General features: G+C 46.0%; 2 protein-coding genes across 2 annotated transcripts; one reads left to right on the top strand and one right to left on the bottom strand.

The window, feature by feature from the left end:
• The first annotated feature begins 29049 nt into the window (after positions 1-29049).
• Positions 29050-39156, top strand: RNASEH2A (ribonuclease H2 subunit A). The gene is made up of 8 exons (XM_088474009.1): positions 29050-29260; positions 31233-31304; positions 32696-32822; positions 32912-32999; positions 33272-33409; positions 35132-35219; positions 36694-36817; positions 38697-39156. Exons 1-8 carry the CDS (start codon positions 29134-29136, stop codon positions 38830-38832), a joined length of 900 nt encoding a protein of 299 aa, XP_088330135.1. The 5' UTR covers positions 29050-29133; the 3' UTR covers positions 38833-39156.
• A 646-nt stretch (positions 39157-39802) lies between these two features.
• Positions 39803-63423, bottom strand: RTBDN (retbindin). The gene is made up of 6 exons (XM_088474010.1): positions 63336-63423; positions 59064-59217; positions 45951-46020; positions 45737-45865; positions 43607-43694; positions 39803-40397 (listed from the first exon to the last, which is right to left on the bottom strand). Exons 2-6 carry the CDS (start codon positions 59209-59211, stop codon positions 40116-40118), a joined length of 717 nt encoding a protein of 238 aa, XP_088330136.1. The 5' UTR covers positions 59212-59217; positions 63336-63423; the 3' UTR covers positions 39803-40115.
• Between the last annotated feature and the right edge of the window lie 8666 nt (positions 63424-72089).

Genomic DNA, 72089 nt, shown 5'->3' with positions numbered 1-72089 from the left:
AACTCAATTAGTGTTGGATTGAAAACCGGCTTGGTATGTGTTTGGAAAGCATTTTTTTTGGATAGCACAAAACCGAACGCAGGTGGAAATCATAGCTGCTAATGTCTGGATTACACAATCAATTAGCGTACATTTGTGGGGGTGTATTTTGGCCACAGTGTGTTCTTTTTGGACTATTGTAACAATAATGTCATCATGTTTAGGTTTGGTCCCTCATTTTGTGTTTGCAAGGTGATTTTTCCTCCTTAGGTAATGTTTTAAACGTTCCTCAACGAGCCCTTTTTTTTCAATGTGTAATTTTTTACTTTGAACGTTGTTGGCTTGTGTGCCCGGATTAAATGTAACCCATTTTTACAATAATGTCAGAATACAAAGTCGTACATTTGTGGTAAATTTATTGGTATCCCACAAAAAATAAATACACATATTTAACTCAAACATTTTTGGCAGTGTTCATTCCACAGTATTTATTAATTGTGCAAACAATAATTTTTGGGTAAATGAAAATTCAAAAATTAAAAACAATTCACAAGAAAGGAGAGGGAAGTTTTGGCCAGAAAGGAATATGAGGCAAGCACAGAAGGAGTGTGGGAAAAGTAGCCAATGGTGTCACCGTTTTTTCGGCCGTTTGGCTGGGGGAGGGAGGGCGCCAGACCGGGTCCGGGATGTCATCGGGCTGGCCTGTCCAGAGGCAGATGTTGTGGCCTCTGGACTAGGCACAGGGCTAGGCACATTTGGAGTATTGGCTGATGTTGTGCCAGAGGTGGAGGATCCTGATGTTCCGGCAGGAAGGGAGGTCGGCTCCACCATGTGCTGGCGAACGAGCTGCTCCAGGGCAGTGGCGATGCGGATGTTGGCCCTGGTATTTTCCGCCAGGGCCTGACCAATGGTCACGTTGGCCGCAGCATTTTGCTCCAGGGCCTCAGCCACCCGTACCAGACTGGCGTCCATCCTCTGCAGAATCTCCGTATGGAAATCCAATTTAAAATTGAGTTCTGTGAGGAGGGACACTGCCTGCGAGGGGGATTGCCCTGGACTGGCTTCTGCAGGGTCCTCAGCCGGATGTACTGGTTCCTCCCCTGCAGAGCCAGCAGAAATTCTGCGGCCAAGGCTCCCCTCTGGAGCAGACTCATCCGCCTGTGTCTCTGTTGGAAAAATGAGAAAAGACTCACATTAGAATCTACATATTGGCACAATAACATTTCAGAGTTGGTGACATCACAACATTTACCTGGGACAACATGAGGAGCCGCAAAGTCTGGCATGTCCGTATCCATGTTGGACACGCCAAACACCTCCACAGGCTGCACACACCCCTGTGCCAGCTCTTCTAAATCAGTCAACTCCAATGACACAGGGGTGGGACCCCCACCTGTCCCCCTTGCATGCCTAGCCCTGTCCGCCAGTTTTTGCTTCAGGCGATATTTGAAGTCGGCCCATCTGTGGGATGAATTTGGAACCATTACTTTTTATTTGATTTTGTTTTTGGTTTTAGGGTGGTCAAGTGTTTACTTACCGCCGTTTGACATCCCGGGCTAGACGGACATAATCACCCACCCTATTGACATCCACGGCTACCTCTTCCCACATTCTCCACTTCTGGCTAGCACTCATATTCCTGTCTGCCTGTGGCAAGATGTCCACACATTTCTGAATCAAAACCTCCATCTCCTTTCTTGTGAATTGTGGCTGCCTTTTCTTTTTGGCAGCTTTGCCCGGAATACTGGGCCCAGCAGCCTCTTCCATGTCATCCTCCTCACCTATTTGTGTAAGTTTGGAGAATTGTCAACTTCACAACTTGCACAATATTATGTTTCTAATTAATCATTGAGTGAAAATGCATGAAATACTTACCGCCTGACTGTTGTCCATTGTTTCCCTGGTATGTAGCCATGTGTGAGCTTCAAACAAGAAATACACCAGAATTGTGTTTTTGTCTCGTGACGTATTTATACCTGCGTCCTTATTTTGCGACCGCATCATTGATTGTGCGTTCCTATGATCCCTCCTTAATTTGTGCGGGAAACGAAACACTATTTATGGCTTGGGGCGTCTCGAATCGAGGTGGCGTTTATTGAATGTTGGAGGTTACGTTGGTTGGAGTTGATTGTCGGCTGGTGTAGGAGTTAGCGTTTTTTGAAGTTTTTTTATTGGATTTATTCTTTTTTTGATTTCCGTTCATTTTTTTTCCCTTTTATTTTTTGGGTCGTTTCCAGTTTTGGTAAGTTTGGGGAAGTCTAACTTTGGGTCAATTTGTCTCTCATTCTGGTGTCGATTTTTCTAATAAGTTTTTCCCGTCATTTCATCTCTCTTAGGTTTTATTTTGGCTCTGCCCCAAAGACATTTTGTTCCGGATTCTTATATATTATCTCTTGGTAAGTTCATTTGTTAAACTGTTTTGGAAATGTTCTTGTTTGTCTTTACGCAACTTTGGTTGGCCTTACACATGTAACGTTTGTTTCTGCAAATTCGAACTCTGTGGTTTTTTATTTTTTATTTACGCGGCGTTGTTGTAACTTGTATTTGCGAACTAATTAGCGCATTTTTACTACCTACTATTGTGACTTGTATTTGCGAACTAATTAGCGCATTTTTACTACTTACTATTGTGACTTGTATTTGCGAACTAATTAGCGCTTTGTGAAATGTTTATTCATCCCTTAAAATTTTTTGTGTTTTTTCGGGAGCATTGGTTGCTTACATTTGGCCTCAATTTGACGTAGTGTGCGCAACGTCGTTTTGCTCTTTGCCCAAATGTGTGTGTGTCCCCTTTTATGTTTTTTCTTGCTTAAATTTTTGAAAATGACATGGCCAGCATAAAATTATGTATATTTATGTTCCAGTTTCAACATATCATGACAATACCCCGGCATGTAAGCATCAATGGATGGTATTTTCAAGCTAAGTAAAATTTATTTTTAATGGGTGGGGTAAAAAGCCTGACATTCCAATGTTGCCATTTCAGGTTGATATGGGTCGGATTGTTCTGGCCCTGCTCCCGGAAGCCAACCTCAATCTCGTCCCAGGCGTAGGCATCGTAGGCGTGCAAGGCCCCAGATATTTCGAACATGTGTCACCCTTTTTGGAGTGCCAGATAATGAGGTTTTAAGACGATACCGTCTTCCTCCAAAAATCATCATAGACACTCTCTCATTAATAGAGAGTGATCTTGAGCGGCAAATTGACAGTCCTACAGCAATAACACCACTTACACAATTTATGGCAGTGTTACATTTCTGTGCCTCAGGATCGTTCCAAACAACGGTGGGAATAGTGGCGGGCATCTCACAATCCTCCTTTTCCCGGATCCTGAGGGCAGTGATGGAGGCACTTTTCAAGCACCTCCATCATTTTATTCAAATGTCTTTGGATATGGGTGCCCTTAGTGTGGCCAAGGCCAATTTTTACCAAATAGCTGGCTTCCCACACATCATAGGGGTTGTGGATGGTACTCACATACCACTTCAGCCTCCAGCACGGCTGGAGGCAATATTTAGAAACTGGAAACACTATCACTCCCTCAATGTAATGGTGGTATGTGATGCCTCCCTCCAGATCCTGTCCCTGAATGCAAAATTACCAGGAAGTGCACATGACTCCTTCGTCATCAGGCAATCAGGGATATGGCACAAATTAACCAACCTACAAGCTGGTGATGCATGGTTTCTGGGTATATGGAGACCTTTAGTACATAACAATGTTAAGCTTCATACAGAGTGAGCCTGATGTTGACTATTCTTTTTCACAGGAGACAGTGGCTACCCTTGCACGCCCTGGCTGCTCACTCCTTATTTGGCTCCCACACCAGGGCCACAAAGTGAGTATAATTCCGCACTTACAGCCACCAGGCAAGTGGTGGAGCGCTGTATCGGCCTTTTAAAAGGCCGATTCAGATGCCTCCACCGCTCTGGTGGCGAGCTCATGTATTTGCCGGATATGGTTTCGAAAATTGTGGTCCTGTGTGGGATATTTCACAACATCGCCTTAAGGAGTGGTGTCCCAATGAAGCCAGAGGATGCCTTACCTGAGGATGGCCCCCCCCGAGGTTGGTCGGAGGTCAGTATGTGGGGGGGCCATACGCGATGATGTGGTGGTCAGATTTTTTAGGTAATTATTGGAAAAAAAATAGTGTTGATACCTAATGTGGTTGGGTTTGTTTGAGAACATCTAATTTTGTGTTAATTTTTTTCTCCATCTTCTGTTTTCTAACATAATCTTTGGCACTCCAACGATGACTACTTCCTGCTACCCTTACAAAACCTGTATGTGGACATTTTGGGGATATATTCTGGAACCCTTATTGCAACACCATATTTGTGGAATCATGTTGGCATGGTCCTTCGTCAACCAGTTCTTGATTTTTTGTTTTGTGATGTGGTTTTTTTGGTATGTGTTGTATTTGAGATTATCACTGTGTGTTTTGTTTGTGAGTGACCACTTTGATTTTTCAGTTATGTTGATAATAAATGTTTTGAGAGTGAAATGTTGTACCTTTTTTGGAACGTTACCAGCAAGTGTAACCAGGTTCACACACGTTACATTTGACTAAGGGGTAATCCAGTACTGACGCCAGTTGAGCTAAAATGTAATTTTTTCTCTGGGTCCAAACCAACACCAAAAGGAAGCCTGTACAATAATTTTGCTTCGTAAGATTGGCCTAAGCAGCTTGCACACCAACTAGGAACCTGTAAAATGTAGAAATATCTAATTGTGACTACACCAAAAAAGGGAAATCAGATTGTTACTGTTAGGTGTTTCTTGTGGCTGTTTGACATAAAAATACAACACACACTCTTAGTGTAAAAAAATGGAAATCCTTGCAGGAACAGTCTACTTATGTCAGGGTAAACAATCTGCTTTAGAAAAATCGAATGAGCCAGAACGTTACTTCAAAAAAAACAATTTATTTACATAATGGGAAAAAAAAAAAAAAACTAATCCCTAAGGAGGACCGACATACGGTCAAGGACCACTAGCACCCCGATTATATTGTTGTGCATCTGGGCCACACAGGCGGATAATTTGGCCCGACGCCTCTGTTCCTCTGTGGGTGAGAAAAGTGTGGGGATTAATACAACAATAGTGAAACCACATAAAAAAAAAAGCCAAAGCCAAGCTCGACCAAAAAAAAAAAAACAACAACATTAAAACACATCAAACTAAAATGGTGTAGGCCACAAATACAAGGCCTATGTACAAATTCCGACAGGTGTGATATGTGTATGTGGAAAACAGCAGTAACAGGTAAAGGCAATCGCCAAAATCCCCAAAAGTGTAGCCAAAAACCCCAAAAAAAGGAACCACATGATTAAATACAAACAGTTTGTGTCGATAAAAAACCGCAAAGAAAAACATACCGGAAGATCCAACGCCAGCTACGGAAGGTCCTCCATCATCCTCCTCGGTGGTGGCTCCATTCCCCAAAGATCGGGGCGGGGTAATGACCGACTCCGGGGAGGGGGTCCTTCTAAGAGGGGTGGTTGGAGGAGAGGGGGAATTGGGACAGAGGGGAAGGAGGCCCAAAATTTCAGGCTGAGGGTCTACGAAGGCTGGGGAGGAGTGGGGAATAAGGGAATGACTGGAGTTGGAGTGTTGGCTGGGGGTTGGGGAGAGTGGCCGTGAGCGACGTCTGGCCGGACGCTGACGGCGTAGTCTTTGCAGGGGCCCTAAAAGATGTGAAACAAATTGTTGTTAGTTTCAACACAAATCCACGCCACAAAACAATTTCAAATCCACCCCAAAAAAAACCAAAAATGCAGATATGAGGAGAATGAATAAATATGAAATACAGGGAAAACATGGCCATGCAGATATGAGGAGAATGAATAAATATGAAATACAGGGAAAACATGGCCATGCAGATATGAGGAGAATGAATAAATATGAAATACAGGGAAAACATGGCCATGCAGATATGAGGAGAATGAATAAATATGAAATATAGGGAAAACATGCACACGCAGTTAGGGCCACAAAGACAAACATGAAAACCAAAATCCATAAAACTTACTTTCTGCGATCTGCATGCGAAAGCATGCCAGAAAGCGGGGCGTCCGCCGTTGCAGGTCCGACCACCTGCGCTCCAGCTGCCCGATATGGCGGTGTGAGCCGAAGGAGCGCAGGCGAGCCCGTACCTCCGCATATGCGGAACGCTTCTCGCGGTTGGTGATGGGTGGAGGCTGGCTGGTGATCCGCCTATCCATCACCTCCGTAAGCACCAGCAGCTCGCGCTTGGTGAATGCGGAGGCTCTCATGATGGCAATGGTGTTTTTCTTAAAAATCATTTTTGATAAAGTGCACCCAAATTTTATGATTGGCTAATGTATTTGGGTAATTAACAGGAGCAATTCTATTGGTTAGTGTATGAGTCATGTGTTCGACAGGGCCAGAAATCTGTTGAGACTTATGATAGGCTTGATGCAGTGACATGCGTAAGCAAATTTACATAAAGAAATGAACTCTGGGAAATATGCGGCCTGAAAAACAAATAGAACAATTATTTAATTGAGGCTAACATGTATTTTGACAATTAAAAGCGAATGTTTAAGCCGTACGTATTCTGCGGGTAAACACAAACACGGACATGAATAAAGTGTATTGCATTGTGTAAAAAAAAACAAAAAAAAAAACAATTAAGCTAATTGATATATTGATTGGCATGTTACGATTGAGGGAGGTAGGCAGAATAAACGAGCAGTTAATCAAAATCTGACAGTCCAACTTCCGGGTAGTACTAGTGCGTGCGTTCCCTTCAAGCCACTTCGGGGATGTACGCTCGCTATTTGGCAGGCTCGATAGTTAGAGGAGGGGTCGCTTGAGTTTGGGGAGGATGTTTGGCTGCGAGCGAAAATACGAGCGTGTGCTGGAATTTAAATATTTTTTTACGTACGCCGAACGTACGAACGGTCACTTGCGTCCGGGTCTGAATGAGGGCCAATCTCCGAGATAGCATCTGTATGGCGCGCTCTCGAATGAAAAAGGTAAAATATAATGAGTGTTTAAAATTATGGTAGTGTGAGGGGGATGCATGGCTTTAAGGTGTGCACACGACGCAAACTAGCGTCACGAGCACGTTACCGTAGAGTACACACGCAGCGCTAAACTACGGTGCCTGCGCGCTGTGAGATGGCACGCACGTGCACCAAGGTAGCATTGCTGACGGTATTGCCAGTGGTTCCCGCGCACCACCACCGCCCTATGCGGATGGGGGTGCAGGTACAGTTGTTGAAAAAACCCATAAAAATGTAACAAGTAACTTTTACCCTCTCTTGAGTAATCACAAAGAAAATGTTTATGATGCGGATGATGAGCCTGTCGTTATGTCTGCCATTTCCCATGCTGTACACATGTTAGATGCTCCACCACAACAAGCACAAGTGGTGCCGCCATCTTCATCAGTGATAGTACAGGAAGTGTTAACATCCACCGCACCCGTAGAGGAAGTTGTTAACCCTATACGTAGCAGTAATAGACTAAACCCCCAGCCGGGTAACAATGTCAAAAGTAGCAGTGCGGCCGGTCTGCATCCCATCCGGATAATAACTGTTCTAAATGGGAATGCGGATGCGAACAGTGTAGTGCCCACAAGGGAAGTAGATTGCTGTAACATCACAGCCACCAGACACACCTGAACCTGCACAGCTACACGTCCTCACCAATCTTGCATCACCTCAAACACAACCCTACCCCACTCATCACACGCAGCCACAAAACCCATACTATCCACAACCACCATATTACCCTCAATATCCTTATCCACACCCATCATCTTTCCCTTCCGCTCAACCCACACAGCAATCCTTTCACCCACCCCACTCACAAAGGTGCTTTAACTGCACTCAAGTGGGACATGTAAGTAGAAACTGTAAGGTGAAGAAGGTAGGACCCCCTAACCAGGGAGTACCTGGATATCCACATAAGGGATATACACAGAGTACAGGAAACCCACAACAGTCACCAGCTTTAATTGTGGACGTAAATGCTGTATTGAAGAGTGAGAGTCAACGCTAGGGGTCAGGTCATACCTGTAGTCTACAGATAGTCAGGTTAACGGGAAGTACTAGGGAAGAACCGGTAATGATGGTTGATGTAGCTGGTACTAAATATCCTTTTCATGTAGACACAGGGGCGACCAGATCAGTGATAAAATCTCCCGCTAATTTACAGGTGACCAACGAGACAGTACCAGCAATGGGTACAACAGGTAAAGTGCAACATTATCCTTTAACTAAATCCACAGAGGTCACTATCGGGCTATTGCATACCAGGAATTCTTTCCTCCTGTCAGCAGCGGCTCCTACTAACCTACTGGGAAGGGATTTGTTATGTAAGATGGGATGTGTCATATATTGTACCCCTGATGGTATATTTCTAGATATCCCAGAGAAAGTTGCGCACAAAGTGAGGGAGATGTTGGACACTACCCAAAGGATAATGTATCACTCTACCGGGTCAGGTAAAATTCCATCTCAGGTAGATCAAATATGTTATCCCAAATTCCAGATTCACTTTGGACCAAGGATGGACAGGACACTGGATTAATGGCAAACCTAAAATGCGGTAGGCAAGCTTCAAAAATTCCCCAATACCCATTAAAACGGGAGGTAGAGTTAGGGGTGAGTGATTATTACAGCAGGGAATTTTGATACGTACAGCAAGTGTAGCCAACAGTCCTATCTTTCCCGTGAAGAAAAGTGGTGGGAGGGGTTATAGGCTGGTACAAGACTTTAGAGGGGTTAATAAGGTGGTAGAGAGCCAATTTCCCGTAGTGCCAAATCCAGCTGTCATTCTCATGCAGATCCCACCAAATGCAACCCATTTCACTGTCATTGACCTCTGTTCTGCTTTCTTCTCTGTACCTCTTCATCCTGACTGTCAGTACCTATTCACGTTTACATACGGGGGGGAACAAAACACATGGACAGGATTGCCCCAGGGTTTCATAAACAGCCCCAGTATCTTCTCCCAGGCCTTACACGACTGTTTACAATCTTTTCAACCTGTCAATGGATCTGTTTTAATACAATATGTGGATGATTTATTGTTATGTTCTGATTCATTTATGTCATGATTAAATGATACTAAACTTTTACTGCTTCATCTCTCGCAAAGAGGACACAAGGTTGCTAAGGACAAACTACAGCCATACCAGTCCAGGGTTAAATACTTGGGACATTGCCTAACCCAGGGATCACGACATCTGACAAATTACAGAATCCAGCCTATACAGAACATGACACTGCTGCAGAATCAACAGCAAATTCATACCTTCTTGGGATTGTGTGGATATTGCAGAATGTGGATCCCAGGTTTTTCTATTTTGGCCTTGCCATTACAGGATGATCACCATTGCGACCATCGGGGCTTACGACGAGACACTAAGGTTGGGTCTCGGCACTCGTAAGCCCCAGGGAGCTTCTTGCTCTGTTTGAGCAGGAAACTCCCCACTGACATCACTGATGATGTCAGTGCAGCCGCCCACAAAATGGTAGGCGTTCGTTAAGGAACGCCTCCATTTTGCAAACCACCCCCCCGGCCCGCCTACCAAACGGGGCGAGCTGTCGATCAACATCGAACAGCCGCCCCTTTGGTAACGAGCTCCGGAGCGACAGAGTTTCTCTGTCACTCCGGGGCTTGTGCATGCACAGTGCGGCCGCTGCGCGTGAGCAGGACCAAACATCGAGTCAGTTACGAGCGCATCGGCACTTGCGACCGACTCTGAATGAGGTCCTTAGTCTCTTCCTTAAAGCCCGATCGTGTCATACACACAGAGGAATCAGAGCAGGCTTTCCTTAATCTTAAGGATAGTCTAACAAGAGCACCTGCATTGGAAATACCTGATTATGAAAAACCTTTTGATTTGTATTGAATGGAAGCTGATGGTTGTGCTGCAGGTGTCCTCACACAAAAACATGGTAATGCCAGTAGGCCCGTAGCATACTACAGTGCACAATTGGACACTATGGCAAGATCACTCCCAACGTATTTAAGAAGTGTAGCAGCAACTGCTCTATTGGTCAGTAAGAATGAGGATGTGGTACTAGGCCATGATATGATTGTCTATACTCCCCATTCTGTATCTGCTTTGCTAAACTCTGCCCAAACCAGATATGTCTCCTCAGCTAGATTCACAAATGGGAACTAGCCTTAATAGCACCTGCAAACATCACCATCAAAAGGTGCAGTATGTTAAATCCAGCTACGTATTTACCATATGTGTAACACAGAGATGGACAAGGTAAGCCAGTGGCTCCCAAGGTGTACTACCCAAGCCTGGCTGAGGCAGCGCACGGTCTGACTCATTTGGGAAAGCAAGGTATGTGCAAATTGGTGAGAGCATATTGGTGCGCACCAGGTTTTTCTTCTCAAGCGGAGAAGAGAGCAATGTCCTGTCTGACCTGCTTGAGGAAAAACATTGGGAAAACGATCCCTACCGAACCATCCCACATTCCTCCGACTGACGGACCTTTCCAGGTAATACAAATTAATTTCATCCAATTACCACCGTGCAGGAATCTCAAGTATGTATTAGTGTGCACTGATGTGTTTTCTAATTAGGTTGAGGCATATCCAGCTGCCACTAATACTGCTGCATTTACTGCCAAGAAAATTGTTCAGGAGTTTGTGTGCAGATACGGTATCCCTAGAATTATTGAGAGTGATAGGGGTACTTATTTCACAGGTGATGTTTTCCAAAATATGTGTAAGCTGATGGGCATTAATAGTCGACTTCATACCCCCTACTGACTGCAAGCCAGTGCCAAGGTGGAGAGGATGAATGGAACTATTAATAACAAATTAAGTAAAATCATGTCGGAAACTGGACTAGGTTGGCCAGAAGCACTACCACTTGTCCTTCATAGTATCAGGACAACTTCTAGACCTCCTCTTAATCTGTCCCCCTTTGAAATACTGTTTGGTAGACAACCTCATTTGATTATAAGTCCGCAGGAAGATTTTAAAGGTAACAACGAGGTAACTGTAAGGTATCTTATAACAATGAGTAAACAGTTGAAACAGCAACAGCAGAAACTGAAATTGTTGTCACATGATATGCCTGAAACAAACTGTCATGATGTTGAACCTGGAGAATATGTTATGGTCAGAAATGTCTTGCGTTCAGGTTGTTTAACAGACCGGTGGGAAGGTCCGTATCAGGTGTTATTGACGAGTACCACATCTTTGAAGGTGGCAGAGAGAGATACCTGGGTCCATTCCACTTACTGTAAGAAGGTCAACCAACTGGTAGAGAAACAAGGCGGAGACGAGGCAGATAACGTGGTCCTGTCGATCGCGAGCTTGTTCCGGGAGAGTTAAAAGGTTGCAGTGAGATATCTGAGCTACAGAAATTTGCAGGTCCTTGCTACGGCAATGGACTGGTCTGCTGTGTTCATTTTTATATTCTCTTCCAGAGTTTCCATCATCCTGGTTTGGTTGGGGATTTCTGGTTTCTGTGATGGGGGACCGATAGAGGAGATGGGAGCTAATGGCAGTATGGATTGAGTGGAATCGAGAGGAGGAATGCTATGCCAATCAGGGGAGTGTTTGACCAATCTTAGTACTGTAATTGTTAAGAGATCTGTGTCACAGTTGGTGTCTGCGAGTTACCTGTATCAGGTGATGAACTGGAATCACTGGAGGCCGGCTGGACTGGAACCATGGGTAACATGAATAGCTCTTTTATTAGAAGTGGGTAGCAGTGAGAACTGCCTTTGGTGATGAGTGACTGGAACTGGAAACTTGAGACGTAGGAATGAGACCAGAAGGAACTTGGAGAGACCGGACTGGGACCAGCGGGTAGGCTGACTGAGCTGGTCGGGTTACTAGTAGATGGGCTTGCAGACGGATGGTAGCATAGAAGCTACTTGTTGTGGCTTGGGAGGCCGTGGGTAGACGTTGGTAGCTGGGTGGCTACGTGGAGCGGCTGGAAAGCCGTGGATAGACGCTGGTAGCTGGGTGGCTACGTGGAGTGGCTGGATAGCCATGGGTAGACGCTGGTAGCTGGGTGGCTACTTGGAGTGGCTTGGGAGCCGTTGGTGAGAGATGGTAGCGTGGAAGCTATTTGGTGCGGCCTGGGAGCCGTGTGCAGAAGCTGGTAACATGGAACCTACTTGGAGCGGCCTGGGAGCCGTGTGGAGAAGCTGGTAGCATGGAAGCTACTTGGAGCGGCCTGGGAGCCGTTGGTGAGAGATGGTAGCGTGGAAGCTACTAGGTGCGGCCTGGGAGCCGTGTGGAGAAGCTGGTAGCGAGGATAGCTGAGCGCAGCAGGCTTATGGATAGCACTGGTCTAGGAACCAGCAGGAGCCTGGGACAGGGTCAGACTGGCCCACAGGGGTACAGGGGAAACCCCTGGTGGGCCCCACTGCCTGAGGGCCCACCCCCTTCTCTAGGCATCAGGTTCCAGACTGTGCACTTGAATTATACTGCAAAGTAATATTGTGTATTTTCTTCAATGCACTGCTGCAATTAATCTGGTACATTATCATGCATTTGCTAGCAGTATTTACTATTTATATATGTATATATTTAAAGGGGCCCAGACCCCCTCTGGAGGCTGGCGACACCCCTAAGTATGGGCCCCTATCACTGCATTCCCTCAGTGGGCCCTTCATGCCCCAGTCCAACACTGGCCTGGGACATACTGGTACACAGAGTTACAGCTATAGCACAAGTAGTACACCACGGAATGTAACTAGATGTTCAAGCACTGAGTGCTATTAGAGGAGGATCTATATACCTAGAGTCTGACAGCGATTGGTGGATACAGACAGGTGGTCAGGCAGTGGCATTCAGAGTGGAGCAAGGCACAACATGCAGAGGGAGTAATCATCTCTGCAGCCCTTGAGAATCAGGACCACACCTGTGATTCCAATTAAGACTAGCAATGCTCACAGACAGAGCAGGGTCCAGGTGATTAATCAGTGTGGGGGGAGAGCAGTCTGCACACACAGATGTTACAGCCAGCATGATTCAGCCAGAGCAGATGTCCTAGGAGAATTACAAACACAGATCCATGGAGCAGCTGGCAGAGGTTAGTCACAAAAGGTAAAAACTAGCCAGGATCATGACAGTACCCCCCTCTTCATGGGTGGACTCCGGACACCAAGGTAAAACTTCCTTCAGAAATACAAGAAAGCTTCCAAAAGACTCGAAACTGGAAACACCAGGACAACTTGAAAAACTTCTAAAAACTTGGCTGAGCCTGTCCGATATCTTCAAGAACTTGAAACTTTGAGAACTCTAGAAGGTGTTTGGAAAATTGTTTCCTGAGGTAATTTGCTCAAAAAATCTTTCCTTGGAGAGCATAATGTCAATCAACTTAAACAAGCCATCTTCCTTAATAACCTTGACCCCAAGACTCTTTGCTTTCTCTCGCTTGGTTTTTCCACCGAAACGACCCATAACAAGATAATCGATTTTACTGCATATCTTCTCTGAAACTTTACCTCCATAACTCTCAATTAACAACTTGGCTTCCTCCTTTTCTATGGACTCCAAATATCCCACGATCACAAAGGTTAATCTCTTCAAGCATCTCTCTGTCCCTAGAGGAATTTGCATAGTGTTAAGAAGAGTAGCTGAAGAATTTTCCTTTTTCAGCAAAGTAGTTTTTACTGGTAATTCTTGGGAGAACGTATGACTAGGAAGAGCATGGTCTGATACCAAATGGTTGTCGAGGAAAGGAGTATTGTCATGCACAGGATCGAATTCAGAATCCATGTCCAAAGGAAGATCAGAGGAGTTAACATGAGTTGAAAACCTAGAGGACTCCGGAGATGGACAGAGGGAAACACAACCAACTCTCATGGTATCATGTTGTTGGTCTCTAAAAGTTCTTTGAGTCTTCTTCTCTCGGACTGATTGATCCTGTACCATATGATTTTGAGAAGGGAGTACAGCGGTGTATGCGAGTTTAATATCTGAAGGTGCTGAAATAACTCTAGAATATTTATCAGAACGGGTATCTGAAGACGGACACATAGGAGCAAATTCTTTAAGCAGAGCTGTACTGAAGGCTATTATGTCTTGTAGAATTGGATCCTTGGACTCAATGAGTGGGTTGGCCCACTCCAAGGCTTTACCTCTAAAGTGCATAAAAAGAAACAGGACGATGTTGGTGGGAGTAATACCACAGGTTGGATTGGTTCTCATTAGGGCATCATAATGCTTAAGCAATATGGTATACTGGGACACATCATCATCGAAGGTCATGGACTCTATATCATCCTGAGTTACAGCATTCTTTTCAGGAACTGAGAAGGAACCACTTAGAAATTCTTTAACATGATGATTACATGATTCAGCCGAACTTAATAGATGTTCTTTCTTAGACAGGATAGTGGAAATTTCCACCAAGTGTGGAACTTGAAATCTGCTCCTGGAGGACGAGACTTGAAACCCCCTCTTGGGGCATGAGAATTGGGACCTCCTCTTGTGGTGTGAGACTTGGGACCCCCTCTTGGGGTGTGAGATTTGGGACCCCCTCTTGTGGTGTGAGACTTGGGACCCCCTCTTGGGGTGTGAGATTTGGGACCCCCTCTTGGGGTGTGAGACTTGAGACCCCCTCCTGGGGTGCGAGACTTGAGACCCCCTCCTGGGGTGCGAGACTTGAAACCCCCTCCTGGGGCATAATTCTTGTAACCCTCTCCTGGGGTGAGAGACTTAAGGTCCCCTCCTGGAGTACAGAACTTGACACTCCCTGTTGGAGTATGGGACCCAAAATCCCCTTCTGGGGAAGCTGACTCGACCTTTCCTTTTGGGGTATGGAACATGAACCCCCCCTTTCGGGATGCGAGGACAGAGACTTCCTCCTGGGGTAAGTAACTCAAAACCCCTTCTTGGGTTACGGGACTTGAGGACCCTCCTGGGGTTGAGACTCTGGATGCCCCTCCTGGGGTTGCCAACTGGAGTCTCCTAATGGAACAGGCAGAATCCGGGCTGGGACCGGAACAGGCAGAATCCGGGACGGGACCGGAACAGGCAGAATCCAGGCTGGGACCGGAACAGGCAGAATCCGGGACGGGACCGGAACAGACAGAATCCGGGCTGGGACCGGAAAAGGCAGAATCCGGGACGGGACCGGAACAGGCATTGAGACGTTGACACATAGTTATACTGCTGGAATTGCAAAGGGGACAGCTTTTGATAAAGTGGTCAGAAGCTCCACAATAGCGACAGAGATGTAAATCTTTACGCCGCTGGCGTTCAGCCACAGAGAGCTTGGAGCGTGGGTAACTTTGATGTCTCACTTTACTTGGCATGGAAGAATCTTTGGTTCTTAGAGTTTCCCAGACAGAGTTTTTAGTTGAGACAGAGGTAGCTCTAAGAAATTCAGGAATGATCTGAAAGATTTTGCTGAGTAGAGCCTGTAGCTGTTCCAGCAGTTGATGGAAAGTAGTTAGGGGTTCAGGTAAGATTTGGGTATCATCTAGCCGGTTAGTCAGAATTTGCAGAAGCTGTAGTACTTGATGCTGTACCGCCTCCTGTGAATCCAAACGAGTGATTAGGTTACGGAAAGCACTTGATCCAGGATTAGGTACTTGATCCGCCACCATCGTTAGGCTTGAACATACTGTCACAGTTGGTGTCTGCGAGTTACCTGTATCAGTTGATGAACTGGAATCACTGGAGGCCGGCTGGACTGGAACCATGGGTAACATGAATAGCTCTTTTATTAGAAGTGGGTAGCAGTGAGAACTGCCTTTGGTGATGAGTGACTGGAACTGGAAACTTGAGATGTAGGAATGAGACCAGAAGGAACTTGGAGGGACCAGACTGGGACCAGCGGGTAGGCTGACTGAGCTGGTTGGGTTACTAGTAGATGGACTTGCAGATGGATGGTAGCGTAGAAGCTACTTGTTGTGGCTTGGGAGGCCGTGGTTAGACGGTGGTAGCTGGGTGGCTACGTGGAGCGGCTGGAAAGCCGTGGGTAGATGCTGGTAGCTGGGTGGCTACATGGAGCGGCTGGATAGCCGTGGGTAGACACTGGTAGCTGGGTGGCTACTGGGAGCGGCTTGGGAGCCGTTGGTGAGAGATGGTAGCGTGGAAGCTACTTGGTGCGAACTGGGAGCCGTGTGGAGAAGCTGGTAACATGGAAGCTACTTGGAGTGGCCTGGGAGCCGTGTGGAGAAGCTGGTAGCATGGAAGCTACTTGGAGTGGCCTGGGAGCCGTTGGTGAGAGATGGTAGCATGGAAGCTACTTGGTGCGACCTAGGAGCCGTGTGGAGAAGCTGGTAGCGAGGATAGCTGAGCGCAGCAGGCTTATGGATAGCACTGGTCTAGGAACCAGCAGGAGTCTGGGACATATTGGTACACAGAGGTACAGCTATAGCACAAGTAGTACACCACGGAACGTAACTAGATGTTCAAGCACTGAGTGCTATTAGCGGAGGATCTATATACCTAGAGTCTGGCAGCGATTGGTGGATACAGACAATCATCTCTGCAGCCCTTGAGAATCAGTACCACACCTGTGATTCCAATTAAGACTAGCAATGCTCACAGACAGAGCAGGGTCCAGGTGTTTAATCAGTGTGGGGGGAGAGCAGTCTGCACACACAGAGATGTTACAGCCAGCATGATTCAGCCAGAGCAGATGTCCCAGGAGAATTACAAACACAGATCCATGGAGCAGCTGGCAGAGGTTAGTCACAAAAGGTAAAAACTAGGGATGTGCAGGCTCGGTTCTACTCGGTTCCGTTCGGTTTTTTTACCGAATCTTATTGGCTATCCAAAACTCGTGACAGCTGAAACCCAATAAGATTCGGGAAAAAAAACCGAACAGAACCGAGTAGAACCGAGCCTGCACATCCCTAGAAAAAACTAGTCAGGATTGTGACAATCTGCTATTTTGGATACTCGGAGACAGTGTGAAGGTCTATCGTCTGAGGATTATTGTATGTGTGAGTTCTGTGGGTCCGTAGTCAACGAGAGATACATCCAACAGTGTCAACCTAAGTATAACCAGTATTTGGGTGGGTATCCTTTAGAGGATTATCACACCATGGTGAGCATAATTTTGGATCAAACCGACTGTTGGGTGTGCTCTCACGTGCCACAAGGACAACATAATATAGGATTAGTGCCATTCCCATTAAATATCTCTGAAATTTTAGAATTGCAAAAAGGGAAGACACTGGATGGAAAATTTCTTAATACCAAACCACCCCATTTTAAACTCCACCAGTACCAGGCAGATAAAACACTTTTATGTTTAAACATCACCAACTCCAATGAACCAGGAAGTTGGGAGGTGACTGGGAATAACCAGACGATGACCTTCTCACTAAGAGCTGACCGTGAGCCTATGAATTATGAACTGTTACGCAAAATTAGGTCAGGTGGAAGACACTTATAAATATACACTGAGTAACACCAAAGAAATGATTGGTAGAATATAAGAAGGGTACTGTGCTAAGGTTATATAACCAGAAACATGTATTTGCCAGATGTCAGATGGGAGAACCTGAGATAGGATCATTTGTGAGGGAAATGTGTTTGATGATCATGATGCATACTATTCCTTATGTTCTCCCCGATGATATATATTTTATATGTGGAAGGAAAGCGTATAAGTAGCTCTCTCCGAGTTCCGAAGGTTTGTGTTACCTGGGAAGAGTAGTCCCAGAGGTTATGACCCTTACACATGGTGAAATGCTTGGTATTCATAAAAACACACCATCACCATATCTTCACACACAGTATGAACACAGAGACAAAAGAAATATGATACCTGGTGATGTGCATAAAGCCACTCAGTTAATTAGTGAGACAACTGGCTTTCAAGTTTTAGTAGCACTGGATCCCACCAGGATCGCTCGGGGTACACTAAATTTTAGATATATCCAAGACCTTGCTAAATTAATAGATAATATCACCGAGATGTATGATGACACATTCAGGTACACAGGTAGGGAATTGCAAGCGTACAAGAAAGAACTGGTGCAACACAGACTAGTGTTAAATTATTTAACAGCTGTCACTGGAAGGTATTGCGTAACTTTGGCCACCCAATTTGGAGTAAAGTGTTCCACTTATATTACAAATGATACCAGCGACCCCAAGGAGGTGATAGACCGGAAGATGGATGAAATTCTGCAGCTGAAATGGGAATTTCGGAAGAACCATAATGCTTCAATGGCTGAAGTAGAGGAGAAGGTAGAGGAATGGGTTTCATGGTTGAACCCAGTGAAATGGTTCTCCGGTCTAGGAGAGTGGGTCCAGGAAATGATCGCAAGCATAGGTAAACTCCTGATCCTCATACTGGTTGTCATCATAGTAATTGGCTTATGTGTCAGGTGTGTTCCTACTGTGTTGAAATGTGGAAAATGTAAAGATAAGGTGAATCAAAAAGGTGAAATTATTATGGTAGTCTGTAGTAACAATATGAATACTGAGGTAAATGTAGGACTGCATTACAACCCTGAACTAGAAGGTACCATTGTATAATGTATAAGATTTAGACATGCATAAAATGTGTTATTAAAATGTTATTTTAAAACATCTTAAATAATGTAAGTCCTTATTCCCCCTCAAGACTTCCTTTATAGGATTGGTGCATCCCCACATCTTTCCCATGATCTCCCAAGATCCGTGGTGTGCGTATAATGGTAGTTTTTTGTCCCCTTCTAGAGACACATTATTGATGGATTAAGAACCACCTTGTGCCATCCCATAATATAACATTAAATAATATGTCATAATGTAAGCCTAAATTAATTTTAAAATCAGAGTATGATAGCATGTTGTTTGCTATCAAAGGGTGGACTGTCAATGCCGGATAACTGGCTGAGACAGGATCGGTTTAAAATTAAATCTGCAAGACGCCATTTTGCGACTGGCCATCCAGCACCATTTTAGTGAAACTCGCCCATTATAAGTACATACAGCGATGCTATTATATAGCGTCGTGCGATTCCCATGCAATAGAAAGAAGTTAAAAGTCCTCACCACATAAATACAGATAGTCACTAAAACATATAAAATGATTATCCCTGCAAAACACGTACCATGGCGCACTCCACAAACATGTAGTCACACAGCGCTAACTATACTTACACACTGCACACTTACATAAAAGGTTCCCTAGCATTAACGTGTAATATTCAAGGTTTATTCAGTAATTATTAATGTTGTGAAATAAAGGTTATTTGATATCTAAGGTTTAGTACATGGTAAGCAGACCGTGTTTGGTGTTGTACTGATCCACGGTGAGAAGATCGCAACATGCGTCTGCAAACTATGGACTGTAGAGAGTTAAAACATTAAAATGTACTCTGTAATGTTATCATCTTAGATTAGCATGAAGCAGGAGAAAGGACACAAAGGGTTGTTGGAGGCTGTTTGTGTCCATTCGAATTGACCTATGAACTATCCTGTAACAGAAGCACCTTTAAGAAGAACCAATGGAATTATGCCAAACTTGTCTATTGTATTGCCTATCCCTGTAAAGAGTATATATGTGGGCTCTCTGAACTCGGGCCTCAGTCTTCTTGCTGTGCTGTTGACGGAGGTTTCTATGCTGATGCCGGTATCTGGGTCCAGAACGCGTGCGTATGTAACCTTGGGTCTGTATGATTTATTTGCGCTAATTGTCTTTAGATCACAGTGTGTAACCATCTGTTTTTATATTGAATAATAACTTTTTGTGCTTTGGAACCACACTCAAAGTCTGAAAGCATTTATTTACTGTGCGACTCATTATGCTAAATAGCGACAATTACTAGAAGGTATAGGCAGGATTTTTGAAGGTATAGACAGGATTTCATAGAGGTTTTAATTGGGTATCCATAGGGGGAGCACTCTGACTGTACTGGTTGAGGGTAAGTGAGATGGGCACAGTGGGTTGGTGGGGTGCACACAGGGACTTACCCTTCCCCACTAATATACCACACCTGCACCCCTACACTGGAGGAGTTGCTGTACTGAGGGGCACACAAGGAAGTTTCACTACCCGCTGATACTGTATACACAGGCGAGCGGAGGGTATCAGGTGTAGGAGGGGGACCAAACACTTTACATGCGACTATGGAGATCCAGGTGCGGACGGGGAGCAGCAGGATGCCAGCGGCCAGCCATAATCACTGGCACTGACAAGCCGATCAGGGGGAGGACAAGAGAGTAGAGATGCATAATCTCATCACACCTGACCACCCTACGGAAATCAACAGGAAGCATCTGAGCCAGCTCTGGGGGCGGGGCTTAATTGCGGGCCACGGCAGGTCCACACAAAAAAAGGGTTAAGCAGGGGGATGTGTTAAGCCAGGGGCCGGGGACAGTGTGTGGGGGCCCCGGGACGACCGCCCCTGTCACCCTGGCTATAATCTGGCCCTGGTCAAATGCATGAACAGCCTCTCTGTATATAACATGGACAAGGTGCCAAATTCAGCACAAATGACATTTTTATTACCTTGCAAAGTAACACACACATATGTTTCAACTATATGAGCGTGAAACAATGGCTGGGAAGCCTCACAGTCACCTTCAACATGTTAATCACATGCACATTTTATTGCTGAATATTAACATGTTGCAACACCAAAAGGACAGTGTAACATGCAATATATTTGTGATTGTCACAAAGTATAAATAGGGCCTGTACTTACATAGTAATCTACTGGTCAGTTGCAGCAATTATGTCAGAGAAGGGAGACAGCCAATGCACTGGCTTGAGGTGACAATCTGTTCCTGATTGAATAGGAGATGACTAGTGTCAGAGGCGTAAGTTCGTAAGAGGCAAAATAGTGGCTATCAATACCCAGACACCCCTCCTACACTACCAACACCCAGACACCTCATCCCACGCTACCAATACCCAGACACCTCCCTCCTCCATTATCAATACCCAGACACCCCCCTCCTACACTACCAACACCCAGACACCCCCTCCTACGCTACCAATACCCAGACACCCCCCTCCTACATTATGTTATCAATACCCAAACACCTCCCTCCTACACTACCAACACTCCGACACCCCCCTCCTGCACTACCAGCACCCAGGCACCCTCTCCTACATTACCAATACCAAGACACCCCCCTCCTACACTACCAACACCAAGACACCCCCTCCTACACTACCAATACCCAGATACCCCCGTCCTACACTATCAAAACCAAGACACCCCCCTCCTACACTATCAACACCCAGACACCCCCTCCTCCACTACCAATACCCAGACACCCCCTCCTACACTATCAACACCCAGACACCCCCCTCCTACATTATCAACACCCAGACACCCCCTCCTCCACTACCAACACTCCGACACCCCCCTCCTACACTACCAATACCCAGATACCCCCTCCTACACTATCAACACCCAGACACCCCCTCCTCCACTACCAATACCCAGACACCCCCTCCTACACTATCGACACCCCCTTCCTACACTACCAGCACCCAGATACCCCCTCCTACACTACCAGCACCCAGATACCCCCTCCTACACTACAAATACCCAGACACCACCCCCTCCTACACTACCAATACCCAGACACCCCCTCCTACATTATATATTCAATACCCAGACACCCCCTCCTACACTACCAACACCCAGAGACCCCCTCCTATGCTACCAATACCCAGACACCCCCCTCCTACACTACCAGCACCTACACCCCCCCTCCTACACTAGCAATACCAAGACACCCCCGTCCTACACTATCAACACCCAGACACCCCCCTCCTTCACTACCAATACCCAGACACCCCCCTCCTACATTATCAACACCCAGTCACCCCCCTGCTACACTACAAACACTCCAACACCCGCCTCATACACCAGCAGCACCCAGACACCCCCTCCTACATTATCAATGCCCAGACACCCCCCTCCTACACTACCAACACTCCGACACCCCCTCCTACACTACCAGCACCCAGACATCCCCTCCTACATTATCAATACCCAGACACCCCAACCTACATTACCAATACCCAGACACCCCCCTCCTATATTATCAATACCCAGACACCCCTTCCTACACTATGAACACTCCGACACCCCCCTCCTACACTACCAGCACCCAGACACCCCCTCCTACATTATCAATGCCCAGGCACCTCCCCTCCAACACTATCAACACTCCGACACCCCCTTCCTACACTACCAACACCCAGACACCCCCTCCTACACTACCAGCACCCAGACACTCTCTCCTACATTATCAATACCCAGACACCCCCTCCTACACTATGAACACTCCGACACCCCCCTCCTACACTACCAGCACCCAGACACCCCCTCCTACATTATCAATACCCAGGCACCTCCCCTCCAACACTATCAACACTCCGACACCCCCTTCCTACACTACCAACACCCAGACACCCCCTCCTACACTACCAGCACCCAGACACCCTCTCCTACATTATCAATACCCAGACACCCCCTCCTACACTACCAGCACCCAGACACCCCCTCCTACATTATCAATACCCAGACACCATCTCCTACACTACCAGAACCCAGACACCATCTCCTACATTATCAATACCCAGGCACCTCCCCTCCAACACTATCAACACTCTGACACCCCCTTCCTACATTACCAATACCCAGACACTCCCTCCTACACTACCAGCACCCAGACACCCCCCTCCTACACTTCCAGCACCCAGACATCCCCCTCCTACACTTCCAGCACACAGACACCCCCCTCCTAAACTACCAACACCTAGACACCCCCCTCCTAAACTCCCAGCACTCAGACACCCTCTCCTAAACTACCAACACCCAGACTACCCCGTCCTACAGGGAAGCAATCGGGAAGCCGACTGCCTATATACCGGCAGCCGGCTTCCCGACTGTCTTATCCCGGCAAGGGTGAAATGCCGGGCGTCTAGATGTAGACGCCCGCATTTCCCCGACGCCGGGAGACCGGCGCCCGGCATCACGATCGTAGTGATGCCGGGCGCCGCGAGCGCACAGCCGCGGGGGGGAGGGTTAGGTTTAGGGCTCCCGGGGGGGACTTAGGGTTAGGCACCCCTCCGGGAGGGTTAGGGTTAGGCTAGGGGGAGGGTTAGGGTTAGGCACCCCTGGGGGGGACTTAGGGTTAGGCACCCCCCCGGGGGACTTAGGTTTAGGCAGCGGGGAAGGGGGTGGTTAGGGTTAGGCACTTAGAGGGGGGATTAGGGTTAGGCACTTGGGGGGGAAGTTAGGGTTAGGCACCCCTAAGGAGGGTTAGGGTTAGGGGGGTTAGGTTAGTGGATACTTACCTATCCACGATCGGGATTTCCAGCGCTGTCTGGCTTCCGCTGTGTCACACTCTGCTCCTGTCGGGCTGCCGCTGACGGGAATCGAACCTCCGGCTATGCGGCCATTCCGTCCTACACTACCAGCACCCAGACACCCCCCTCCTAAACTACCAACACCCACACTCCCCCCTCCTACACTACCAGCACCCATACACCCCCCTCCTACACTACTAGCACCCATACACCCCCCTCCTACACTACTAGCACCCATACACCTCCTCCTACACTACCAGCACCCAGACACTCCCTCCTACACTACCAGCACCCAGGCACTCCCTCCTACACTACAAATACCCAGACACACTATCAACACTCAGACACCCCCCTCCTACAATACCAGCACCCAGACACCCCCTCCTACACTATCAAAACACCCAGACAACCCCCTCCTACAATTCCAGCACTCAGGCATCCCCCACCCACACTACCAGCACCCAGGCTCCCCCCTCCCACACTACCAGCACCCAAACACCCCCTATACACTACCAGCACCCAGACATCCCCAGGCACCCCCTCCTACACTATTAACACCCAGACACCCCAACACCCCCCTCCTGCACTATGCACATCCAAACACCCCTCTCATACACTAACACCCAAACAACCAGCCCCTTTCGCCCCCACTAACTGCCTGTTGCTGAACTGAGGTCTCCTGGCTACAGTGTGCTGCTAGCCTGCTTCATGGTGCTCACAGGTCACTGCTCCCAGCCTCCCACCTCTCCGTCCAGGGAAGAGTAAGTAGGCCCTGACTCCTGCCTTGTGTGTGTAAGAGACGGACTGAGGAGGAGCCGATAGGGTAGGTAGGGACATCCACTTCAGCTTGTCCACAGAGTGTTCCAGCTGCTGCTCCTCATATGCCCGCGGCCCGCCCCATATTCCCCTGCAGCCTGCGTGGCCAGAGGTGCTCCGGAGACACTCAGGTATGGGAACCTGGTGCTGACTGGGAATGATGGTGGAGGAGGCTCTGTAACATAGCGCAGGTAGCGGCAGATTACCAGAACTGAGAAGAGCAGAGCACTGGCAGTTGTACTATGATCTGGAGCTGGCAGCAAACAAATTCACCAACTGAGCACTGCAACTGGGAAACTGTAGGTAAATGAGACAAGGAACACAGAGAGCTAGCACACAGACTAGCTGTGTAAGACGTTGCACTGGCAACCTGAGAACTCCTAGGAAGCACTTATGTACCCAAGGCTGAAGCTGGATTGGCTGTCAGAGCACATGTGAATCATTCAGACTGGATTGGCTCCTTCATGACATGTGACCAAATCCAAGATGGCGATGCCCAGCACCCGGCAGTGTTTGCACAGACTCCCAGCCACAGCAGCTCCAACATGCCAAGAGACCCAGTGCTGCCTCTCAGGGACCTGCCCGTACACAGTGCTAACCACCAGCAGCATCCACCCCTGCCAGACGGACCCCGCCAGAGCGCCCAGACTGATAAGTCCCGGACCCCCCGCGGTCCTCTAGAGTGACCCGTGACAGACGTCATAATTTACTATCCACGTGGACATCTACTGGGAATAGTAACCTGTGGCGAGCGAAGCAGAGTGGAGCGAGCTACCGTGCCCGAAGCGTGGCAAGCGAAGCGAGGGAACAAGTTTCTATTGTCTGTGGCCATCTGGGACTAAATAATAGTGCTTTAACGGCATGGAACCGCACTTTCGCCCTCACTCAACATCATGTCCAGGTACATTAACTGAAGGGTATCTAGACACAACCATCAAGGCTGTCACGGCTAGCTGTGTGGAATCCCCTGCTGAGGGGATGGAAGCGGAGGTCCTGGGCTGAGGAAGGAATCTTAGGTGTAGGGCTTGTATGTAAGATCTCATCCACGAATACCAAACGTTGGCAAGACCTGACCAAAGGTGTGGAGTCTAACCAGCCGGGAGGTGTTCACCAGCGACCCCTCAAAGTGGGATATGGGTTTAGCTGCACCCAGCTGGCAGGTTGCAGTCCTGTGGTCAGGTGTCTGGTACCCACGGGAATAGAGAAATTACTCCAGCGGCCATAGAGGACTACTTCTGTAAGAAGTACACTGCACCAATAGATTGCAACTTGTACACTAGAGAGGTCTTTGACGCACAATTGCGCCGGTCGTTGGCACTTGTAATAGTACACAAATTAAGTTAATTTGACGCAGAGTTGCACCAAGGGGTGGAGCCGGTGATACACTCTGGTGTGGTGTCTTGACGCCCAATTGCGCACCAAGAGGGCACTTGATAATTACGCAGGGTATGATGTTGATACACTCTGTTGCACAATGGATAGGCACTTGCTGAGTACACAGGCGAGGTGTTTAGGACGCACTGTTGCACAAGGAGTTGGCAGATGTTTGGCACACAGGCGAGATGTTAGAGGACGCACTTTTGCACAAAGAATCGGCAGTTGTTCCGCACACAGGCGAGATGTTATAGGACGCACTGTTGCACAAAGAATAGGTATTTGTTGGCACACAGGCAAGATGTTAGGATGCCCTGTTGCACAAGAGTTGGCACTTGTCAGTACACAGGCAAGATGTCAGGACACTCTGTTGCACAAGGAGTTGGTATTAGTAGACACAAGGATAACACGAGGAGAAAACCTGGAACGAGGTAGCGTCAGTAAACACTGGATAATGACAACATTGCACAGGCAACTTCCTTCCGTCCGAAGACAGGCTTTATACCCTAAGGTAGCAGATCATAGGTGGACAGCGTCAGCTGACCACTATCATGCTACCATTGGGTAAAGGGTAGGAAGGTGATGTGAACTGTCATGGCCGTGTCCATGACGGCAACCGCAGTAACCAAGGCACGGTGCGGCACACAGATGGCCACATGGCACTAAGAATAATGCTTAGCGCATCACCCACCGCTGCACCTGGCATCTGACCACCCGAGGGATCAGGGGAAGCCGGCACTGCAGTGAGTAACGGCCGATCCTAGGCCGCAACCTGACAAAGGACTGTGTCACGAGTACCCGATGCCCAGTAACAGCTTGTTGCTTGGATGGAGATGATTACAGGCTGCCATTCATGACGTGGAAGGGGGAGGCGCATCAGAGCCGACTGCTAACCCAATAACAGTCATGGTCTGTTCCCTCATTCTCATTGGCTGCTTGCTGACAGTGCGTCTCAGTACCCAAGGCAACGAGCCTCCTAAATTGAGATTGGCTCAGACTAGAGTCTCTGTGTAGCTGATTGGTTATTATGAGTGACATAATACTACACGATGCCGGATAGTATTATCCAGCATCGTGGTGTTTCATTGGTGTTTCATTGGTCACCAGCATCTCCATAGCAACAGCACTTAAAGGAGACGCTATATGAAAAGTGTATTTTACATATTTAGACATATCAAAACACTGTACAAGTAGCTTTTTAATTTTATTAAGAAAGATATACAATAGTTGAGATTTATCTATTCAAAGTGTTCTGGTAAACACCGGCACATCCTTCAAGCATCGAGCCCTGTTGTGCCGCCTGCCACCCACTGGAAGCTGTGACCCCCGAGGGGGATTTGGTGTCAGGCCACCAGCTGATTAAAGCTAGAGCACTGGCAGGCATCTGTGAAGAGACAGCGGCACAACGCCGCCGTCATTTCGAATCTGGCGATGTCCATGAGCTCCAATTGACAGCCAAACATGAAAGGCCACAGCAGCAGCTGCTGAATGGCTGACGGTCTGTGAGTTCTAATTGGATAGCAGACAGCACCAGATTTGAAATGACGGCGGAACTGTGCCACTGTCCTTCCAAGGATGCCTGCCGGTGCGCCAGCTGTAATCAGCTGGTGGCCTGGTGCGCATCCATAAGTACGACCTTAAATTTTCCATATCCCCACTTCAAAATTCCCACTTCGACCATTGACGTCACTGCCATACCTTATTTATTATGATTATCAACTTGGGTAATCATCATGTGGTTTAATGTCAAACATGACTCTGTCTTATCTTGCAGTTTGGAGCTTTAAATATAATGATTACCATTATTTCTCTCCTCATTAATATACAATTACCCCAACACACACCTGATACACCTGCTGACCAAGTACATCAATTATTTAAGTTTCTGCAGAGCCGGCAGTGGTTGTGTTTGGAAGCAGAGAGGCAGATGGTAACCACGTTAATAAAGACAGATACAAGAGTGTAAGCCCTGACCGGTTCCAAGAGATGGAGTTAAAACAGTGCTAACACTACCTAAACGTTAATAGAAGATTTAGCAGGCATCCTTGTTATATGGGAGAACTGTTCGCTATTTGGCCAGCAGTGTGCAATTATTTTACTGTCAACTATATAGTTGCTTAATAAAGGATAATATTAATAATAATAATAATAATAAAAAAAACAAAAAAAAAACAGAGGGGAGATTAGACCTAGAGGAGGATAAGTGGAGACAATTGGGGATATTTGTTACCAATAAAATAAGCTTTGGAGAATAGCAATAGGGGTGCAATGTGGGGCTTAATCATACCCACCAAAATTGGAGGGTTGTGGTGGTCACACCTATTGAGCAATTTTAGTCGAAAAGAAAGATATTTGCAAGGGATTACTTCCCTACACCCCCCGCAAAATCGGGACTGTCCCATCACAATTAAGGCTATATATATATATATATATATTTTAATAATTATTTTTTATTGAAACACCGTAACTAAATGAAAAAAATATTACAGCTTCATTTTTACATTTGAAATAATAAATTAGGAGGTAGTTTATATCCTGTTAGTCGGGATGCCGGCGCTCAGAATGTCGGCGCTGTAATCCCGACATCAGTCAGAATCACGGCGCCGGCATCACGACTCTAAGTACTGGGGTTAGAGGGAGGGCTAGGCACTAGGGGTGGTGGGATAGGTGTAGGCACTAAGGGTAAGGTCAGGTTTAGTGTGCGGGGAGGGAGGGTTAGGGGTAGGGTTGAGATACTTACCGACAGGTGCCGGTATATTAACCCTGATGGGATGCCGGTGTCGGGTTTCTAACTGCTGGGAACCTGAGCGCCGACATCACGTACCCAAGTTCTTAGTAATATTACAGAGAATATAACAATCATAATAATAATAATAATAATAATAATATAATAATAATACAAGCTCAATTGAAAACTTGCAGAACATCACAATTAAAGTCATCCTGTAATATATTAGTGGAAACCCCAGTAAGGTTCCCAAAACAGAAAAAAAGGCTGGATAAAAAAGAAAAGAACAGGCTGTATAACAGATATAATAAAACCAATAAAAACAAATTTAATGGTAATTAATTAAAAATGATAAGAAAAATAAAGCAGAAAACAAACATAAAAGTTTTCCCCGCATTTCACGGAGCTTCCACTTTATCATGCTTCATTCTGACAGCATCGCACTGATGCTGTCAGAATGAAGCCCGATGAGGCGGAAGCAACCTAAATAGCAACCCGCGGCTATTTGAAACTGCGCCATATTATAGACTTTATATTATAGACTTTTTTTCAGAACATAGCTGAAAGGAAAGTGAAAAACTTTGTGGTAATTTCCCCTTTGTTTTTGCAATCTTATATATTTATACAATTTTCATATTGTCTTTATTCTCTTGTTACTACTGGTGTGGCACAATATTTTGTACATCATTTATGTTTAGAATAAATGTTATTTAAAAAATACCATTATATAATATAAACAGAAATATATATATATTTTTTTTTTATTTTTTATTTTTCTCCTGTTAGTTTAATAAAGAGATAAATGCAGAAGACTACTAGATACAGATGATATAATGTGCCATAAATAGAACATCTCATGAGCTCTGTCCTCCTGTCGTCCGCTGAATAAAGTTTGTTGAAAGCGGGACGTCGCGATTGGTTAGCCTCTTTGGCGGGAAAAGCCGGCTTGTTGCCGGAAGTGGTCCTGTCAATCAGCACACGCAGCATGGACCTGGCGCCGTTCGAGCGGGATAACTCTCAGAACCGTCTCCTGGCCTCCCCGGTGCCGGAGCAGTGCAAGGCGGAGGGATGCGCTCTGGGAATAGACGAGGCCGGCCGGGGGCCCGTGCTGGGTGAGCGGCCATCACTGGGTATACGGTGTAACTTACACCACACAGCAGGCTCTGGCAACACAGTCACACCTGTTGTGGAACTACAAGCCTCAGCATGTCCTGTAGGATCAGCTGGTACTTATACGTGTGCAAAGCAACTGGGGGCTACTGATTGCTTACTTACAACTGCTCTGCACAGCAGTGGGTTTCAATATAGTCCTTTATGTATATATCTGTATAATAGGACTTAAGGTGCTTTACAGAAACAGCTGGTTCTATGTTTCTCTGGCTACATTCTGTATTATGGGATCAGCAATTGCCCCCAAGATCTCTCTCTGTAATGCTGGCCACACACAGAGCGATATTTCACCCGATCTGGCCGATTCCGACGCATTGGAACGACAGATCGTGTAAAATATGGCCAAATCCTGAGTAACTCGTGAGTCCCCACTCACAATGCGATGTGCGACCAGCGGGGACTCGTATCGTCAGATCTGCTGTGCAGTAGGGCAGATCTGACAATCTAGGAGGCGATGCACTGTGACAGTCTGGATGCAGGAGAGATCGTATGAAGATTGGACACCAGATCGTGTGCAGAGCTGCCGGGGAGAGTTTCAAGGGAAATCGTATACATCGGCTGATCGTGTGCAGAACGCTATGTGTGTGGGCACCTTAACACTGGAGCCTTTTTCTGATTTGCCCTTTAAATATGTCCCCTTATTAGTATATAGACAGTAAAGGACCAAATCTTCCATTAGTTTACATGAGGGGTACAGTGTTTACAGCTCTTTTTACACATTACTGTAAACTAAACAAAATATGTAGAAGATAGGTTATGCATGTAATACCGGCAATTATTCCAGCACCAAGGACAGAGCGTGCTCCAATGATAAACTTGTATTGGTTCTTGTAGCCTGTGTTAGAATAATGTGATGCAAAGCTATATGGTTACCATCCGCGTTCTACAGCTGGCTCTTATGTTCATCTGTTTCACTGGCAGAAAATGAGTAAGAATGTAGCATTTGGACACCTATTGCGGTATTCAAGGGGATGTAACATTTTTATAGAGAGACTCTGAGACAAGAATGCGTTTGGAGGATATCCATTTGGTCCTTGGGGAGAAAATGGTAGGCACGATTTTGGAAATTTAAGGCACAGTTTGTTAAAGTCATAAATGGCAATTGGAATAAATGCGAAACATTTGGCTTAGTTTTAAAATGGCAATAGGAATAAATGCTATTTGACAAACTGTGCCTTAGCAAATACATCCCCATAAATAGTATATAGTGAATAGGGGGTATATTTACTGAAGAGTGGGTTTTTAGAAGTGGAGATGTTGCCCATAGAAACCAATCAGATTCTAGATATTGGGCGGGATGTACTATAGATGAAAATGCGGTAAAATGCACAAAAATGCAGTTTTCGGGGGTTTTACTGCATTCCCCAAATGTACTAAGCATCTTCAGGTGGTGTTACCCAATAGTAGCTTATGGGCTTCTTATTGGGGCGCTCCCCCTTGGGAGGGATCCGATCGGATCTCTTCCCCACGAAGTCATGGTCTTTTTTTGGGTTGTTTTGTCTTATGTCCCTATTTGAAAAACGTGGGGGGGCACCATTGCTCTTTCTGGCACAGGGCGCCAAAAAGTCTTGTTACGGCTCTGGCGGTATGTACCCGAAAGACGGGGTGATCTACCGCATCGCCGAAGCAATGCTTAGTACAATCCCGCCCATTATCTTCTAGAAGCTGCTAGATAAATAAGTAGAATTTGGTTACTATGGGCAACAATTCCACATCTGAAAAACCCGTACTTTAGTAAATGTATCCCGAGGACAGAGCTGTAGGTGGATTTAGGCCTTTATAAAGCAAGCAGAATCTTGCTTTTTAATACTCTAGGAAACGGCCAGTAGAAGGTCATATTGTTATCAGTTCCTTGTTATATTACTATATTGTTTATCATGTCTGTTAGGTTTCACTTGTGTCTTTATAATGCAGGGCCCATGGTCTATGGAATTTGTTATTGTCCTGTGTCCCGGAAGAAGGATTTGGAAGATCTGAAAGTTGCAGGTGAGAAATCTAATACATGTGCGAAACGTTCGCATTGTCCATACAGATTGCAGCTGACTTCTAGTGCTGTTTACAGAACGTCTGCAAACGTGGCTGTTATACGGTCATGGAGCTCCACCTTTTTATAATATAAGTTATAATAATTGAACTCCACTGGTGTGTATAATATCTGTTCAATGGCTGAATGTTTTCTCATTTAGAATGACCTTATTTGTTATAAAAACTTAAGAACAATTAAATAAAGTAGATCAGGGCTTGACAAAATTTTCTAAAATCGAGGAGCCAGGATGAAATTGTAGGAGCCAGACCACCGCCCCCCTAAAACAAATTACAGGAGTGAGTAAGGAGCACAGCTCTGTGTGTTATGCAACCATTATACACACTATACTAGTCCGCAAAATGGTCACAGTTGAATGGCTACAGAAAAATGGAGGCTCCCTCACTGCTCTGCACAGCTCCCCTGCTCCACCCTCCAGTAATAACAGACCACATTTCACATAAAACAATGGTGCCAGAAAGTACAACAAAACCCCCTCCCCTCATGGTCACACCACTCTCCCTCTGAAGCCGCTCTGCAATCCCTGGCCACGCATAGATCCTACTACCGGAGAGCTCTCTGCAGCCGGAGATAGGAGACAGACAGCCAGGACGTACAGGGGGATCGGCGTAGACTGGGACAGACAACAGGAATCAGAGCAGGCCAGGATGGAGAGGAGTCGTCGGCGCAGGCCGGGACGGACAGAGGCACAGCAGTCACTGCAGGCGACACTCAGCACATGCACTCCTGTGCATGATATGAACACTGCAATACTATAGGCACGAATTTCCGCCAGAGCTGATGAGGATCTGCTTCCTCCCTCACTGCAAAATCTGTTAGCCAGGCAGCAAAATCTGGTAGCCATGGCGACCTGGCCCCTGGGATTTGTTGAGCCCTGAAGTAGATAATGTGTCTAGAACGCAGCAGCCTCACGAATTATGGCAATAGTATAGTGTTCATTCTAGCTACTTGATTGGGTGCTAATCAAGAAGCAAGGCTACATCTGTTGCAGCCAAAATGGGGGTGGGGGTGTGGCCTCGCTGGATTCCCCCCTTATCTTCATTCTAGGGGGTGTGCCCGGCACTCGCAGAGATGCTGGGCTGCATTCAAGCACTCCCTGCACGCCATTTATTCATTCGCTGCTCATCCCAACTCTCCCCCGCCCAACATGGGACACTTTGGGACAGGGAGAGGTGCAGCAGTACAGTGTCAGAGGCTGGGCATCACGCTGTGATCAGCGGGTTGCCTCCATAGGGACAGGGTGTATTTTAGTCTTTTAAAATCTGCTTCCGTTCAGCTCTATATCTGCCCCTACGAATATCCTGTCTATAACAATCTTATTTATATATTTCAGACTCCAAGACCCTGGCTGAGGCAGAGAGGGAGCGGCTATTTGAGCTGTTGAATAGCAAGTCAGAGTTTATTGGCTGGGCCCTGCACATACTGTCGCCCAACATTATATCTACCAGCATGCAGCAAAGGTGACACACACATGCCCTTGTATAGATTCATCGGTGGGTTTTCTACCAACTCTGGGTGAACGTTCTATCTGTATCCTTGTCTGTTCCAGAGCAAAATACAATCTCAATGCCTTATCCCACGACACTGCCATAGGACTAATCCAGCATGCTCTGGACACCGGTGTGCAAGTGACAGAGGTGAGCACAGATGATATTGGCACAGAGGATTAACTACTTTCCCTTCAGTGAGTGCGCTGGGTATTTTTGTGAATTTCCTATAAGTTTCTTTACTAACAACAAATAAAAGAGAAAAACTTTCAATGAATTCCAACATGAACAACATCACTTTCAAATGACATTTCCTGTATTTCGATTAAATCTATTAAATCTATTTCTTTGTTGTTTCTCGTTATGTCACATGTTCCGTGTTGGGCACTGTCTGTATTGAGTTGTCCATTGTCGCTCTGCAGGTGTTTGTGGATACGGTGGGTCCCGCGGAGAAGTATCAGGAAAAGCTGAAGCACAGGTTCCCCGAGATAGAAGTCACGGTGAGGCCCAAAGCTGATTCTCTCTTCCCTGTGGTCAGTGCAGCCAGCATCTGTGCAAAGGTGAGACCTGTGTGGATAGTTGTCACTTTATGCTGTGATAAAGCTGGATGTCTATATGACAACTGGTTCGGTTGAGATCTGAAACACTGGAATAAAATAACACTTAAAAACCCTTAGCTTCTCGCACATCGGAAAAGCTGCTGATCACGTTTGAAGAGTAGTAACTTGTACAAGTGTGCTCTTCTCCAATATATTTAAATGATATTGAATTGACGATATCTGGCCAGTCTGCCATTGCTGGGTAATTTTTGAAGTAGAAATGTTTCGGTGTGTTGATTCTTTCCCTACTCAAATATGTTTAACATCATTTTTTTTTTTTGGGTGTGGCGGTAGATTTGAGAGTAAAGCTGGGCATCCACTATACATCTGTCAGATATCTGTCCAATCTGGCTGGTTGGAATGAAAACCTTGGTAATGTATGGGAGCAAATGACAGTCGATCATATGGTTTTAAACACTGAAATAAAGACAAAAAAATTTGTTCAAATTGGTTACATTTGTGTGTTTTAACCAATTTGTCTGAACGACCATTTTTGGCTATTTTCCAGTGTTTGTGAGCAAATGGACGATTGTCATTTGCTCCCATACATTACAGGTTGAGTCTCCCATATCCAAATATTCCGAAATACGGAATAATTTTGGCATGACTGAGATAATGAACCCTTTGAATTTTGATGGTTCAATGTACACAAACTTTGTCTAAGGCACAAATTATTAAAAATATTGTATAAAATTACCTTCAGGCTGTGTGTATAAGGTGTATATGAAACATAAATGAATTTCATTTCTGTACAGTTTGCTTGAGCCACAAAATGATTGAAAATATTGTATAAAATGATCTGCAGGCTGTGTGTATAAGGTGTATATAACACAAATGAATTGTGTGTATATTGGGGTCCCATTCTCAAGATATTTCATTATGATATGCAAATATTCCAAAATACGGAATATTCCATTATCCAAAATACCACTGGTCCCATGCATTTTGGATATGGGAGACTCAACCTGTACCAGGTTTTCATTCCAGCCAGCCAGATTGGGCAGATATTTGACAGAAAATTGTATAGTGGATGCCCAGCTTTAGAGGGTGACTGCTGTCTCATGAACCTGGTTTGGCAGCCAGGCAATACTTGCTGATACTTAATTGATTGCAGATAAATCCAATATTCAGGTACATTAGTATAGCTGCCTCTGGGCTGGTGGACATTTCAGCTGCTTGTACAGAAGTAATACTGTATACAGGGCCGTCTTAGGGGTCAATCCAGTTAGGTGCGAGTTGGCGTTTTCTCTTCGAATTCGCATAGTGAATTCATTTTGCAATCCAATTAACAATTCGCACTGAACCAATCAAAGTGAATTCACATTTTTCCATTTGCACCTCCCTGAGGGTGAGATGGATAGGAGAATCTTTATTTTAAGGTTAAAATGTCGGAACATCGGGCTGAACCCATTGGACCCCTCTAATGACTCATTAGGCAATTGGAAGCTTCCTGGGCGGTAGGCTTTTCTGCCAGGCGATGTGCTGGCCGACATTAGTATACCTGACTCTGCGCTGGCTGATGCATCAGGTGCTGGTACATGAGTTATCGTATGTACACTGCCACATGTATGCACCTATGTGCTGGTACATTAGTATACCTGGCTCTGTGCTGGCTGATGCATCAGGTGCTGGTACATGAGTTATCCTGCTTACACTGCCACATTATTACTAACAATTTTTCAGGTCGCCAGGGACAGAGTGGTAAAGGGTTGGAAATTCCTGGAGGATCTGACAGACATTGATGCAGATTACGGCTCCGGTTACCCAAACGGTGAGTTGACTAAATGTACAAATCTGCATTTCTGTGCTTGTGGGGCCGGCAGTCACTTTTATCCTTCCAGTATAAACATTGTGGTATCATGGTATAATGCGTTTATACTGCACGAGGCGCGTGCTGGCTCCATCCATAGATGACGTACAGGGCCTGATCCACAGGTGGCCGCAGAATCGCCCTCAGCTGCGTCTAGTGGCGGTCGCCCATCTGCGACTGCCTGCAGATGGCGATACATGGTCTTTCCCTGGTGTAAATATGTGCGTATGAATGTACAAGGACAGACGGACACATTGTGTGCACTCAGGTAATGACAGAGGACCTATCACTTATCTGGTGTAGTATTAGCTACATTTCAGCAGTGTATGTAGCAGCACAGAAATCCACCGCTATATTAGAGGCAGGGCCTAGTATGTGTCTGGCAACAATATGCTCTCCATTATATTATTTCATGGTCAGTCATAAAGTTAAGGCTGGCAAACCTACCGCTCTGGAGCTGATGTAAGATTCCGGCGAGTTAGTCACCAGGTATAAAGCAGCAGTTAGTGTAAAGGCAAAACCAGGCCATGGGCTCTTATGTTTGTCCTTTAGTCTTGATGTTAAAGCTGAAACGCAGAACCTTTCCCTGCCCCCCAATGTGATCAGTTTCTCTGCCCCAAACTTCTTCTACATAAACACATAACTTATCTAGTGTTAGAATGTGCTGACTGGTAAATGATTCCTTCCCAGCAGTTCGTTTGCTGACACTAACTGGGGGAAGTTTGTTACAATAATCTGCATTGTATTAGAAACGGAATACCCCCACCTATCTGCGGCCTTCTCTCCCACGCGCGAGTTGCAATGCACGATGACTGGGACATGCTACTTGTTACTTCCTAAATGGTAGGAGGGGGACAAACTCAAATCACAAAAGCTACTGTAGTAGTTACTCAGTGACTCTGTCAGGCCCCCTCCTTCCTTAGACTGGTCATACAATTCATTCGTGGCAGCTAGAGCTTGCAGACAACATGGTACTGTTATGTTTTGTAGGGTTCTGTATTCGCCGTAGAAGCCAGTGATGAAGTGATTGGGGTCACTGTGAGAACTGCCCAGTGTATAGATGTTGGGGAACTGTTGTGTTGGCCTTCAGCAAAGCTTTGTGTCTTTTCTGTGCCGTTTGGCTATTGCGGTATGCTATAGAGGAACCTCAGGCTGGGTTATTATGCTGATCATTTCAGCAGTATATTGTCACCATATTGGGAAATTTTATGCAGACCACTGCGGGGCATGTAGCTTCCTTTCCATGTGACTCTCCACAGACGTGAATAGATTGTGTGGCTAGGCTTGGTTTGTTAGGGGAAGCAGCGTACAACACGCCAGGGGCTCTTAGTGCAGACGTTAGGGTGGTGGTGTATGCTATGTACATCTACTGTATTCTACACCGTTCGAATGGTTGGAATTACTTGTATCTCTGCGTCTCTTTCCTGCCTAACAGACCCAAAGACCAAAGAGTGGCTTGCTCGACACCTGGATCCTATTTTTGGGTACCCACAATTTGTCCGCTTCAGCTGGAGCACTGCGCAGACTATATTGGACAGCAAAGCCGCCCCTGTGCTGTGGTAAGAGAAGACAGTCTGGTGCTTGTGTAGAGGGGGGCAGATTGTGTGTGTGTGTGTGTGTGTGTACGTGATATAGGGTGTGGGCGCAGTAGTTGGAAAGTGTGCGCCACTGCAGATGTGCTGGGAGTGCTGCTATGAACTGTCTTGCCACTGATTTATGCCCATGGCCACAGGAGAGGGTGGACCGTGGATGCCCTATAAAGCGGAGTAGGTAACGAGGGGACACATTGGACAGTGAATGCCACTAATGCCAGGCTTTGGTTCTACTAGTGATTGGCGCGCCCGTAAAAGCTTGAGGCCGCAGAGCAGAGTGTTCTCTACCAGTGACAGAACAGAGTAGAGCATCCGTGCGCTGCCCGAGACATGCCAGGGCTACAGGGGAGAGTGGGCATGACGCAGTGTGAGCACTATGCCAGTTGGTGTATTACCTTTTGTGTGGCATCGCTCTGCATGCCCAGAACAGCGGGTCCCCATGTACATGCCATTGCAGTATTGTGCCATTCTGCCACTTATGTCTGGATTGGCGGGACGGATCTGTTCTAATGTAGGCTAAGTACAGTAAGGGAGGTTAGCAGACAATAGCAGATGATGACTGCCTGCATAAGCACATTGCTTGTGATTGGCTGTGTGCAAATGCTCCGCTGATGCTGATTGGCACTTAGAATACCGGTAAACACTGCCAGAATCCCGGTGATGGCATCCTGAAGGTAAGTAGTTGGGGGACAGGGAGGGTTAGGCACTAGGGGGAGGGTTAGACTAGAGTGGGCGCTATTGGTGATTGGCCGGGGACCTTTTATTTAGTGCTTCAAATTTTAACAAACCTTTTTAATAACTCTTGTGGCTGTTTGCATTGTATGATGTGTGTAACACAACCATTCTGTGCTATGTACTGACTCAGTACATGTGTGTGAATGAGCTGCTGATTTTTATTCATTTTTATTTTTAAAGAATAACATGGAGTCTGTATGTGTGATATCCAATATCTTCTATGCAAGTTATTTTTATTATGTATGTTTATGTTGGTGTCAGTAAGCGGGAACACTTGTATACATCTCTCTATATTTCAAAGGGCTTTAATCTAGAAAGAAAAGTCCAACACGATGATCTTAGTGTTTTCACATTACATATGTGTTTGTACATAGGTGGTAACAATTGTTCTTTATCAACAATTGCTCCCACCTATTGGCTGACGGCTACGACCGTCACGAGGCAGGATGTCTAATGTACACCTGCTAAACGGTCTCCTTACCATAATCTATTGTCCAATACCTTCGTTTCTAGTGCCTATTGGAAGCAATCTGGTCTCTCTAATCTATTTATTTAGTGACTATAGTCTTATTTCGTATATTGCATCTGCTTCCAGCCTATTCTGTACAGACAGCGTGTGGAAGTGAAGCAGTGATATTCTATTGCTGTAGAGCATTAATGTATGCAAAAGCTGTGTATGTCATATCTGTGCAGACCCAGCAGGGGGCAGCAGGATCCAGCGCATTAGTACATTCATGCACTACAGGAGCTGAAGCGTCTCTATCCATGTGACTGCCCACAGTTACTGTTTAAGAGTGGGGCACGGATTTCCGGCCCAGCTGGCACTGGCCTTGGTTGTTAGCAACATTTGCACTGATTAGCATTGTCAGATTATACAGGGTGATGGAAAGAGAGGGGGGGGGGAGGTCAAACAGACCTTGTGTTGCATTAAGGAGGATTTCAGCCTACGTCTTCCTCCCCCCATCTTCACCGCACACGTCTAATTGCCTGTCAGAGGAGCAGCAGCAGGTCCTGGAGTCTTGGAACTGCTGTTTAGAAAGATAAATCTCAGTCACACTGTGTTAGGCAGCCTATACCTGACCACACGTTTTATGCTATCTCTTCCCTGCAGGGGCGATGATGACGAAGAGGCTGCTGGGAAATCTTCGTCCCACTCTCTCCTCTCCTTCTTCTCTGCAAATAAAGAATCGCCCCAGAGACACCAGTTCTTCCGAGAGCGGCAGCTGGAGCCGCTGGCTGATCTGTAGGCAAGTTGTCTACATACTGGAAGTGATCTCAGATATCCTCTAGTGTTATAGCCCCAACTTGTCAGTGAGATGGAAGCATCTTCTAGTCACCATGGAATGCGACTGCACCTATGTATCCGTGTGAAAGGTGTAATTCGTTCTGTACATGAGACTAAATGATTTGTGGTTCACAAGCGTCACTAGTGCAGGTTTGCGAACACCCTTGCGTAGCTGCAGTGTATAGTAAACAGTCATTAACCTGTACAGGATTTTAGCTGGACTCGTAACGGGTGTATTGCCTCTGCCGTGGAAAGTTTTGGTGTAAAATAAACTACATTTTCCAGATTTGTTTTTTTAAATTTTTTTTAAAGCTCTGTTGGTGGGTGCAAATGGTAATAGCAGATTGTACTGGTAGGTGACCCCTTTTCATGACAAGCAACACACGTCTGAGCGATGACTGTAACCATTCCTGCCATAGGCCAACCCGTGGCTCTCCAGCTGTTGTAAAACTACAAGTCCCTGCATACCCTCCCACCGATCAGCTGGTAAAGCCTGCTGGGACTTGTAGTTTTGACAACAGCTGGAGAGCCACAGCTTGGCCAGGTCTGCTGTAGGCTATGGTGTGAATAAATACCGGGTTATAGGGAGGAGTTAGTGTTGTGGGAGGAGTTTCACACATCGGCAAGATCTGAGCAGAGGGAGAACCAGGACTGGTGACCATATTGGATGAGGCTGGTTGTAGCACATGGACCATGTTCCTGGCTTCCCCTGCACACACAGGCCTGTAGCAGCCGTCCGCTGACCCCAATTATAACCCCTCCCGGTATAATGATGAGATAATTGTACACTTTATTATTATCTGGCTTGATTTTGCTGCAATACACTGTGATATTGCATTACCGTGTTTGGCCAGTCCACCATCTAGGTGGCGTAGGCGTCTGTTACCCTCCGTACGTTCACTAGGTGGAATAAGCGTGGCAGACAGAAGGTGTACATTAATTAATGAATGGATTTATTTTCAGTTCTGCTTTGATAACAATACAGATACTTTCAGTATACAATTTTGCTACCCACCAAACCTTTTTTTAATTACTGAAACTCCGGTACGGAGCGGCGGCATGAAAGGTTTATCGGCCCAGCTTGTGCTTGTGGAGACGCGTCTCTTGGTCAGTTGTCTCTCGACTTTGGTAACAATCATTCGGTAAAGAGAAGCATTTGGGGGGCAGGTACAGGGGAGAGGAAATGGCTTATCAGAGGAAGGAGGTTGAACAGAGCGTAAGTAATAAAAAGTTGCCCCGTGTTCTTTACCCGCCGTTGCCGCTGCCACTTCCGTCCACATCTATTTGGATATTCCTCTTGCGCAAAGCTCTTCTCACCCTGTTATGTGGTACTTTGTGAGGGTCCTGATAGCACTTCTCTGGATATCCTGAAGACCCCTCCTGGGTGGTGTCTAGATCTGCATGGGTGGGGTTCTGTTCAAGGTCCGCCCCCTCCTCTGGTGGAGTGATGCAAAAGCAGTCCTCGGTCATGGCTACAAATGTGTGTTTCCAGATGGTGTCGCACAACTGTTGACCTGCTCCAAACTTCTGTAAGGGAACCATTATATTTGTTAAGAACATGCTGCATATTCGGCAATTCTACCATACCCGGACCAGCTGAATGTTTGTATTCATATTAGGAGCAGCTGATAAAATATTTACTCAAAGGGATGCCATTGCTTAATAAAGTATGTCATTTGTTAAATCTGCTGTAAAATAGGAGGTGCAGTTCTACTCACTGGAAGATGGATACAGTCACCCCGTTGACACCACAATGTTGACCACTGTGATAGTGACATTGTAAAAAAATGTCAACATTCTGCAGGGAGGGGAGGGGTAGCCACTGGGGTTTGGGTTGGGCACTAGGGGAAGGCATTATTCAAAAGAGGGAGGGTTAGGCACTAGTGGATGGCATTAGTCACTAGGGGAGGGTTAGGCACTAGGTGAAGGCATTAGTCACTAGGGTGGGGTTAAGGTTGAGCAGTAAGTGAAGGGTTAGGGTTGGGTACTAGGGGAAGGCAGTCACTAGGGGGAGGGTTAGGTACTAAAGGGAGGGTAATTCACTAGGGTTAGGCACTAGGTGAAGGCATTAGTCACTAAAGGGAGGGTTAGTCACTAGAGTTAAGGTGCATACACACTAGACAATATGCTCCCTGAGCGATATTGTCTAGTGTGTCCCCGGCAGGCAGTGCTTAATGTCGTTTATGACATTGAGCACAGCCGCTGAACGATATCATTAACGATATCGTTCAGCGCCGGGCTCTCTCCCCCATTCCCTGACATGCAGCAACCTGACGAGATCTTAAGGTTGGCCTGCAAGTCAGCCCGATGAACGATGATGACGAACGACCCGCGGGAATGCGCGTCGTCGTCATCGTTCATCTTTTTGGGCTTAAAAATGGACGATAAAGTGGACGACTGAACGATAACGATATCGTTATCGTTCAGTCGTCCACTTTATCGCCCAGTGTGTACGCACCTTAGGGTTTAACACTAGGGGACGGCAGTCACTAGGGTTTGGCACTAGGGGAAGGCATTAGTTACTAGGGTTAGGGTTTGGCACTAGGGGAAGGCATGCAATAGAGGGAGGGTTAGGCACTAGGTGAAGGTGTTAGTCACTAGGGGGAGGGTTAAGGTTGAGCACTAGGCGAAGGGTTAGGCACTGGTGGAAGGCGTTAGTCGCTAGGGGGTGGGTTAGGTACTAGGTGAAGATATTAATCACTAGGGTTAGGGACTAGGGGGAGGGTTAAGTTTGAGCACTAGGTGAAGGCATTAGTCACTAGGGTTAGGGGAACTGCTCCATCACAGCTGAAAGTCCTCATTACGTCACTGCTGGACCCGCCAAAAGAGCTAAGTCACCACTGCACCACCAGGAACATTTTGTCAACATTCTAATCATGCCGACATGGTGAATGTCAACATTATGGGGTATATTTACCAAAGTGCAGGTTTTTAGAAGTTGGGTTCTTGCCCATAGCAACCAATCAGATTCTAGCTATTATCTTCTAGAAGATGCTAGATAAATGATAAATAGAACCTGATTGGTTGCATCTCCACTTCTAAATACCTGCACTTTAGTAACTATACCTCTATGAATGTTGACAAAATTATACCCAACCGGTAAGAAGAAGGGCTTCCCGATCTCATAGGCTTTAACTGTACTTTATAAAAAATAAATAACAAAGCAACAACTTAACCTTGTTCAAACTTTCATCAAGCAACTTTAAATGTCACTTATTACTATGGTAACTGCTGTAAAAGGAAGTGTCGCTTGAAGTTTGCTTCTTATTGAACTGGAACCTTAAAGTGTCTTTGCCATTTTTCTTGGACCACAAAAGATCAGCCCCCCCCCCCCCCCCTCCAAACCCCCCCCCCAAAACATTCAGCATCAGACAGAATTGCAAAGCTGCACGCAGGCATACAGTATACTGTAGTGTGTAGTGCACGCAGGTAGCTTTGCTATTCTGTCCTTGCTAATATGCAAATGCACAGGATGTGTATGTATGACACCCCCTGCTGCATTTGCGATCCCAGCACTACGGCCGAGCTCGCAGGCTGGGATTACCAAACGACCATTGGTGGTTGATGGTCGCGATGGTGGACGGTGCCGGGCCACCAGCCAGCTGAGTAAGCCTCAGCTTATGCAGGCTGGCCGGCTTGCAAGGCTAGGACACTGCATCGGTCGACATAGTCCCTACCCTTGCCACTCCCGGAAAACGTGGTTGACGCCCACACTTCTGGGAACGCTGGCCGCCCCTGCACCGCCCCTTAAATGCTCCTGCCTGTCAATCAGGCAGAGGCATGGAAGGGACTGCATGCGACTGCATGACCCATTCTGCACACTCGCAAAATGGGTCCTGCGCACGTGCAGATTCCCGATAATCGGGAATCTGCGATCAGCAGCGCATCAGCCCCTTTGTACGTACTTGTTCTGTTTTTTATATGTGTAGAATTTGCGATCCTGACTTCCCGACGCTGCAGATGTTAGTGGTGCCTTATCAGTAAATGGTGATGCCGCCACAGTGCCCGTTTATTTCCCAGTTCTGAGTATGTCAGAAAAATCTGTAAATTAGTTGTTGGGCTGCTCTGTGGCTCCAACATTCACTTCTGGCTGGCCAGACCCAGACACAGAGCTCCCCTGCAAGTAACGTGTCAAAGAGTCACTGTATGGGGCCGATTTAATTTGTGGCGATGTTCCGTTGGAACCTCGCTCACTGCTACTGGAAGCCTCCATGTTCTGTACTACAGCCACCTTATCAACTGTACATTTCCCGTTCTCCTCCATTGGGCACGGGCTTGGCCACAATGGATGTTACAGTGGATAGATCCGTGCAGCGTAATAATGACCTGTAGTGTCCAGAAGGTGAAGTGGTCAGTGACCCAGTACTTTGATGGGATAAAAAGTCTTTTGCCAGATATTATCCCAATAAGGTAAGAGGATCAGTGTTCCACCCCACCCCCTGGATAGGATAAGTGCATCTGACATATGGGATTGCTGTAGGGATAATGGGATCATTCAGACCTGGGACACAATTTGGGTGAGATTATTTCAATAATTCCTACTGCTGTGACAGGCGGGCATTTGGCAGATGCCATTATCTGACTCGATACCAGCCTGCATAAAGGTGAAACGGAGAGCACATCGTGCCAGTTGGGATTAAACCATGTAAGTGTAAAAGAGAACACTGTAAGATAAATCATTTAATGTAAATGGAACACAGTGGACAGCAAAAATTACAGGGAACCCCCAAACTCACCTGTGTGTATGTGATGCACCCTCTGCTGCAGTTCCTGGTGGAGGTTACACACCCGGAACATACTAAGTCCTTTCTGCAAGCGTCAAACCTGCCGTGACAAGAGACTTTATTGCGGATGGCTTTCACGTCTCAGCTGAAAACATCAAGGGGCCATTTATCAACGAGTTTTATCATATGCAACAAGTTTTATCATACGCAAAGAGTTTTAAAACTTGTTGTGTATGATAAGTGGTGCTCCAGCCAATCAGCTCCCAACTGTCATTTTACAAACATGACAGGAGCTGATTGGCTGGAGCACCATCATACACAACGAGTTTTGAAACTCGTTGCGTATGATAAAACTCGTTGCGTATGATAAAACTCATCGACAAATGGGCCTCTTAGTACCATATATATGTCCTTAACATTCCGGGCTGGAATCTTTACATACCGACTGCAACCGGAATTTGCCTAAATTAATTGACAGCATTTTAAACTTACATACAGAAGCACTCCTCTCATTGCCTGTACAGAAAGGGATACGCACAAGTTCTAGTTTTAAACAAAATCCGTTCAATTCTCACTTGTTGGGCCTGATTCAGAGTATCGGTATTGTGATGTTTTTGCAATACCGCAATGGTTTTTGATCCTTACATGCGCAGAGGTCACACCTCGCCATATACAGGTCCTGATCTGAGATCTCGCAGTGCCCCACAGCCGCATGCTGTGGCCATTTGGCGTTGTGCTACACATAGCAAACCTAGCCAGGAGAGGGTTTTCAGAGGAGCCCTCCCCAGCAATGGCCGCCGCACATGTGTGGTCTGTAGATCGTGCATGCGCAGGAGTCCTAGCACAGGAGTGAAGAGACCCCTGACGCGGTAACTTCAATCCCAGCACATCGCAGGGACGGGCTCCTTCCATCGCGACCATTGACCACCAGTGGGGGACGGCACGGGCGGCCGGCCAGCTGAGTAAGCCTCAGCTTACTCAGGCTGGTCGGCTTGCGAGTCCAGCAGACAGCGTAGTATGTCCACACAGTCTCTGGGCTGGTCACTCCTGGAAACGCTGGCTGCCCCCGCACTGCCCCTTAAATGCCTCTGCCTGTCAATCAGGCAGAGGCATTCGAGGGCTGGTGTGCATGTTAGCAGGACCCATTCTCCACACTCGCAGAATGGGTCTTGTGCATGCATAGATTCCCGATAATCGGGAATCTGCGTTCAGCAGTGCACTTGCCAGCACTGCTGAATTAGCCCCACAGTGCGGTAAGTTCCACCCTAAATGATCGGCACAAGCCAGACCTGTGTAAAACCCCCTTTCTTTAAATATACACTGATGCAAAGCTGAACGCAAGTCGGTTTTGCCGACGGATCTTGCGTGGGATTTTGTGACTATACACATGCTGGAGCTGAGCACGCAATTCTATGGGTGATGCTGAGTCCCTCGCGACCGCTCTCTCATCTCCGCCTGTGGCGAGGGGGAAAAAAACTGGGGTGGTAACGGGGAGCTTACGTATGGGCAATATTCAGTGAGGGCGTGTTGGCACAATTGCAGCCTGTGCCGAGTTGTGCCTATCAACCCAAGCGTCGGTCCAGTCAGAGATTTAAAAAAAAAATTAAATTGCACCCATTAATCACACGCTATGGCAGTCATTTTGTGGGCTGAACCGATATCTTAGTGCAGGGGTAGGGGAACCTTTTTTCTTCCAAGGACCATTTTGATATATATATATAACATTATTTGCGGGTTTGGTGCAGGTCATGCCCCCTCAATGTGAGGTCACACGGGGCGGGGCCACAAACGCCGATGAATACAGCTATGCCCGGAGCATCCTGAGGATGCTCCAGGGGGCTGTAAGGGCAGCGGTGTGACCATCTGAAAGGTCCTAAGGACGCTCCAGGCAGCACTGCTGCATAGATTCTGGCTGTAGGATGGCATTCTAAGCACCCTGCTAGCCAGATGAGGCTAGCAGAAAAAAGCTCTGAGGGCCAGACCAAATGTTTCTGGGGGTCTTATACGGCCCCCGGGCCTGAGGTTCCCCATCCCTGTCTTAGTGCAATATAGACCAGAGACATGTTTGGGTCGTAGAGGACAGGTGCTCCTTCAAGTAGCATACTAGGTTGGATCACACCACCGTATAATAAATATCCTTACCAGTCATCACAGAATTTGTTGCACAGGGGCAGTTCATGGACCCCTGCGACTGTTTTGGGGTGGCCCCACTTAGCAATCTGGGGGGAGCAGCGGTACATGCATTGCACCCGGGTCACATACTCCTCACACCTGAGACGAGAGAGACAACAAAAACGTCAGGATCTTCTCTCCAGATGTTGTTAATACACGTGGAGGGCAAAACAGCTGGGGTTACCTGGAACTGGGGGGGCCACATCCGTCCCATGGGAAGGGGGCATCTGATTGATCCTGAGAACAGCATGAATCTGGGAATTGGAGAAAATGATAGACATGAGAATGCTAGCTTACGGTACGATACGCCTGGTGCAAACATGCGCCCCCGGAATCCGCAGCAACCTGGAAACTTGCAGCAGGCTTATGGGACACTTAAAGAGACACCTCCTAAAATCTCTAAGGGCACGATTGATGTGTATCTCCACTCCCCTGCTATTCTTAACTTAGGGGTGATTCCTTCTGATCTGCCTCTGAGAGAATCAAAAGCATTTGATATCATCATCTGAAAACAACGGCTGCAATTTATGAACAGTGCAACCAATTTTAAAGTGTACATTTTTATATATGGCACATAGTGTATGGATTTATGTCCAGCCCTAAATCAGGATGACAAACATTTGTGAACTAAATAATTCGAGCTTCATGTGAAAATCTTTTCTATAACAAGGAATGTGGCGTAACAATATGCAAAATTAGTCATCTGCCCCCTTTCACCATGAAATCATCTTATGGGCTAAACGCTAAAGTGATATTATTGAAAGTGTAAACTTGTAAGGAGGCAGAGGCCAGAATAATACTAGCATTGTACAGAGGATAGGGGGGAACTTTTGTGTGAGATGCATCTAAAACGAGACTAGATGAATAGATGTAGCAGCTGTATTACACGGAATCGGAATGATTTACCGCCGGACCCATGCCCGGCGGTTGGAATCCCGACAGCGGTATCCCGGCAGAGGAGGAAATCCCGATCGTCCTAAGGTACGTATAAACTAACCTATTTCTACCCCCTGCTGCACCCTTAGGGGTGCCTAACCCTAACCTTCCCCCCCCCCCAGTGCCCAACCCTAATCCCCCCCTAAGTGCTTAAACCTAACCCCCCCTTCCCCGCCACCTAAACCTAAGTACCCCGGTGGGGTGCCTAACCCTAAGTCCCCCCCGGGGGTGCCTAATGCTAACCCCCCCTTCTCCTAGCCTAAACCTAACCTCGCAGGGGGTGCCTAACCCTAAGTCCCCCCAGGGAACCCTAAACCTAACCCTCCCCCCCGCCGCGGCTATCCATGCTCGGCACCTGGTGTCCCTTCGATCGGGATGTCGGGCTCCCGGTGTATGTCTAATGACAGGCGTAGGCATAGGTCTGCCAGCTTCCCGACTGCATACCGTATTACACTGTAATTCATGCAACATGCGTGACCTGCGGGGCGATGTAGGCTGGAAGAAGTGGTGCTGGAGGTTAGTATAGCAAAATTGGAAAGAAGTCCAAGGCTGAATAAAGACACTATGCTAGCCGTGTGTGGTGTGCCGGTGGCCAGTCTTTGTAAGGCGGGATGTGTATGTAGTGTGAGCACAGTTTATGAGATGGAAAGGCGGGATAGGGTGAAGATGGTGATGCAGGTGGCTCTGTGCCATGGAAGGTAGAGGACAGTTTAGAAGATGATATGGCAGGATGGAGGCGGCTGAGTGCAGGGCTATTCTTCTGGAAAAATAGGTTCAGGAACTGGGGGTGGAGCTATAGAAAAACAATTACCGGTGCATATATATATATATTATATATATATATATATATATAGTATTTATAAAAAAAGGCACTCAAAAGCGAATCGATATGTAATACCGACAGTCGGGATGCCTCCTGTCAATATACCGACAGCGGAATCCCGTTGATCTGTAACCCGACGGGTAAGGTAAGTATACTTCCCTCCCCTGCCCTACTCCCCCTAACCCTCTCCTTGTAGCCTAACCCTAAACCTCCACACCGTAACCCTCCCCGCTAGCGCCTAAACCTAAGACTTCCCCCTTCGTGCTTAAACCTAACCCTCCCCTCTCAGTACCTAACCCTAATACACACCCAGTGTGCCTAACCCTAACCCTCTTAGGGGTGCCTAACCCTTACCTCCCCCCACCCAAAACCTAACCATAACCCCAAAATGCTGCCTAAAGGTGGTTGCATGTCAGGGATGGTAGAGGACAGATAGAAGGTGATAAGGCAGGATGGCGGTGGCTGTGGGCCAGGGATGGTAGAGGACAGATAGAAGGTAATAAGGAAGGATGGAGGTGGCTGTGTGTCAGGGATGGTAGAGGTCAGATAGAAGGTGATAAGGCAGGATGGCGGTGGCTGTGTGTCAAGGATGGTAGAGGACAGATAAAAAGTGATAAGGCAGGATGGAGGTGGCTGTGTGTCAGAGATGGTAGAGGACAGATAGAAGGTGATAAGGCAGGATGGAGGTGGCTGTGTGTCAAGGATGGTAGAGGACAGATAAAAAGTGATAAGGCAGGATGGAGGTGGCTGTGTGTCAGAGATGGTAGAGGACAGATAGAAGGTGATAAGGCAGGATGGAGGTGGCTGTGTGTCAAGGATGGTAGAGGACAGATAAAAAGTGATAAGGCAGGATGGAGGTGGCTGTGTGTCAGGGATGGTAGAGGACAAATAAAAGGTGATAAGGCAGGATGGAGGTGGCTGTGTATCAGATTTTAGAGGTCAGATAGAAGATGATAAGGTAGGATGGAGGTGGCTGTGTGTCAGTGATGGTAGAGGACAGTTTAGAAGATGATATGGCAGGATGGAAGTGGCTGTGTGTCAGGGATGGTAGAGGACAGATAAAAATTGATAATGCAGGATGGAGGTGGCTGTGTGTCAGGGATGGTAGAGGTCAGATAGAAGGTGATAAGGCAGGATGGAGGTGGCTGTGTGTCAGGGATGGTAGAGGACAGTTTAGAAGATGATAAGGCAGGATGGAGGTGGCTGTGTGTCAGTGATGGTAGAGGACAGCTTAGAAGATGATAAGGTAGGATGGTGGTGGCTGTGAATCAGGGATGGCAGAGGACAGTTTAGAAGAAGATAAGGCAGGGTGGACGTGGCTGTATCTCGAATGGTAGAGGACAGATAGAAGGTGATAAGGTATGATGGAGGTGGCTGTGTGTCAGGGATGGTAGAGGACAGATAAAAGGTGATAAGGCAGGATGGAGGTGGTTGTGTGTCAGGGATGGTAGAGGACAGTTTAGAAGATGATATGGCAGGTTGGAGGTGGCTGTGTATCAGAGATTTTAGAGGTCAGATAGAAATGATAAGGTAGGATGGAAGTGGCTGTGTGTCAGTGATGGTAGAGGACAGTTTAGAAGATGATATGGCAGGATGGAGGTGGCTGTGTGTCAGGGATGGTAGAGGACAGATAAAAGGTGATAAGGCAGGATGGAGGTGGTTGTGTGTCAGGGATGGTAGAGGACAGTTTAGAAGATGATATGGCAGGTTGGAGGTGGCTGTGTATCAGATTTTAGAGGTCAGATAGAAATGATAAGGTAGGCTGGAGGTGGCTGTGTGTCAGTGATGGTAGAGGACAGTTTAGAAGATGATATGGCAGGATGGAGGTGGCTGTGTGTCAGGAATGGTAGAGGACAGATAGAATGTGATATGGCAGGATGGAGGTGGCTGTGTGTCACAGATGGTAGAGGTCAGATAGAAGGCGATAAGACAGAATGGAGGTGGCTGTGTATCAGATATGGTAGAGGACAGTTTAGAAGATGATAAGGCAGGATGGAGGTGTGTGTGTGTCAGTGATGGTAGAGGACAGTTTAGAAGATGATAAGGCAGGATGGAGGTGGCTGTGTCAGGGATGGTAGAGCACAATCTAGAAGGTGATAAGGCAGGATGGAGGTGGCTGTGTGTCAGAGATGGTAGAGGACAGTTTAGAAGATGATAAGGCAGGATGGAGGTGGCTGTGTGTCAGGGATGGTAGAGGTCAGATAAAAGTTGAAAATGCAGGATGGAGGTGGCTGTGTGTCAGACATGGTAGAGGTCAGATAGAAGGTGATAAGGCAGGGTGGAGGTGGCTGTGTGTCAGGGATGGTAGAGAACAGTTTAGAAGATAAGGCAGGATGGAGGTGGCTGTGTGTCAGAGATGGTAGAGGACAGATAGGAGGTGATAAGGTAGGATGGAGGTGGCTGTGTGTCAGGGATGGTAGAGGACAAATAAAAGGTGATAAGGCAGGATGGAGGTGGCTGTGTATCAGATTTTAGAGGTAAGATAGAAGATGATAAGGTTGGATGGAGGTGGCTGTGTGTCAGTGATGGTAGAGGACAGTTTAGAAGATGATATGGCAGGATGGAGGTGGCTGTGTGTCAGGGATGGTAGAGGACAGATAAAAATTGATAATGCAGGATGGAGGTGGCTGTGTGTCAGAGATGGTAGAGGTCAGATAGAAGGTGATAAGGCAGGATGGAGGTGGCTGTGTGTCAGGGATGGTAGAGGACAGTTTAGAAGATGATAAGGCAGGATGGAGGTGGCTGTGTGTCAGTGATGGTAGAGGACAGCTTAGAAGATGATAAGGTAGGATGGTGGTGGCTGTGAATCAGGGATGGCAGAGGACAGTTTAGAAGAAGATAAGGCAGGGTAGAGGTGGCTGTATCTCGAATGGTAGAGGACAGATAGAAGGTGATAAGGTAGGATGGAGGTGGCTGTGTGTCAGGGATGGTAGAGGACAGATAAAAGGTGATATGGCAGGATGGAGGTGGCTGTGTGTCAGAGATGGTAGAGGTCAGATAGAAGGTGATAAGGCAGGATGGCAGTGGCTGTGTGTCAAGGATGGTAGAGGACAGATAAAAAGTGATAAGGCAGGATGGAGGTGGTTGTGTGTCAGGGATGGTAGAGGACAGTTTAGAAGATGATATGGCAGGTTGGAGGTGGCTGTGTATCAGAGATTTTAGAGGTCAGATAGAAATGATAAGGTAGGCTGGAGGTGGCTGTGTGTCAGTGATGGTAGAGGACAGTTTAGAAGATGATATGGCAGGATGGAGGTGGCTGTGTGTCAGGAATGGTAGAGGACAGATAGAATGTGATATGGCAGGATGGAGGTGGCTGTGTGTCACAGATGGTAGAGGTCAGATAGAAGGTGATAAGACAGAATGGAGGTGGCTGTGTATCAGATATGGTAGAGGACAGTTTAGAAGATGATAAGGCAGGATGGAGGTGTGTGTGTGTCAGTGATGGTAGAGGACAGTTTAGAAGATGATAAGGCAGGATGGAGGTGGCTGTGTCAGGGATGGTAGAGCACAATCTAGAAGGTGATAAGGCAGGATGGAGGTGGCTGTGTGTCAGAGATGGTAGAGGACAGTTTAGAAGATGATAAGGCAGGATGGTGGTGGCTGTGTTTCAGGGATGGTAGAGGACAGATAAAAGGTGATAAGGTAGGATGGAGGTGGCTGTGTATCAGAGATTTTAGAGGTCAGATAGAAGATGATAGGGTTGATGGAGGTGGCTGTGTGTCAGTGATGGTAGAGGACAGTTTAGAAGATGATATGGCAGGATGGAGGTGGCTGTGTGTCAGGGATGGTAGAGGACAGATAAAAGTTGATAATGCAGGATGGAGGTGGCTGTGTGTCAGACATGGTAGAGGTCAGATAGAAGGTGATAAGGCAGGGTGGAGGTTGCTGTGTGTCAGGGATGGTAGAGAACAGTTTAGAAGATGATAAGGCAGGATGGAGGTGGCTGTGTGTCAGAGATGGTAGAGGACAGGTAGGAGGTGATAAGGTAGGATGGAGGTGGCTGTGTGTCAGGGATGGTAGAGGACAGATAGAAGGTGATAAGGCAGGATGGAGGTGGCTGTAAGTCAGAAATTGTATACCACAATTTAGAAGATTATAAGGCAGGATGGAGGTGGCTGTGTGTCAGGGATGGTAGAGCACAATTTAGAAGGTGATAAGGTAGGATGGAGGTGGCTGTGTGTCAGGGATGGTAGAGGACAGCTAGAAGACGATAAGGCAGGATGGAGTTGGCTGTGTGTCAGGGATGGTAGAGGACAGTAGAGAAGATGATAAGGTAGGATGGAGGTGGCTGTGTGTCAGAGATGGTAGAGGACAGTTTAGAAGGTGATAAGGCAGGATGGAGGTGGCTGTGTGTCAGGGATGGTAGAGGACAAATAAAAGGTGATAAGGTAGGGTGGAGGTGGCTGTGTGTCAGAGATGGTAGAGGTCAGATAGAAGGTGATAAGGCAGGATATAGGTGGCTGTGTGTCAGGAATGGTATACCACAATTTAGAAGATGATAAGGACGGATGGAGGTGACTGTGTGTCTGGAATGGTAGAGCACAATTTACAAGGTGATAAGGCAGGATGGAGGCCAGTGTAACATTAGTGATGAAGGCTACAAGGCCGGCTACAGATGCTGGGGAGAGTGTAATTGTAGTTATGAAGGCTAGAAGGCCGGATACAGAGGCTGGAGGCCAGTGTAACATTAGTGATGAAGGCTAGAAGGCCGGATACAGAGGCTGGGGAGAGTGTAATTGTAGTTATGAAGGCTAGAAGGCCAGATACAGAGGCTGGGGAGAGTGTAATTATAGTTATGAAGGCTACAAGGCCGGATACAGATGCTGGGGAGAGTGTAATTGTAGTTATGAAGGCTAGAAGGCCGGATACAGAGGCTGGAGGCCAGTGTAACATTAGTGATGAAGGCTAGAAGGCCGGATACAGAGGCTGGGGAGAGTGTAATTGTAGTTATGAAGGCTAGAAGGCCAGATACAGAGGCTGGGGAGAGTGTAATTATAGTTATGAAGGCTACAAGGCCGGATACAGATGCTGGGGAGAGTGTAATTGTAGTGATGAAGGCTACAAGGCCGGATACAGATGCTGGGGAGAGTGTAATTATAGTTATGAAGGCTACAAGGCCGGATACAGATGCTGGGGAGAGTGTAATTGTAGTGATGAAGGCTACAAGGCCGGATCAGAGGCTGGAGGCCTGTGTAACATTAGTGATGAAGGCTACAAGGCCGGATACAGATGCTGGGGAGAGTGTAATTGTAGTTATGAAGGCTAGAAGACAGGATACAGAGGCTGGAGGCCAATATTACGGTAGTTATGAAGGCTACAAGACAGGATGAGTACCGTATGTCTGTGCTTTGAAGGCCACTCACTGCTGCTTATTTATTCTAGCTAAGAACTGAGTAATATGAATAAAGCCACCTTCTTAGATGAGGAGCTACAGCAATGGTTTTACAGGACTGTGATAGGATTTGACAGGAATGTGAGAGTGGCCGTGTAAGAATTAAAATAAACAGGTCTTTATTCCTATTTTTAAAACATTATCCCCCAAAAAATATTAAAAACAGGTTCTTTAATTAACATTTTTTTTTTTACATTTTTTAATTTAAATGTATTTCTCACAGGCTGTTTTGCTAACCCACTTGTTACATACCAACATATTTTATTACACTGTATTATTCACACGATGCCCAATAATGATTGGGCTCCCCCATGTGTGGTCATTTTACACCTGTACGGCTGCAGAAGGGGCCCCAGCGTTGATTGTCTAGTTATCGTTTTATTTTGTTACCCTCATGCTCGGGACCGGAGCCGCGAAAAGCCGAGATGGGCGAAAAGCGCAATGTTTTCGCCTCATTTGCGTGTTTTGAGGGGAAGTTTTCGCCTCCTTACTCAATACGCGCTCATGCTAGGATATAGGGATCAGCGAAAGCTATTAATTAATACTATTTTTAAGACAAATGATTTTATAGATGACAATTTGGATACTACAGAAGAGGATTTAGACCTTAATATGTGCAATTTAGAGAACATTTTAATTCAAGAGAGTAAAACCTGGTGGGGGGTAGTCACACTTGAGAACTACATTTCCCATCAGATTATACCTAGGGGTTTAACGATACAGAAAAAATCTACCTCTAAGAATATGGATAATGAATTCTATGAAAGATGGAATAAAATATTAGAAGATTGTTCAGTATCATTAATGCAATTAATTATACAACAAAGAAAAAAGGATTTATCAACTTTGGAAGAAAAAAATCAATCACCTAACCACAGTACTTACACCATATAGGGAATCAGAAGATTATATTCATAGAGAAAGAGAAATGGAAAGTAGGATTGTAAGGAAAGAAAAATAAATTATTCTCCGGAAACAGAGAAAATTTAAGAGAGATCTTAAAGAGTTAAATATGAATATAAAGATCCATACTAAAACTGACCACTCTCGTCAGAATGAAGAAAGTAAGATAGATACTCCCAGTGAAAAGGGACATTTTAATTCATATGATGACGATTGTACTTGCGATATAGATGACCTAGAAGAAGGCTTCTCTGAGGAGGTTCAACGAGAGGAAAGGTATCAGAGGAGAGACCGTAGAGAAAACACTAAACCAAGAAGAGTTAGTTTTAGAAAGGACGAATGGGAATATCCGTCAAGTTCCAGGACACAATATCAAGGACAAAAGAAAAACAACAGATATGAAAAACGGTTTCCCAGGTATCAGAATTCTAATAGACGCCGTCCAAGAAGTACTTCCAGGGATTCCTTATATATCAAAGACGAGTGGCATATAAACGATGGAAGAAGATCAAGAAGTCCCTTACCCACCTACAACAGATTTCAATCTATGAACAAACGTGATTTTTTAGACAGGAACAGAAGGAGAAGGAATTGGAACTAATAAGAAAAGCCAGAAAACATAAAACTAAATCTTCACGGGGCTGCAGAATAAAGAGAAAAAACGTCTTCTGGTCATTAATCAGGATCCTATAGAGGAAGAAACACGTATGAAAGTTTTCAATTTAAGTACTCATACACTTACCAAGGAAGAAAACTCTGTATTGGCAAAGGGGTTAAAATTTGCCCCAAACAACCAACTTGATAAATTTGGTACCTATCTTGACCTACAAAAATTTGTCAGGAAATTGTCCATTAAAAAATACTTCCTCAGTACGAATACTGAAGGGAAGAGTGAAAGAAAGTTATTTAAACCTAGATCTACTTTTAATCCCACCTTTAACCGTGGGTGTTTTATTGACAGCTTTACGAAGGCAGTCAGTATGGATTTGGAGGGTATCAAAATGAAAAAGAAGCCTTATGAAAGGGACAATCTTACATATAAGGAAAGAAAGGCCCTCAAAGATCTGGGAAATAACCCAGAGATTGTCATAAAACCAGCTGACAAAGGCGGTAGTATAGTGATCATGGACACCAGTAATTACAATACAGAGGTGATGAGACAGCTGAATGACATAGATACTTATAAGCTACTCAAAACCAATCCCAGTGATAGAATTGAGAAACTCTTATTAAATCTACTAGTAAGGTATAAGGATTCAGGTACTATCACAGACAATGAAATGCAATATATGGTCATCTCACCACCTACTATTCCAGTATTCTACATTCTCCCTAAGATACATAAAGATCTTTGTAATCCACCAGGACGTCCAATTGTAGCAGGGACAAACTCGATAACGGCTAATCTCTCTCATTTTGTTGACCACCATCTACAACCGGAAGTACTTAAACTTAGGTCTTATATCAAAGACACTTCTGATATACTAAATAAGACCAAAGGCATCATATGGGATGAAGACTGTTAGTGACTGCCGACGTCAAAAGTCTTTACACCATCATTGACCATAATAAGGGCATAGAGGCTGTCGATTAATTTTTTGAAAAGGGGAGAGCTAGCAGCAGAAAAAAATAGTTTTCTTGAGGAGGGCATTGAATTTATTTTGAAGAATAATTATTTCTGCTATTTAGGAAATTATTACATGCAAACGAGAGGAACTGCCATGGGCACTCGGTTTGCGCCCTCGTATGCCAACCTCTTCATGGGGTTCTGGGAAACAATGTTTATCTGGAATAATAATCCTTTTTTGGAGAATATAGTCTATTGGTACAGATACATAGACGACATTTGGTTCATATGGAAGGGAGATGAAATTACATTAGAATCCTTTAAAAAAACCTTGGAACCAACCACCTTTAATATCGAATTAACTTACAATTCTAGTAAGGTGGAAGTAAACTTTCTGGATCTTACCTTTTATGTGGAAAATAATATTCTTAAAACTCGTAATTACTGTAAAGCCACGGATTGCAACGCCTATATAGATTGTAATAGTAATCACCACAGTACTTGGCTCAAAAACATCCCGAAGGTTCAGGTCAGAAGGATAAGAAGAAACTGCATGGATGTAAAAGTTTTCCAAGATCAAATCAATACATACAAAAACAGATTCATCGCTAAAGGATATACTGATAAGGAAATGGATGAACATATAGAAAATATGATCAATGTAGATAGGGAAACACTACTAAAACCAATTGGTTCTCAAGAGAATACTTCAGATTCCTTTAAGTTACCCTTTATCACTTCTTTTAATGTCCAACACAAAGAATTTGAAAAGATAATTCGGAGACATTGGAATTTACTTACTCGGGATCCTGTTTTAAAATCAGTAATTCCTCCTAAACCCAAGTTTGTTTATAGGAAGGCACCTAACATTAAGAATAAAATTGTAAAAAGTGCCATCCCGCCAAAAAGAACGGGAAGAGTGAAGACCAAAGGGTTCCATCGCTGTGGAACGTGCCTGGTATGCAGATCCTTTACTAAACAACCTACAAAAATTGAAAACTTTTATTCCAAAACTGGGGAGTCCCACCCTATACCAGATTTTATAACTTGTACAACAAAAAATTGTATCTATTTAATAGAGTGTACATGTGGTTTGTGGTATATTGGACGGACGGGCCGCTGTCTAAAAGACAGATGGTCAGAACACCTCAGAAACATCAAAAAGGGCTTTGAAAACCATTCTTTATCTGCTCATTTTAAAGAAATGCATAATAACTCAATTGGAAATATTAAACAAATGATTGGAATTAGGCAGGTGTGTAACCATTGGAGAAAGAAAGATCAGGAAGCCCGTTTGGCTCAGACAGAAATGAAATATATATTTGATTTTAATACTCTCAAACCCAATGGTCTTAACACAGACTTTGAGCTAAAATGGTTTTTATGATTAATGCATTTTTATTGTCATTATCCATTTTTTAACTATACCAGTTCTAACTTATTAGGATTTTATATTCTTTATTTATTTTCCCTGATCCAAGATGGCGGAAAGAGCCACGTTTCATATGAAGTTTTTAGCTGCTCATAAATGGCTTTTTTCTTGTGCATACACCCCTGACAATACTTATATGCTAACAGTATCAAACTCTCTATTTGGGGTAGTAGCGGGGATCAAGTCCTTTTATGAAATGATATGTGCATCTACCTCTTCCGACACCGGAAGTGACGCGTGCGTGTCATCACTAACCAGAAGCTAGCCACTTCCGCGTTCCGTCTTAGCGTTATACATTGCTTTCAAGTTTTAATAATGTTTATTGTTCTCTATGCACATATGTTTAAGGTCTTTTATGTAATGTACGTGGATTTTACTATTTTCTAATACTATTTGTGTACATTTGAATTAATGTTGGATCAACCAATGAGATCTCTAGGGAGGGTATATATATGGACTTAACTCCACCATTTTTACACCTTGAAAAAGACTAAAATTATAGTTGAAACGCGTTGGTGTTCCAGTTCAAGGTCTGATCCAGGAAGTGAAGCTCTTTTCAAAGACACTGCAGATCGTCTTGGGACCCCTTGTTCCTGTCTCTCAGGAAGGACTCCTATAGCGCTTTTGGTGTACTTTGTCTACACCCCCACTTTCCGGTACGCCTTGATTCTTATCATAATACGGTGGATATTTTTTATGTCTTGTATTTACATGTCTCACTTTAATACATGGTAATACACTAGGAAGGTCCCTTTCTTTTTCCTTTCTTTTATGTGCACGTGAGTGACATGGGAATAAGGATACCTTCATGAAAAAAGCATCTTGAACATAACAAAGCAACCCTCCTATTGTGACCACGGAGATAGCCCACAGAGACTCTTACCACATACTTTTATTGAAGTTTTTGTCACGTTGTATACGAGCATACAGTGGCAGCATCTACTATTCTGACTCTATGTCCTTGTATTTTGTGCGCTCTGGTGACTATATTGTGTTTTATATATCTCTTTTGGGGTAATTTTAGGGATTACCTTTTGCCATCAGTAGCTGCCTACCGTGAAGCGCAGATCCATATATTGTCAATACGCGCTCCCGCTTTTCGCCCTATTCATTTGTAAAACAGTCGAAAACGCATATTGGCGAATGCAGCGAATAGCGGAACTGGCAAAAAGGTTTGTTTTTGGGAAGGAAATCAGTCTGTACCCCCAATAAAGCCTAACTCAGCCGGGGAACTAATATAGAAGTGTATTAATAACCCTAATAAAAGTAATTAGGTTAGTTATATTGAGTCAAAGGGCTAATATATGCATACCTACAGAAGTGTGGAAAAATGATGGAAAGCATTTTTTTTGGGGGGGGGGGGGAGGGAAATAATTGCTGTAGTTAAATTGGGGTGCATGTAAATGGGTACTAGTATATTTTTGTGTCCATAATGTGCAGATTTAAATATTAAAACAAATACACCTGCTGCAGCCACCTGCAATCCTAAAAACACCTGTCCCATCCATAGATCACCCCAAAATACCTGTCCCACCCATTGAGCCCCCCAAAATACCTGTCCCACCCATAGAGCCCCCCAAAATACCTGTCCCAGTACTTTAGACCCATTTTCCAATACTTTTTACACATTTGCCCCAAAAATGACATGTCTTTTTTTGGGGTGAATTAATTTATTTTTTTTCCGAATTGGTCATTAAGGGGGTTCTTTCATAGGGTTATGTACCAAGTCCCAACATTTGTACCCCAAAATATGGATTTTGCACTTCTTTTCTCCTGCATTTGCCTATAGAGTTTTTGCCTAGGACGAAAACGTCCTGGAAATGAATAAGGCGATACTTCGGAAACAGGCGAAAACCGCGACTCGGCGAAAACTTTTCGCGGATCTAATTGGACACGGGCCTTGGTGAGGAATAACCACACACAGGCTGTGACAGGGATCAGACACCATGGGGTCTATTTACTAAGCAGTGTTAGGAGACAGAGTGAAAAGTGATAAGAAAGTGATAAGGTGCCAGCCAATCAGCTCCCAACTGTCATTTTTCAAACAGCCTGTGAGATGACAGTTGGGAGCTGATTGGCTGGCACCTTATCACTTTCTTATCACTTTTCACTCTGTCTCCTAACACTGCTTAGTAAATAGACCCCCATCTGAGCAGTAAAAGTCCCAGAGTGGACTTATGGCAATGTAATACCTGCTAGCTCTATTGCCACCCCATATCCCTCTATATTCCAGTTCACACTCACGGCTAGAATACTGCTGGCATTTTGTCAGCCCGGGTTCTGCACTGGCCGTCTTCTTCTGTTGCCAGTCTACTAGACAGGTACCGGGAGACCCGCTTGTCAGGGAGAATAGAAGGAAGGAGGAGAGGAGGGAAACTAACAGCACAGACATAATATCCTATGGGGAAGAGAGAGAATATTATTATAATAATAATAATCATGTAATAGAAAATGCTATAGCACCCCATGCTTAATCTGAAACTGTATTCTGGTTACCCAGCTCCTGAGTGCCTAAATACCCAAATAACATCATATTATACCAAACCAGCTCCTGAGTCTTAATGCCCCAATAACACCATATTACAGTAACTCAGTTCCTGAGTGCCCTAATGCCCCAATAACATCTCATTACAGTAACCCAGCTCCTGAGTGTCTTATTAGCCCTGTAACATCTTATTACAGTAACCCAGCTCCTGAGTCTTAATGCCCAAATAACACCATATTACAGTAACCCAGCTACTGAGTGCCCTAATGCCCCAATAACATCTCATTACAGTAACCCAGCTCCTGAGTGTCTTATTACCCCTGTAACATCTTATTACAGTAACCCAGCTCCTGAGTCTTAATGCCCAAATAACACCATATTACAGTAACCCAGCTACTGAGTGCCCTAATGCCCCAATAACATCTTATTACAGTAACCCAGCTCCTGAGTCTTAATGCCCCAATAACACCATATTACAGTAACCCAGCTCCTGAGTGCCCTAATGCCCCAATAACACCATATTACAGTAACCTAGCTCCTGAGTGCCCTAATGCCCCAATAACACCATATTACAGTAACCCAGCTCCTGAGTGCCCTAATGCCCCAATAACATCTCATTACAGTAACCCAGCTCCTGAGTGTCTTATTACCCCTGTAACATCTTATTACAGTAACCCAGCTCCTGAGTCTTAATGCCCCAATAACACCATATTACAGTAACCCAGCTCCTGAGTGCCCTAATGCCCCAATAACACCATATTACAGTAACCCAGCTCCTGAGTGCCCTAATGCCCTAATAACACCATATTACAGTAACCCAGCTCCTGAGTGCCCTAATGCCCCAATAACATCTCATTACAGTAACCCAGCTCCTGAGTGTCTTATTACCCCTGTAACATCTTATTACAGTAACCCAGCTCCTGAGTCTTAATGCCCCAATAACACCATATTACAGTAACCCAGCTCCTGAGTGCCCTAATGCCCCAATAACACCATATTACAGTAATGCAGCTCCTGAGTGTTTTATTACCCCTGTAACATTTTATTACAGTAACCCAGCTCCTGAGTGTCTTATTACCCCTGTAACATCTTATTACAGTAACCCAGCTCCTGAGTCTTAATGCCCCAATAACACCATATTACAGTAACCCAGCTCCTGAGTGCCCTAATGCCCTAATAACACCATATTACAGTAACCCAGCTCCTGAGTGCCCTAATGCCCCAATAACATCTCATTACAGTAACGCAGCTCCTGAGTGTATTCTTATCTCTGTACAGGTAACCAGTAACTGGGAGAGAATGGGTTGAATTACACACAAGAACTTAGAAATAGCTGAAAGATCAAAGAAAGTTAACTCTTTCAATCAATTGTGTCCAGAAGACATACAGTAGATACAGGGGCATCGAAACGATTTTATGTTGGGGGGGAGGCGACATGAAATCATTCCTCCCACCCCTTACATCAACCCCTACTTACCTGTTGCGCCGGAGCTCCGAAAGCGAGCCATGTCCATGGAACCACACTTCCGCCCTCACGCGGCGTCACGTCCAGCTCGGATCAGGAATAGAGGAACAGCATCCGTGGACGCTCCCCTGCACCGCACTGAAGAGGAGCAGGTGTACTGCGCGGTCTTTAACTAAAAGACCACACATTACACCTCCTCCGGCCCGGCGCCTTTCAAATGTTGGGGGGGGGGGTGAGCTGCCCTTTTGCCCCTCCCCCCGTTCTGATGCCTTTGAGTAGGTAGAAATTTGGCAAAGGATTTAAGGTTGGTGGTGCCCCCTTGAGAAAGTTGTACAAGATATACAAATAGGGGATTTTTAAATAGATCTTTTCTTGTCTCATAAAAAAATCCTACTATTTGTATATGTCCCTGCAACATCTTATTACAGTAACCCAGCTCCTGAGTGCCTTAATCCCACTGTAACAACTTATTACAGTAACCCAGCTCCTGTCTTATTAGCCCTGTAACATTTCAGTACAATAACCCAGTTCCTGAGTGTCTTAATCCCACTGTAACAACTTTCTACAGTAACCCAGCTCCTGAGTGCCTTATTACCCCTGTAACATCTTATTACAGTAACCCAGCTCCTGAGTGTCTTATTACCCCTGTAACATCTTATTACAGTAACCAAGCTCCTGACTGTCTTATTACTCCTGTAACATCTTATTACAGTAACCAAGCTCCTGACTGTCTTATTACTCCTGTAACATCTTATTACAGTAACCCAGCTCCTGAGTGTCTTAATCCCACTGTAACAACTTTCTACAGTAACCCAGCTACTGAGTGCCTTATTACCCCTGTAACTTCTTATTACAGTAACCCAGCTCCTGAGTGTCTTATTACCCCTGTAACATCTTATTACAGTAACCCAGCTTCTGAGTGTCTTATTACCCCTGTAACATCTTATTACAGTAACCCAGCTCCTGAGTGTCTTATTACCCCTGTAACATCTTATTACAGTAACCCAGCTCCTAAGTGTCTTATTACAGTAAGCCAGCTCCTGAGTGTCTTATTACCCCTGTACACATCTTATTACAGTAACCCAGCTCCTGAGTGTCTTATTACCCCTGTAACATGTTATTACAGTAACCCAGCTCCTGAGTGTCTTATTACCCCTGTAACATCTTATTACAGTAACCGAGCTCCTGAGTGTCTTATTACCCCTGTAACATCTTATTACAGTAACCCAGCTCCTGAGTGTCTTATTACCCCTGTAACATCTTATTACAGTAACCCAGCTCCTAAGTGTCTTATTATAGTAAGCCAGCTCCTGAGTGTCTTATTACCCCTGTACACATCTTATTACAGTAACCCAGCTCCTGAGTGTCTTATTACCCCTGTAACATGTTATTACAGAAACCCAGCTCCTGAGTGTCTTATTACCCCTGTAACATGTTATTACAGTAACCCAGCTCCTGAGTGTCTAATTACCCCTGTAACATCTTATTACAGTAACCCAGCTCCTGAGTGTCTTATTACCCCTGTAACATCTTATTACACTAACCAAGCTCCTGAGTGCCTTATTACCCCTGTAACATCTTATTACAGTAACCCAGCTCCTGAGTGTCTTATTACCCCTGTAACATCTTATTACATTAACCCAGCTCCTGAACGTCTTATTACCCCTGTAACATCTTATTACAGTAACCCAGCTCCTGAGTGCCTTATTACCCCTGTACACATCTTATTACAGTAACCCAGCTCCTGAGTGCCTTATTACCCCTGTAACATCTTATTACAGTAACCCAGCTCCTGAGTGTCCTGAGTGTCTTATTACCCCTGTAACATCTTATTACAGTAACCCAGCTCTTGAGTGTCTTATTACCCCTGTAACATCTTATTACAGTAACCCAGCTCCTGAGTGTCTTATTACCCCTGTAACATCTTATTACAGTAACCCAGCTCCTGAGTGTCTTATTACCCCTGTAACATCTTATTACAGTAACCCAGCTCCTGAGTGTCTTATTACCCCTGTAACATCTTATTACAGTAACCCAGCTCCTGAGTGTCTTATTACCCCTGTAACATCTTATTACAGTAACCCAGCTCCTGAGCGTCTTGTAACGTGTTGCTGCACATTAGTCCCGTGATTCCCCTTATGTCGCTGTCTGTACACATCACTCTGTTGCGTGGCAGCCTGCAAACACTTTATCCTTCAGATTAGCCAGAGATGTATTTATATACAACCTTCCTCCTGTAATACCCATATTAGCACGTTACCTGCCTGCCAGTGGCACACACTGCAGCATGTAACACCCTTTATATGCTGCCTTGCACTCTTCATTGCACACACTACAATAACAACACTGTCACCTGTAGCTCAGGTTCCCAGTGCCCATCTCTGTTCTGCCTCCTCTGCTGTCTCACAGCCCGTTACTGCATTCACATTAATCTCATCACTTTGTACAGTTACCCTGCTGCACTGCTTCCCAGCCTCTGCAGCATCCTCCCCGCTCCTCTCTACCTGATCTACCCCCCCCCCCACTATTAGCAGCCAGTGCCCTGCCACACTCTGTGTCCCCTCACCTGTGTCGTCTATCTGGGCCGCAGATTGTCACCTGGTGCTGTCACTGTGATGTGTTCTCTCAATCCACTGATTCTGTATCTAAAGATTTCCTGCAACCCCCCCTTCATCACATCCCTTTATCTCCACCTCCCTCCTCCTCTCGCTGCCTCCCCCTCTGCACCGGTCACTTCAAGCCACCAGCTCCACAGAGACTCATCTGTCATATCAAATACTGTATATATATATATATATATATATATATATTTATATATATATATATTTATATATATATATATGTATATATCTAGAAAAATAGATGGGTACAGCGCCAATATTTGTAAATTTATGATACGAAAATGGACAATTTGAAATTAAATAGCACCTCAACCTGTAAATATTTTAGGCGTCAGCTCTGGGTAAATAGGAAAATACTAGTGCAAGTATTTAAAAAACAAATAAACAGAATTTGAATTGACCCTTAAGCGACAGGTATGCTAAGTAAAATAAATATTTTTCCCATATGAATAATACGTAAATCAGCAAGTGAGTATAAAGGCCCTCATTCAGAGCCGTACGCTCTGAGCAGAGCGCACGCTCTGAATGAGGGCCGGGCTCCATTTTCATGGAGCGTCCTCCTGGACGCTCGTATAGCTGTGGGTCACCACCCACAGGCTATACGAGCGTGCTTTGTGATGGCCGCGATGGTCGAGACCATCGCGACCATCGAAATTGCGAGCCGGAGCCTGCGGTTGAGGTTTTCAACCGCAAGCTCCGGAGTGATTTTGGCTCTATCAGAGCCAAAATCACTCCCACTGACATCACTAGTGATGTCAGTGGGCCGGCTTCTGACGGGAGGCGTTCCCGTGGGAACGCCCCCGTCAGGGAGGCACGCCCCCGGCACGCCCACCAAAGGGGGCGTGCTGTCAATCAACATTGACAGCACGCCCCCTTTGATCGGACACAACGAGCGAAGGACTTTCCTTCGCTCGTCGCGTCTGGCGCATGCGCACGACGGAGCTCCCTCCGTCGTGCGCATGCTCAGTGCATAACATCGACCCACTTGCGAGCGGACAGCCGCTCGCGAGTGGGTCTGAATCAGGCCCAAAGTGTGTTGTGCAATCACAATAAATTAATAACGTGCAATCAATCAGATAAACAATAAAATAGTTCTATATAAATGAATAAGAAGTGCCTGTGCGTTATCAATATATATAAATATATATAAATATGTAAACAATTAACGTTCTGTGAAAAAGATAATATAGTCCTGTAAACGTATGTCACTAGGAACAAAAAGTGCCAATGCAATGGAATAAATATAAAAGAAGATTTACTTACTAAAACAAAGAATAAAAACGCCCATAATTAGGCAAAGTTCCTAACCAACATATGAATCATCATAAAAGTAAAACAAGGTACAGTATAAATAATTAAAAGAGGAATGAGCAGCTAGTTTTCTTCAAAGTTCATGAGGCAAGTAACAGTCACTGCCAATGCGTTTCGACCTATGACTTCATCAAGGGGATAGTGTATAGATGTAATGGTCAGGCATTTATACCCCATTAAGAGTTCAACCAGGGTCAGGAGTCCGCATCACTTCCTGTATATAAGAGCGCACCTATAAATATTAAATCTATATATATTATATGTATGCACAATAAACACAGTGGTTGACTGCATCTAATCCTGAGTGCCGTTTTTTCATTCCTTACTAATAATATTGGACTCCTCTGGTACCTGAACTATATATACAGTATATATATATATATATATATATATATATATATTACACTGTGTGTATCTATAGTTATTACTATCTTATATTTATATTACACCACAAGTTTTCCGCAGCACCTTACAAAGTACGGAAACAACTATGTGAACAAGAAACCAGTTACTTACAGTACAATACAATGCAAGACAAGGACAAGGTTTATATACATTGCTGCAATCAAGTGTTAGGTTCCCTAGTGGGGAGTAAGGAGTTGATGAAAGTATAAGTAAGGAGAAGCACATGAGGGTAGAGGGCCCTGCTCATGAGAGCTTAGATTTTAATGGGGAGGGGCAGACAAACAGGCGTTACATACAGGGCCGGCTCCAGGGGTCGGAGCACCCTGTGCCGGCCCCCTCCAGCGCGTCCTATCATTCGAAAATGGGGTGTGGCCTAAAAACAATAGGCTACGCCCCCTACATGACGTTATTAAGGAGGCCTCACTAGCCGGGCTTCCCCCAGCCCTCTCCCGTCACTGAATGGATTCCGCGCGCATGCGCGCAGAATCCATTCATAGTCCCCGGGGTCCGGCACCGCCACACAGCTGCGGCAGTGAGGGGTCCCCAACCTCCCGATTTAACCACCCGTGGGCCACTTCGGCCCACGGGTGGAACAGCAGGACTGTAATGTCCAGCTGAAATCGGGATGTTGGGGAGGGGTGCGCCCTCTGTGGGTGACGCCCCTGTGCGACCGCCCATGTCGAACACCCCTAGAGCCGGCCCTGGTTACATAGAAGGGTAGATAGGGAGGAAGGAGCAGCGGGTTAGGATGAGAGCTGGAAGGCCTTGATGAAGTAGTGGGTCTTGAGAGCCCATTTGAAGATTTGTAGGGAGGTGGAGAGTCTGATGGGGAGAGGGAGAGAGTTCCGGAGGTGGGGAGCAGCACGGGCAAAATTTTGGAGGCGGGAGAAGGAGTTGGCAGGAGAGGTTGGCGTGCATTTGTTGAGTAATGTATTCCTGTGTTTCGTCCCGATGGGTAATGCCATCTTTAGGCGGTGTTACCCAATAGAAGCCTATGGGCTTCTTTCTCAGGACGCTCCCTGAGAGGGATCTGATGGAATCCCCCCCATCTCCCCACGCGGCGCTGGTGTCCTTCTGCGCATGCGCCGAATGACGCCAGATGGACTTCTGGACATTAAACCCGGATGTCCCTCTATCCGGGGCTATCGCAAAGAACAGCTCTTATCGGGAGAGCTGGCCTTTGCAATGTAAATCGTATTTCTAAGTACATACTGCAGTAATCAACCGCGGTATGTACCCTATATGAGGCGGGTTGTACCGTATTGCGAATAGGATGCTTAGTACATCCCGCCCTACACCTCTCATGCACCCACCATTCTCGTACACCCTGGGCCTAATTCACACATGTAAATAAACCCAATGTTTTTTAGATCTGCGTATATGCGCAGACCTGGGGCTGCGATGTAACTTGCAGCGCACAAATGCTGCAGCATGACTGACATGCTGCTGATGCTTGAGGGCGGCGACCAGGAGCCCTCCAAAATAATGGGGGCATCAGCCCCATTTTCTGGGCGTGTCAAAAGCCAGTGGTTGTGTCCTTGTCACAGGCCCCGGCAGCAGCGTGATTTTCCTGGACCCCTGAGGGTTACTCAGATGTCCGATGGTCACTCAAGTGATCTGATTGCCGCGTCTTCGGTCGCAGCATCGGATCGGAGAAGCCGGCGGTGAGCGTCTTATTACTTAAGACGCTTCCTGCGGCTTTTGCATAGTTTAGCACAGTCTCTGCGTACAAATGCACAGCGTCTGTGCGTACTGCGTCCGTCTCTGAATCCGGCTCATGTTCACACCCCCTCGTTCCAGTCAGTAATGATAGAAATAAAATGAACACAGACCTGTTCCTATACCTATTAAAAACAGAGCGCTATCGATACAGTCCAAATCAATGGATATACATGAACAATAACGTGTATTTCTAGCGCTGCAAGGCCAAAGAGAACCTCCTGTGAAGGTTCCATATCAAACAAACAGAAAAAAACACACAATAGTCTTGCGCAGCTAGAAATAGTATTCAAAAATGTATTACTTAATAAATAATAAAATGTAAAAAACAAATAGGCTTACATAGATAAATATAAGGCTATGCTATCGATATCATTAATCTAAAAGAACATATAAAAAAGCAATGACATGAAAGATGGATAACTAATCCAAATATTGTGTGATAAGTAAAACTTAGACAGTGTAGCTCCTCATAAGGCAATCAGTAACTTTGTATCAAACCAATCATAAGTCTCCTGTGAGAGGAAACAAAAGGGTCTATTTGAGGTATAAATGGATTCCTTGTATAGAGTAGAAAGCTCAGTTAACCTACTGAATGATCCTGCTATTGGATAATACCAGCTGGTGTAATGCACTCACAGTTTGGTGGACAAGCCCGGTGTTCTGGTATATGCCGTAAAGACCTAGGCAGGCTGCGTCCAGAAGCAATCCTTGTCAAATAGATAGCGTGTGCACACAAATAATATCCAAATGACTATGTCCAAGTGGATATCTATTCCGTCCGAGCGTCCTGCATCAGTCCTCGGACTGATGCAGGGACTGGGGCTCCACTTGCAGCTGTGTCTGGGTGAATAGTGGCTATCCGGGACTGTAGGGCACTGAACCCAGAATGGAACAGCCAGTGGATATAGGTCCTCTCGGTAGGATGATATGCTCCGCTCTGTCTGAAAATTTGCTGAAGATTATGAGCCGTATTCAATTTGAGCCGAGCCGTGATACTTTTTCGCGGCTCGGACTTTTCGCCTACTTCGTCTGTTTTGTAGGCGACCATCGGGCTTGCATCAAGACCCTGTGGGAGGGTCTCGGCTCCTGCAAGCCTGAGTGGACTTCTAATAGAGCAGGAAGTCCACTATTGACATCACGAGTGATGTCAGTAGGGCTGCCCGCAAACGGCAGGCGTTCCTAAGGGAACGCCTGTGTTTGTGCAGCCACCCCCTCTCCCTGCCTACAAAACGGGGCGAGCTGTCAATCATCATCGACAGCCGCCCCATCTTGTAGTGAGCCCTGGAGCGACGGAGCTGCTGTTGCTCGCTGGGGCTCGCGGAGGCGGCGCATGCGCAGTGGGCGGACATCGACCCACTTGCGAGCGCTGTGTGCTCGCGAGCGGGACTGAATCAGGCCCACAGTACACTACAGCTCTCGGAGCATCGCAGTTGCGCTGGATGCCTTGCGCTGTATGGCACATAGACACTAGGTGTATGAGCAAAGACATATTAATGCCCGAGAGGTCCTGTGTGCACCGGCCCCGCTCCTCTGGGAAGCGCCCAAGGTCCCGCAGTTCACCTTGTACCAGGTCCCTCCTCCTACGCGGCGCCATCTTCCCAGTGATGCTCACAGAGTCTTTGCTTTCACTGCGCAGCGCCATCTTCCCGAAGATGTCACTGGGAAGATGGCGCTGCTGAGGGGGAGGGACCCGCTTGCCAACAGAAGGTCAGTGTACTGAGAGTGCAGGTTGCACGGGACGGGGCACCGCATACCCTGCATAGTAAATACACCTATGTGTACGAGGACCCATCTGTGTATTGTGAGATTTACCAAGTGCGTAGCTTGACCCCGGTTGCTTAGACCATCGTCAGATGGCATTGCCCATTGTAGCCTACAGGCTACATCCTGCAACATTTACCGAATTTAGAGGCATTTAAAGGATTCTCCCCCGGCAATGCCCGCCCGCACATGTGTGGTCTGATGACCATGCGTGTGCTGGAAGGAGGTGATCCTGCGGTTCCCTCCTATCCAGCACCCTCCAAGATAAGCTGACTCTGCGGTCACTAGGATCTGCCGGAGTTCAGCCAGACAGGCCCGACCGCTGACATACGCTCCTGCACATACAATGCGTTTCAGCACGTCTCTTCTCCCTGGCGTTCCATGAGAACGGACGTGCCCAGGAGATGGGCTCCTCTTACTGCCTGTGTTTTTTAATACATCTGGTCTAACCTTAATTTCTTATTGCCACGATACAAAATTATAATTATTGTGTCTAGAATAGGCCCCTTAGAACAAAAAAAACACAAAACAATTTATTTATTTATTTATTTTCCATTAGGGCTATGGAGAATTATTTGTACAATTTGTTCTCTGTAATACATTGTTTCCTTTTGTTGTGTGCGTCCTTTGCAGCTGACAGCAGGGATCATTGTTTTTGTAGCGCTTTGTATTATACGCTTAGAGCAACAGTGTGGCTGAGCGGAGCGGCCGGGCGCCAGCATCTGATACCGCAAATGAAAATGACTATTTTGCTGGGTTCTGTGAAAATAGATTACTGTGCGATTTATTTCTCTATGTAGTCTTTGTAGTGATAAATGCACAAAACAACTTGGGTGTTACAAGAAATAATGTAAACACTACTGTACAATAAGAGGTTATAAGAAGGCACCTTTGCAGTTCAGTAACCTGTATGGCTTCTTTTATCCATATAGTATCCACTAGAGAGCACATTATTCCGATTTCTACCTACAATACAAATAAAATGGTCAGATTTAAGCTGAGCACACTGGAATAATGGGAAATAATATTAATGCTACTGGGCAGCAAGGATCGCAATTGCAAAGCTGCAGGCAGGCATATACTGTAGTGTGTAGGGCAGGCAGGCATATACTGTAGTGTGTAGGGCACGCAGGCATATACTGTAGTGTGTAGGGCATGCAGGCATATACTGTAGTGTGTAGGGCACGCAGGCATATACTGTAGTGTGTAGGGCAGGCAGGCATATACTGTAGTGTGCAGGGCACGCAGGCATATATTGTAGTGTGTAGGGCACGCAGGCATATACTGTAGTGTGTAGGGCAGGCAGGCATATACTGTAGTGTGTAGTGCACGCAGGCATATACTGTAGTGTGTAGTGCACGCAGGCATATACTGTAGTGTGTAGGGCACGCAGGCATATACTGTAGTGTGTAGGGCACGCAGGCATATACTGTAGAGTGTAGGGCAGGCATATACTGTAGTGTGTAGTGCACGCAGGCATATACTGTAGTGTGTAGGGCACGCAGGCATATACTGTAGTGTGTAGTGCACGCAGGCATATACTGTAGTGTGTAGTGCACGCAGGCATATATTGTAGTGTGTAGGGCAGGCAGGCATATACTGTAGTGTGTAGGGCAGGCAGGCATATACTGTAGTGTGTAGTGCACGCAGGCATATACTGTATTGTGTAGTGCACGCAGGCATATATTGTAGTGTGTAGGGCACGCAGGCATATACTGTAGTGTGTAGGGCACGCAGGCATATACTGTAGTGTGTAGGGCACGCAGGCATATACTGTAGTGTGTAGGGCACGCAGGCATATACTGTAGTGTGTAGGGCACGCAGGCATATACTGTAGTGTGTAGGGCACGCAGGCATATACTGTAGTGTGTAGGACAGGCAGGCATATACTGTAGTGTGTAGGACAGGCAGGCATATACTGTAGTGTGTAGGGCACGCAGGCATATACTGTAGTGTGTAGGGCACGCAGGCATATACTGTAGTGTGTAGTGCACGCAGGCATATACTGTAGTGTGTAGGGCACGCAGGCATATACTGTAGTGTGTAGGGCACGCAGGCATATACTGTAGTGTGTAGGGCACGCAGGCATATACTGTAGTGTGTAGGGCACGCAGGCATATACTGTAGTGTGTAGGGCACGCAGGCATATACTGTAGTGTGTAGGGCACGCAGGCATATACTGTAGTGTGTAGGGCACGCAGGCATATACTGTAGTGTGTAGGGCACGCAGGCATATACTGTAGTGTGTAGTGCACGCAGGCATATACTGTAGTGTGTAGGGCACGAAGGCATATACTGTAGTGTGTAGGGCACGCAGGCATATACTGTAGTGTGTAAGGCACGCAGGCATATACTGTAGTGTGTAGTGCACGCAGGCATATACTGTAGTGTGTAGTGCACGCAGGCATATACTGTAGTGTGTAGGGCACGCAGGCATATACTGTAGTGTGTAGGGCACGCAGGCATATACTGTAGTGTGTAGGGCACGCAGGCATATACTGTAGTGTGTAGGGCACGCAGGCATATACTGTAGTGTGTAGTGCACGCAGACATATACTGTAGTGTGTAGTATATACTGTAGTGTGTAGGGCAGGCATATACTGTAGTGTGTTAGGCATGCAGGCATATACTGTAGTGTGTAGGACAGGCAGGCATATACTGTAGTGTGCAGGGCACGCAGGCATATACTGTAGTGTGCAGGGCACGCAGGCATATACTGTAGTGTGCAGGGCACGCAGGCATATACTGTAGTGTGTAGGGCACGCAGGCATATACTGTAGTGTGTAGGGCACGCAGGCATATACTGTAGTGTGCAGGACAGGCAGGCATATACTGTAGTGTGCAGGGCACGCAGGCATATACTGTAGTGTGTAGGGCACGCAGGCATATACTGTAGTGTGTAGGACAGGCAGGCATATACTGTAGTGTGTAGGGCACGCAGGCATATACTGTAGTGTGTAGGGCACGCAGGCATATACTGTAGTGTGTAGTGCACGCAGGCATATACTGTAGTGTGCAGGGCACGCAGGCATATACTGTAGTGTGCAGGGCACGCAGGCATATACTGTAGTGTGCAGGGCACGCAGGCATATACTGTAGTGTGCAGGGCACGCAGGCATATACTGTAGTGTGCAGGGCACGCAGGCATATACTGTAGTGTGCAGGGCACGCAGGCATATACTGTAGTGTGTAGGGCACGCAGGCATATACTGTAGTGTGTAGGGCACGCAGGCATATACTGTAGTGTGTAGGGCACGCAGGCATATACTGTAGTGTGTAGTATATACTGTAGTGTGTAGGGCAGGCATATACTGTAGTGTGTAGGGCACGCAGGCATATACTGTAGTGTGTAGGGCACGCAGGCATATACTGTAGTGTGTAGGGCACGCAGGCATATACTGTAGTGTGCAGGGCACGCAGGCATATACTGTAGTGTGTAGGGCACGCAGGCATATACTGTAGTGTGTAGGGCACGCAGGCATATACTGTAGTGTGTAGTG

This window comes from Taudactylus pleione, unplaced genomic scaffold (assembly GCF_031769625.1).
Source record: "Taudactylus pleione unplaced genomic scaffold, aTauple2 ptg000145l, whole genome shotgun sequence".
In the NCBI taxonomy this organism is placed as follows: Eukaryota; Metazoa; Chordata; class Amphibia; order Anura; family Myobatrachidae; genus Taudactylus; species Taudactylus pleione.
The sequence above is the reverse complement of the archived record's forward strand: the minus strand, read 5'-3'. Positions and strand labels throughout refer to the sequence as shown.

What these genes read in the sequence shown, in the direction of transcription:
- RNASEH2A (XM_088474009.1), top strand. Translation starts at nt 29,134, where the DNA reads ATGGACCTGGCGCCGTTCGAGCGGGATAACTCTCAGAACCGTCTCCTG. An exon ending in GGAAGATCTGAAAGTTGCAG is followed by an intron (nt 31,305 to 32,695) that starts GTGAGAAATCTA and finishes TATATATTTCAG; the next exon opens with ACTCCAAGACCCTGGCTGAG. An exon ending in AAAGCCGCCCCTGTGCTGTG is followed by an intron (nt 36,818 to 38,696) that starts GTAAGAGAAGAC and finishes TCTTCCCTGCAG; the next exon opens with GGGCGATGATGACGAAGAGG.
- RTBDN (XM_088474010.1), bottom strand. Translation starts at nt 59,211, where the DNA reads ATGTCTGTGCTGTTAGTTTCCCTCCTCTCCTCCTTCCTTCTATTCTCC. An exon ending in AACAAATTCTGTGATGACTG is followed by an intron (nt 43,695 to 45,736) that starts GTAAGGATATTT and finishes TTGTCACGGCAG; the next exon opens with GTTTGACGCTTGCAGAAAGG. An exon ending in GGTGCATCACATACACACAG is followed by an intron (nt 40,398 to 43,606) that starts GTGAGTTTGGGG and finishes GTTCCCTTACAG; the next exon opens with AAGTTTGGAGCAGGTCAACA.